A 72,089-nucleotide genomic window follows, 5' to 3' on the forward strand; every position below is an offset into this window, starting at 1 on the left:
AAAGAAAAACCAATACAGCTATGTCCTCATTTAACAACAATTCGTTTTCTTACAGCAGTTGTAAAAAACGATATGGCCTTCTTGATTTATAACCCTATTTCACATACACTGATAGCTTCTCATCTTGACCTTGCTGTTCTGCTGAGATTCAGTATTCTGAGTTTCTGCTGCAGCTTCCTACAATTTAACACATGTACTGGTGAGTCATGAATTACATTCACACTTCCATGGCATAATCCCATCAGAATTAGTTGTCCAAATGAACTTGCAGCACTGGTCCATTGGTATGCTGCATAATCCTACCCTTTACCAACAGGAAATTTGGTATTTTATGAGGAGGTTGTGGTGGTTTTTCTTGGGTGGGCAGCTGAGCTCCTCTCACTCCCCCTCCTCAAAGGGAATGGGGGAGAAAATGATGAAAAGGGCTCAAGGTTCAATATAAGGACAGGGAGGTCATTCAACAATTATCATGACAGGCAAAACAGACTCAGCATAGGGAGATCAATATAATTTATTGCCTATCACTAGTAGACTAGACCAGTTAGAACTAAAAATACCCTCCCTCCCATCTACCCTCTTCTACCTCCTCCCATCAAGCAGTGCAGGGGAACAGGGAATGGGGGCTGCAGTCTCCGCTGCTCCTTCAGAGTCCCTCCCTGCCCCTGCTCCCCGTGGGGTCCCTCCCATGGATGCCGTCCTTCCCCAACTGAGCCTGCGGGGGCTGCCCACAGGCAGCAGCTCTTCAAGCACTGCTCCCACACGGCTCCGTCCCACGGGGTCCATCCATCCCCAGGAGCAAACTGCTCCAGCACGGGTCCCCCACGGGTGGGGGCAGCTCCCCCCAGACCCCCTGCTCCTGCGGGGGCTCCTCTCCACGGGCTGCAGCTCCGGCCCGGGGCCTGCTCCTGCGGGGGCTCTCCATGGGCCGCAGCCTCCTCCAGGCCACATCCACCTGCTCCAGCGGGGGCTCCTCCACCCATGGGGGGGCTGCAGCATGGAGATCTGCTCCATGGGGGACCCATGGGCTGCAGGGGGACAGCCTGCTCCACCAGGGGCCTCTCCCTGCACAGCCCGCAGGGGAACTGCTGCTGCCTGCCTGGAGCACCTCCTGCCCTCCCGCTGCACTCACCTGGGGGCTGCAGGGATATAGCTCTCTCATTTCTCACTCCTCTCTCCCAGCTGCTGTTGCACAGCAGTTTCTCCCTTTCTTAAATCTGCTCTCACAGAGGTGCAAATACCACCACTTACTGGCTGGCTCTGCTCTGGCCAGCAGCGGGCCCCTTATCTGACACAGCGCATCTGCTGGACTGTGCTCACGGAAGCCACCCCTTCAGCCCCCCACTACGAAAACCTTGCCACGTACACCCATTACAGAGGTAAAAATAAACCAAACAGTAATCTTACTGTGAAATGTAGTTTAGGTGGATCACCCATTTCTCTCATCTCGTACAACAAAAGCTTCTGGAGAGACCCAAAAAGCACATCAAGTCATAATAATATAATATGTAGCTAGAAATAAAAATCAAATTACTTTTTTTTTGCAGCTTTAACCTAGAGCACCTCAATGGGGTTGAACTGTCCAAGACTGTTTGTTGGCAGAGTTCTCACAAACATGTAAACTGATTTGCTTCCTTTTATCGCACTCTTTCTTTTGTAACCTCTTTATCACCTCTCAGAACCAGCTTTAGAAGCAAACTTAGACAAAGAGCTAGCAGCCGAAAAGGCGCCCTTCATTTCTTTGCCTCTGATGTCTTCTCGAATATGTTAATTTCCTTCCTGCTTTCTCTATCAATCTGAATATTCCTTATTCATACCTACATGCAGAGTCCCATCAAAATGGGCTCATGAGCTGACTCTACACTCAGTAGTGTTGCACCACACCACTCCCCTCAACCTTCAATACTTTTTAACTCTTTCAGGAGTGTCCTTTCGTAACTACTGCTCTTCATCCAGATGCAGTCTCTACTCTTCAGCCTAACCTCTCTACAGAGAAAACCTCTACTGTCCAAGCGATTCAGCACCCACTGTTTTGTTTAATATGCAACTCAGAACGCAGACTGACCATTTCCTTATCCAACTCCTTCACTTCTGCTTCTGAATTCTTCTTCCATTTCACCTTTTCTCCAACAGAGAAGAGAGAATTTTAAAAGAGAGAGAGAGATTTGGGGTAAAGACATGGGTGCATGTATGGAAGGGGGATACAAGCTTAATTCAAAGATCTCACTAAAAATATACGACTGATTTTAAAAGATTTTTGCCAATTTTACAGAAACAGGCACGCAAGGGCTTTGAAGATGCTGCCCCATTTTTTCAACTTTGGCTGCTGTGCATTTTAAGAGTTAAATGCTTCACATTACAAGGGTAACTGTGAAACCTTCCCCTGGGACAGCAAACAGCTGCCTGCTGTAATATGTGTTTATTCTTGGTCTATCACATCTCAAATCCCTATCTCAAGCAACAGGAATCTCAAAGATGTTGCTCCTTGTCCTTTGTGTCATACAAAGTATTGCATTAATGTTCCAATCCTTATCAAAATAGAAAGGTACCTATTTTGCAAGCAAAAGAAACTTTTCATTCTAGGTCTCTAGACACAGCTGCAGAAGTATATACAATAGTATAACTATCCCCAAAGGCCTAAGAGATCTTCAGCAAACAAGCTGAAAAGCACTCTGTGCAAACAGTTCCTGGCAGTACTTGGTAAGAAGCAGGAAGAAGTGTGCCCGCGCAACTTGTTCAGGTCACACTTACCTTCAGCGCTATAAGTTTCATATATTCTTCCTTTTCAGCTGCAGCTACAGATACTGGTTCTCCTTGGCAAGTATTCCAGTATTCGTAGCACCGTATCATAGAACAGCTTGGGTTGGAAGGGACCTCGAAGCTCAGCTAGTTCCACCCCCCAACCCCCTGCCATGGGCAGGGATGCCTCCCACCAGGCCAGGTTGCCCAAAATCCCACTCAACCTGGCCTTGAACACTTCCAGGGATGGGGCATCCACAGCTTCTCTAAGCAATCTGTACCAGTGCCTCACCACCATGAGTGAAGAATTTCCTCCTAACCTCTAATCTAAATCTCCCCTCTTTTAGCTTAAAATCATTCCCCCTTGTCCTGTCACTGTCTGCCCAGGCAAAAAGTCACTCTCTCTTTTTGTAACCCCCCTTTAAGTATTGAAAAGCTGCAATAAGGTCACCCTTGAGCCACTTCTGGCTGAACATCCCCAGCTCCCTCAGCCCTTCTTCATAGGAGAGGTGCTCCAACCCTCTTATCAACTCTGTAACCCTCCCCCGGATCCTTTCCAACAGAAAAACATCCTTCTTGTGCTTGGGGCCCCAGAGAACAGGTACAATTTTTGCTAGCATATAAAAATCAGACAACGGGTCATGAGAAGTTGTATGAACACCATTCCACTTCTGGAAAATGGGAACAGAATTACTGGTAAGGCTTCAGTCATAGCAACTACAAACCCATCAGTCAGTCTGCATACAGAGCTACAGATGACCAGCTCTTTTACAAAGACAAAGCTGAACAATCTTTAATTCAAATGCATTTATGAGTAAGCATTTCAGAATCGTAACTGAAGAGAGCAGACTGAAACACCCACAGACATTCTTCATTTCCTCTCCATCTTCCTGAGAAGGAATGGTTATTTCTGATAGCAAACAATTTCATCAGTACAGAAGACTCCCACAAACTAAAAGCTTTTGTTTTATTTATGTATCAGCTATGTAGTAAAGTACATTCAGGAAATACTTGAATCTATCTGGCATTTTTCAAGCATCTGGCAGCTGCTCCTTTTACAGATAACAATTATCCCCTTTTTAACGGCAGAGTGTTACATCATTAAAATCAATCTCTTGAAATCCATAAATATACTGATATTTCTGCCTAGTTAAAACCTACTGGATGATTCAGGTCTTAATGTTAACTTCTGCAAAATGAAGCATTATGAAAGATTTATTTTCTGTTTAGCAGTATCACTTCTACCGATACAATTTTGGTTGCATCACCGATAAACAATATGCACCTATGAAGTCTTAAAAGAATAAAATCTGAATAACTACCATACACACTATCTGGAAAAATATCACAGATGTTTAAGGATAAAAAGAAAAAAGTTTTAATACATTTAATTATTTGATTCAGATAATTATTTACAGACTATGGCCAAGCAACGAGGAAACAAAATACAAATGCTTCAGTGTTTCTTGCACCTTTTTCCTCAGACACTTGACTTGTATTTTTAGCTTAAGTAGTTGTTAAACCCACTGCTACACAATCTAAGCAGAAAATCCTTCTTTGGTTATACCACTAAATCATTAATACCATTAGTGGTACAACAGTTCACTGCTGTACCACTAATGATACTAATATCTTCTTGGTTACTATAGAGATAAATTTGTAATCCAGCTAATTGGAGTACAACAGTAAAAAGTCAAAGATCCCCAAGTTGTGTTCACACAAAGAATGAACAAAGTAACTTTAGTAAAAAATGGTATTTGTTTTCACCACTAGTACTGCACTGATGGGCAAAATTGTCTCTGAAAGTCAACGTATGTTAAAAGAAGACATCACATTTTGTGATGACTAAATGAAGTAAATGATAAGTAGGTACAAGAAGTAAAATTCAAACTATATAATCAGAGCTTATTTTCATTATAAAGGAAGCTATGTCTGCAGATTCTTTCTGGACTGCAATAACTTGATTGTTTGCTTGACAATGCAAGTTCTAAACTCTTTTCTTCATCCAAAAAAAGTCCTTACTGGTCAGAAATAGCTTGATCATCACAATCTACTCAAGATCAGAATGCCAGTATCTTCAGATGCTTACAACTGTATTTTTCTTTTCTTTTGTAAAAGTTGGTCCAACAAAAGTATGAAAGTGAAATTTGATTTGATGGTAAATGAAGTCCCACTGCTACGGACAAAACTGAAGCTTGCATTTTGTTTGTTGGCAGAAAAAGAATATTCAATTCACAGGAGCGCATATAACAAAACCAAACATGCAATCTATTGCTTTTAAAACCTTTACAGCAACATAACATTAAAGTGAACAGTAATTAGTTATCTATCAATTTTCCCCAAAAGAAATGATGTAAACAGAAGAATAATTTTACCTGTCTGTATATAGCTTCTCAGATTATGGGGGGGGTGGAGGGATTTTTCAATTAATGATCAAGATGATTAACTGAAATAGGTTTTCATTTGAAGAAAACCCTTTTTAATCCAGCATTAAACAAAATTAACTTTTTTTTTTTTTTGCACCAATTGAGATAATCTGAAACAGGAAAATAACTACCCATATTTTGGCATTCATGTTTACATTTGCCCAGATTGTTTAGATTTCGCAAAGCTGCTATCCAGTGTTGCCATGAAATACAGATTGTAGAATCTAGGTAGTATAGTCTATTTCCAATACCAATATTAAGTAGAAAGGAGCACGAAGTAGGGCATTATACTACATTTCTGGAACTAGTACAGTAAGAATGAAACCCTAGGAAAAAAAATTAAACTACAGTTTATAGAAGGAACTAAATACCTGCAGAAGCTGATTTTTGGTTGTATATTATTTTACATGGTGTAATTTGCTGCATCTGCTAATTTAAAGCAGACTTACATACTTTTCTCTTTACTTTGTTTCCAACATTTTCTTCTCCTCCACCCTTATACCATACACCAAGCATTATGAATATAAGCCCAAATATCCCAGACAATCCAGTGAACAAAGTTAGTGTAATGCACTGGTGTGAGGTGTGAGATAAAAAAAAAAAAACAAACACGTCTCTCAGTCTTCATCAAAGTTCTGTTGTAGAAGAAAATTGGCAGCCAAGTTTTCATTCTTCTCACAAGCAAAGTATGCTTGTATCACAAGTCCTTCAGGAAATCCTAATGCCTTTAACTGAAGAAAAGAAACATGTTTAGAAAGCAAAGTTTGTATAATAAACTTCTTTGTATGTCTAGTTATCTTCAGATGCCACTTAAGCAATTTAATGCTTTTTTTGAAACAACACTGCTGTATAGCTCAATATAGCCTCTAGTGAGCAGAGTTAGAAGGTGTTGTCTCTGTCCTTACTAACCAGAACTAAGTTCTTATTTGAAAAATGTAATGTACATGAGTCCAAGGAAGCACCATAAATTATATCGCTTTTCTTTCACTAACACAGTAAGTCACTAAAATAGACTTGGGTCACAGTAATGTCAGGAAGTAACTGCACTTTGCATTGCTATTGAAAAAACATTGAAACAATGCTTATTTTAAGCTATTAATTATACAAAGCTCAGTAATTTTAACAAAACTTGCCTGGAGCAGTATCTCCCAGCCTCTGATTTGTGCATTACTGGCAGAGCACAACATACCATGTTATGCCACACTTCCACTTGTTTTAACTGGCTTTCATTGTTTTTAAAAATGACTAAACATTTCAGCTATACAAGCCAGCTGAGCGTAATCTGTTCTTCAGAAGTCAGTGGACTAATGTCTGGGACACAGTGACAAACAGGCATCAGAATACTAGAGGAGAGATTGTTATAGTGGAAACAGGTTTAGCTTGCACTTAAAGAAACTCAGCAAAACAATCTTTGTTTTAGCCATAGGCAAGTAAATACTGTCATTTAGGGATTTTCTTAAAATCCTCACAGCACCTGCAAGACATTTTTACATATGGGACAGATCAAATCTCTGCAAGAAACTACTTTCTTTTATCACTTATAAACCATTCTTAGATTTTTGTGCATACAAACAGCATCAAGATATCAGCTGTAGCACTATGATACTTAAGTTTTAAGGTGTGTTTTTGATGTAAAAAGGAAGAAGCACACATCCCACTTCGTAGGATTTTGCAACAGGTTGTAGAGGTAATAATCTACTGCATAAAATGGCTTTAAAAGGAAATGCAGCAGACTACAGATGATCTGTCAAGAAGTGGGCAGTTTTATTAGGCTAATTTTGTCTAATGACCATTTTCTTGATATTTAGAAGGTTGACACCTATATTAAAGGGTTTTTCTGATAATCCTTACAAAACCTTTCTGTTAAAAAAATCTCTTTGATAAACAACAGAAATGTTACTACACTATGACACAATTCTTCACAGTTTGTTCTTTAAAAAAAATCAAAACATCTCAGGGGCATTGCTATCTATGTAAATCCATATTTAGTGAGCGTTACACATAGTATTTATGAATGTGGTACACCCTCAAAAGCTTATTTTTATAGACATATTTACCTGTGTAAAAGCTGTAATTAACTAATTCTAAGGGACAGACAAATAACTGGGTTAAGAAGTGACTTTAACTAATCTACTTAACTATGAGAGCTTTAACTATCCCAATAGTTTGCTAAGAATGACCATACAGGCACTCCTTTGTACCTGGAAATGCATCATAGTTAGCACTACCTTAAACAGTACTGTCTGAGACTTTTGCAAGAGGATCCCTTTCCTCTGGGAAATTCATTCAGTCATCAATTATTAGAGATAGCCTCTGATCACTTACAAGGCTCTGCATCTTTCAAGTAAGGACTCAAGAGATCTTATACTCACTGGCTATAGAGCAAGAAGATGTGATTTGACAAACTAGGCTACACCAACTATGAGTTATCAAAAATCATTCAAAACTACTGAACACAGAATAATAAACATAGCATTAAAGTATATTCTAAGCATGCAAAAAAAAAAAAAAACATAGTGAACACCCTAAAAAAATAGCCAAATAACACTTAAAAGCAGAAAGGCTTACCCTTTCTATAGCTTCTTTTTCCTGAGGTGTTACTTGAATGTAGTTCATATGACCATTTCCAGCTTCTGCTACTCCTCCAGTGCTGGCACCATCATCACTGCCACTTAAGCCCTGGCGGGATTCTGTAACTGGCTCATTCAGCATATGAATAAAATGCTCCTGGTGTTGGCTTATTTGCTGTGATGCAAACGAGAATAAAAGGAAGAAATATACTGAAATAAAGCACGTTTAGTTCTGCCAACAAGCAAGTAAAAATACTTACTATTTTCAGTAAATTATGCAGTCAAAAGCAAGGGTAAAAATGTGTAGTAAAATATGATTAAATCAAACCAAAGGAAATTCAATTTCATGTTTAAGTTCTGTTGCAGTGACCCTCCCCTCTTGGGTTGGCAGCCCAGAAAGCCAGCCGTATCCTGGCTGCACTAAAAGCAGCGTGACCAGCAGGGCTGGGGAGGTGATTGCCCCCCTCTGCTCTGCTCTCATGAGACCCCACCTGGAGCGCTGTCAGCTCTGGGTCCCCCAGCACAAGATGGGCATGGACCTGTTAGAACGAGTCCAGAGGATGGCAATGAGAATGATCAAGGTACTGAAGCAGCTCTCCTATGAAGACAGGCTGAGGTAGTTGGGGTTGTTCTGCCTGGAGAAGAGAAGGCTCCGGGCAGACCTTACAGCGGCCTTCCAGTGCCTAAAGGGGGCCTATGGGAAAGCTGGGGAGGGACTCTGTCAGGGGGAGTACTGATAGGACAAGGGCCAATGGCTTGAGCCTAAAAGAGGGTAGATTTGATTAGATATAAGAAGTAAATTCTTCAGAGAGTGGCAAGGCACTAGCACAGGTTGCCCAGAGAAGCTGTTGATGTTCCATCCCTGGAGGTGTTCAAGGCCAGGCTGGATGGGGCTATGAGCAATCTGGTCTGGTGGGAGGTGTCCTTGCCCACGACAGGGGGATTGGAGGTAGGTGATCTTTAAGGTCCCTTCCAACCCCAACCTTTCTGTGATTCTATTTTCCATACTGCAACAATTGATGAAAAGCCAACAACAGCATGATGGAACTGCTACTAACATGTTATCTTAGGTAATGTCAACATCTCCCTTTTTTCTAAGTCTAAATCAAAATTAGTTGTAACATTTTGTTATTTAAAGATTCACCTGTAGTAGCTGAGGGTTTTCCCGTCCAATCTGTTGTAGCAATGCTGGTAGCAAAGAAGGATTTTGCTGAATGATTTGTCTCATCTGCTGGAATTGAGGCTGATTTCGCAAGAACTCAAGTGGATGTCCTGACACACAGCAAATTAAAATGCTTTTAAAAAGTTAGCAAGACTGTTATAAAATGCATACTGACATTATAATTGTAGACAGAAACAGAACACAGAAGTGGACAACGTACCCCTCATTAAAAAAATACAAGAATTTATTTCCTCACACTAACTCTATAGCTTTAACCGGGAATTCTTTCTACTAAGGTTAAACCAAGTCTTTTCTTCTCACCCAGCTCTCTCTGAAGATCCAACAGGCTTCTGTCCCTGATCTCCATCAGATTTCTCTTTAGTTCTTACCTCTGAGTAACCTCATTCTGAGACACGTAGTCAGCTAATGTCTGGTCTCTACATCTAAAAGTGAGTTCCACCTCTTGCAATCAGTCACTTCTTTCCTTCTCAAGCGAAGTCTTAGCATCCTACATACCTAGTGCTATTAGGTATTGTCTTCGATTTATAACAGTTAGAAGTGTTCTGAAACATCCCATTCCCCAACTCTCTCTTCACAGATGATGCCATGACTACCTGTCAGTCCTACCTGTGTGTTTAATACTCTGTCCTCTAACAAGGCTTACACCTTGGACACTGTCTCTGCCATAGACCAAGACAGACCTTTCCTAGTCACTGACTATATTCCTTTCATGTATTTATTTCCCCTTCAGACAGTGTTCTTTGCAGCAGGCTCTAAACCCTCTATCCACATGGCACACTGCAGCGCAAGGAGTCCCAGCTCATGGTAGGTCTCACAGGTGCTGCATTTGACTGCCTCCTGGTATGTGTCCTCCTTGATATTCCAACTTCCAGGCGGTAAATGTATTTGAACAGTCACACTCAACAGTGTACAGGGAAACACAACAGTAGGAAGCTATAGCTTAAGCACATATAAAAAGCCATCTGTTCTAAGGAAATACCATACTTATGAAATTTTCATGTTACGGTTTTTATGCAATTCACTTTGATCAGTCCATGGAACTTAAATTCACTGAAGCACAAAGTGCTTAAAAGCATACGTTTATCACATCCTCTCACATATAATCTTTCTTACCTCCTAATGAACTAGCAGTTGTAGGTATAGTTGCTACGGCCGCTGCCACAGCTGGAGACTGAGAGGAACCAGTGCTCGCTGCTTGAGGGGGTTCAGCCACAGCCTGATTATCTCCAGGTATACCCTAAAGCCACAGTTGACATTATTACCTACAGAACGCTAAAAAATATTTGGTTTACTGCGTGTATTATTTACTCTTTAGAACAAAGCGAAAATATTAATGTTTTTACTGCAAATACAACGCAAGATGCTGTGACAGGTGCATTTACAGGTGGAAGAGGATACTGTGACAAGAATGATTTATTTTTGACAATGAAAATACGTGGCTTGTATAACTAGCTAGTAAACCATGTAATGCATTGGTTTAAAAGCACATTTAAGTCTGTAAACAATACTTGCTTTGAATTGTGTTCCGAAATATTTGACCTGAGTAGAAAAGTTTATTTTCATAACACCATAGCATATTATAACACTGCATTTAGTTAAAGTTACATTACAGCAACAGAATCATAGTACACAATGCTAGCTGAGATTATAGCTATATAGTTGATCCATTTTTCTGGCAAGATATTAAGGAGACATCAGATCATAGCTCTCTGGACCTCTTTTTTCAACTGAACAGCTTGACGGTTGTCATTTACTCTATCTTATGTGTGGAAAGGACTTCAGGTTATCAAACTTTCAGCAGTAAAGAGAAATAGTTAATTTGTATTTAGTTTTTGTTTAGTTTGCTGCATGCAAATAGCGTTACCTATTTATGAATTGCTCAAGGTAATTAACCTAACAAATCTAGAAATTACAAATTATACCACATTAAAAGGCAGGTTATGCAGCCCAGACAGACCTTACCCTACTACCTTTGTCCTACAAGAAAACGCTTACCACCCTAACCATGCTCTTTGTCACTGAATTCCTGCACCAAATTTGCTCTTTCCACCCTCCTACCTGCAGCCTACGAACTACCTTTGTGCCCTTCTTCAGAGCAACCTTTTGCATCTTAGCATGGGATAGACACCGAGAAAGATTCCTGTATGACTACAGCCCTGTGGTACAGGTAAGGAGAATTGCCAGAGAGGAACCCAAAAGAGGCACACTCCAAAGAGCAGTAAAGCTCCTTACACACAGACAGAATCAACTGGTGAAGCTATGCTGAACCCAACCCCAAAGGGACAAGACTATACAAGATCCTCTACTTCAAAGCACTGAATTTCCAGGGCGCAAAAAATTGAGAACAGTCCAGGAAGGCAACAACACTGGTGTAACAGAATAAATTTCACCTAACTCAGAAGAAAAAAAGCACCCTTCCATTTGGAAACAACTACACATAAGGAACAGGGAGAGTGGACAAAAAAAAAAAAAAAAAAACAACACAGAATATCTGTACTGTTTTTGACTGGGATGGAGTTATTCACTGTAGGTGTATGAGTCTGTTTTGGATCCGTAAATAGTGTTGATAACACACTGATGTTTTTAGTTGATGCAGAGCCGTGTTTGCACAGAACCAAGGACTTTTCAGCTTCTCACAGCTGCTGGCAAGGAGGCTAGGGGTGCAGCAGGATCTGCGAGGGGACACAGCCAGGACATCTGACCTTGCCTGCCCAAAAGGATATTCCATACCACATGGTGCCATACTCAAAAGATTTGGGAAAAGAGTAAGAAAGAGAGGATGTTCAGAGTTACAGCGTATGTCTTCCCAAATAACCTTTATACATAATGAAGCTTTCCTGGCAACAGATAAACATCTGCCTGTCAATGGAAAGTGGTGAATGAATTCCTAGTTTTGTTTCACTTGTGCAAGCTGCTTTTGCTTCACCTATTAAACTGTCTTTATCTCATCCCACAAGTGTTCTCATTTTTACTATTCTGATTCTCTTTTCCATCCCACTGTAGGGAAGTGAGCAAGCAAACCCATGGTGCTTAGCTGTGTACCAGGGTTAAGCCACCACATCACCGTAACCAGACAAATAAGCAGTTAGGTAAACCTACCATAGAAGTCAAGTGGTACATAATGTAGATTGAAAATTCTGCTATAACGGGTTCTTCCCATGATATGTTCGTTGCTGTAGCTGAACAGAAGGGACAAATATGCAGATAATATAACAGCCACGTCTAAAAGGGTGGAACTGCACAGTGTTCCATGAAAAACCTTGCCTTACCTAAAGAAGTACATCAAGATATAAGCCAACTAACACACTGAGTCCATATTTAAGCCACTCAGTGTAATAAATGCATTTTTTCCAGTCACGCATTTTATTACCTTTATCTGTCTTGATCAGCTTGCTACACTTCCATCCTTCCACAGAGGGGGGAGAAAATTACATTCATGACACGATTTGTAACTCTCTCTTTCAGCACTGCTTTACAAAGCAGTACTTAAATGCCTTTTCACATCAAATCAGCTATCTCTGGGAATCCAAACATAATATATGAACTATTGTATGATGGAGTATGTTGTGATAGGACAAGGGGTAATGTTTTTAAACTAAAAGAGAGTAGATTTAGATTAGACATTAGGAAGAAATTCTTTGCTATGAGGGTGGAACAGATTGCCCTGGAAAGTGGTGGATGCTCCATCTCTGGAAGTACAAGTGTTGAAATCCAAACTGGATGGGGCTTTGGGCAACCTGGTCTAGTGGGCGATGTCCTAGCCCATGGCAGAGGGTGTGGAACCAGTCAATCTTTGAGGTGCCTTCCAACCAAAACCATTCTATGGCTCCATGATTTTATGAATTGGGGATCAATCTCCTGAAATCGCAGGTTGACTTCATGTATTCACAGGCTTATGTAGTCATTGCGATCTGTATCCATACCAAATCGCAGATGTTTGTTTAAACTTTAAGGCTGCTCCCAAATAGAAGCACTATGGAAACTAGTCTAACCAAATTTACTTAGGAGATAATTTATCATTTTGAACATTGTCTCAATCCTTTAATAGAATCTTGAAGTCTCACTATCCCAAAAAAAAAAAAAAAAAAAAAAAAAAAACAAGGGTCTATATGATGGTACTCAGATGAGACTAGTGAGATGTATACACCTAGTTTATTCAGCTATATGAAACATAATAAATCATGATATCAATTCACATAAAATTAATTGGTAATGTAAACAGTGCTTGGACTGTGAGAAGGGCATCTCTGCCTTATGGTGGATTAAATCTGTTTACAGTTTAACTAAGCACTGGAGCAGTTTTTAGCTGACATTTTTCACCACAGGGACACATAATAACCACATCAGGCCCAGCCCAGGGAATACATACATTTCCAAACAAAGAGTTTGCAACCAATGGTCTGATGGTTGGATGAAAGACAGAACTCCTTCCTAATTAATGATTAAGAAATCCTTGGGTCAAAAGCAGATTTGAATCTAAACGCCTCCCAAAGACGCGTCTGAAGCATAAGAAACAGTGTGTTTTGGAACAGGAACCTCCTACAAACACAGCTGAGGCATATAGGATTACAGAGAATCTAGATCCCCAGCCATGAAAACTGAACAGCTTGTCATCTGAATTACTGACAGCAAGTGGAATCTTCAGTGCTAATCTAGGGAACAGCTACAGTTTAAGCACTGATACTCTCTTGACCTTTTCTTTCCAACAGTTTACAGGCACATTTCTCGTACCGACTCTTTAAAGCAGGATAGTGGACTACACTTAAGAGCTCAAATTCCTAACACTACTCTGCAAAGTATCTAAAAGATAACTCTGATGATTGTTTGGAGTCTGATAAAATAGGAGATCAAAGAACTGTGTAATCACTGGATCAGTACCAACTAAAGAAAAGCTTTCTTGATGCAGGAGGATGGTAAGGAATATTTTTAGATCAGACTTAGAACAATCCAAAAGACTTTTTGCAGTAACTGCATTTTTCTAGGAGGAAAATAGAAGTATGTCCACTAATATGTTCCCTAAGTGCAAAACTCCTTCTCCCTACTCCTTTTTCCAACTGCTAGAAGAAGAATGACGAGAACATATTTTCAGTAAGGGATAACATGAAACAGGAAGGGATCAACTTGTGTTAACAGGAAGACTCATTCAAACGTAAGGACCGACTGAGAAAGAGATGAACTGCTGAATACAAACAGACCAGTTTGGTAGACATGTCGTGCATTGAACTTCATTGGAAGGATGCTCTGTTTCTGTTTCCTGCTTTCTGAGCGGGAATAAGCTAGAGCAGGGAAATACCATTCTGACTGCAAAGGCACTACAGCATGCACGACTGATGCATGCACAGCAAATGGCAACACTTCTAAGAGGCACTGGATTTACGCACAGACCAAATGCACAATGAACCTACAGTAAAACCAACACTTGTAAAGCATGAAGAACAAATATTTGAGACATTCAGACAAACAGCAGCTGGACTGGTATTTGCCCTTAGGGCAACACAATATTCATCACCTTTGTTTGGCCCAATACCACACGAGAACTTGACTGTCTACAATCATATACTCAAAACATTTGTTGCCCATTTAAAAACTGTGGGTTACAAAGTCTTGGCGTTGTTAATGTGAGTAGCAGCTATGCTGGTGTTGTCTAGTTGTAACTACTGAAGAAAAAAATTAATTTACAAAATAGAAGCTTCACAAGAGGTCAGGATACCAGCTTTCCTATCGGTCTATCTCACATTCTGTTCAAGGTATTTGAAAGGTTCATTTAACCCTTCAAACTATGTCTGTAAAACAAGAAATTGTTTCTTGTCCAGAACCCTGCTTAAATTAAAATACCAGTTAAAAATTGAGCACACTTTAAAAAAAAATCATGAATCTTTCTATTTGCAGAATATATTAATATAAACATTGTGCATGATTCGTAAGAATGATAAACAGGAATTTTTAAGATGCCATTGTGAAGTTACATATACTAATACAAAAATACAGCTAGTGTTGTCACTAATATGTCACAACAATCACTTCTTGAGCCAGTCATTAGCAGCTACAACTATCACTGAAACTGGGCATCCTTTACGGATACAACCACAACAATCAACACAGAATAAAAACAAGAAGTGATAAATGTAGCTAAAGACAACTTCATTATTTCCTATAATAGCACATTATGATCCTAAAAAACAATATTCAAAATAACAAGTACATCAAAGTTAAAATTCTCATTTAATGAGGACAAACTAAACAATGAAAGAGCAGAGTACACATGAAATAAACTACTCACCATTAAAAGGTACTCCACCGCTCTGTCAGGATTGTTGAAGCTGGCTCTCAATGCTGCAATTACTTGCTCTCGCTCATAGCCCATTGACATGATTTCAGTCACCATATTCTCATAGGACTGACCTGTCACTAGAAGTAACATGATTACCATTTTAAGGGAATAAGGCAAAAGAAAAGCACAAAAAAGTTTCAATGGAGAAATGTCACTTCTATCCAAATCTGAGTCATTCAATGAAGAGTACAGAAGAGCTCATATTAACCTTGCCATGGCTTTGCTGCTTTAACTCGAAATATATTGTGGTGGTTTCATTATGCATTTGATTGGAATAGTAGAGTTCCAAGGTAATGACCACACTGTGAAATTCTATTAAAAAAAAAGCAGAACTTGTTACACTTCTGTCTTCATAGCTGAGGTAATATTCCCTCTCTATGCTGTTCAATCCTTACAGCTACCACTCCATTCCTGCTGTAATTAAGAAACGTCTCCTGCAGCATAAGTTTGGAAATGAAGCTTTCTACGCAGAAACCTGCTTGTCAAACTCTAGCCATTGAGAGGTTCCCAGATAAAGTCTTCGCACTAAGCTATGCTTAGATAGATGACAAAGACTTATAACAAAGTTATAACAGCCTATTGTCTATGTGCTGGTGACAACAAGCAAAGTAATTTAATCAACTTAACATGAACCAAATCAAGTCAGGCAGAAGACTGGAAGTTATATCCAGAAGAATCTCTCAACCTTAGTGAGGTTTAAGGAGAAAAAACTATCTAAGCTAATGCATATTTGACTAGATGTCCATTACACCAAATTCTCCACCTTTTAGGGTATAAACAGACTAAAACTGGACCATACCTGCAGACATCAAGAAAAAAAGTATTACAGTATATTATAACACGTATTATATATGAATAACTAGAGGAGAGCTGATTACTGTACTAATGGTATCATAGGTAAGAGGATTTTTAAATAAAATACATTATTTTCTTTTGTTAAAAGCAGACAGCAGGCTTTAAAAAAAAAAACACCAATGAAAAAATTACCATATTCTGAATTGCAGCTGAGCAACCTTTTAAAGGCTACTTCCCACACAAAACCGAAAAAAAATGAAAAGAAGAAAAAAAGAAATCCAGGAACTAAAATACCAGTTCCTTCCCCAGCTAAAAATATTACTGATTTTAGTGGAACACTACTATTGATTTTTTAAACTTACTGAGTTACTTGGAGGAAAAGGGTGCAATCAACAGTAACCATAAAAAACAACAGATTATAAAAATGTAGAGGAAACAAATGGTACTCTACTAAGACCACTAAGTCACAATTAGAAGAACCAAAGAATATCTCATGTTTTATACCACTAGGGAGAAGTTTTTCAACTCAACCCAAGAGTAGCACAGGCACATTGCTCATTTTAATTTGTTTAAGAATACTTCTGAATAATCATCAGATGCATGACTGAGGGCAATATACTCAAGAACAAATAATAAAACAGCTCTAGCTTAAAGATACTTGTGCATTACCCATTAAGATAAATTGACATCCCTTGGGTAATCTGAGCTCTTACTGTTCAGACTTCAAAATAATAGTATCAATCTGAATTGCTTTCTGCTCATGTTTTCTAGCATACTACCAGTTCATCCTTACTGTTGATAATGAACTAACAAAGGTCGACAGCACACAGAAAACCTTTTGATCTAATTAGTCACTTCTTAAACATTTCTGTTTGCGTAGTGTTTTTTCAATACAGGCTATGTAGAGACCAGAACAGTATGATAGATTATGTACAGGAAAAAAAAAAAGAAGCAAAAAGGAAACAGAAGTACTGTGTATCTAGACACATGTACTCCATACACAGTCTACTTACACAAGTGCTGAAGTAACATCAAGAATAATTCAGGAATTGCACATCAGCCATATCATGATACAGTCACATCTCTTTCTACATAGTGTTAACTAAGAATGTCTGTGAGGTCAGTGCTGAACTGATCCTGCTCTTTGCTTCTGTTTTTCAAATAACATGCTAAAGTTGGATGAGCTTTGAAATCCAATTCATTATGCTCCCCAAAATAATTCTTGTTCAATGCCCTAAAGAAAACTCAAGCTGCTCCTGAAAAAGAGGTGTCTGCACAGAACTGCAAGACATGCAGATCTTTCTGTAATACACAAAGCCACACTGATTTCCAGTCAGACTTAATGTCTGAAAACAAAAGCAATTCAGTAGAAAACAATCCCTGTTTCTGAAGTGAAGTCAATTATGTTCAGACAATGTAACTTAGAAGTGACACTAAGAACATGTGTAGGATCCCACTTAGGATGAAAAAACATACTACAGGAATTTGTGCAAGCAAGTTCCTTTTAAAACAGTTTCTAAAGAAAAGGGAGCACAGAGCTCATGCCTATTAGCTTTGAAAATGTTTTGGCATCTAACCCTTCCAGTACACTCAGCCAGAAAACTACACGCAATGCCCAGTATTTCCAAAATGTTAAGGACATGGGTTTATTACACTAGAAACTAAGCAAAGAACTTGCATATAAATTAGGTAAGTGAGGTGTTCTCCTTTTGCTACACTAAAAAAAAAAAAAATATCGGTCAACTCTGAAGATAAATGAATCAAGACCATCAGTTTAATTTAACTTGTTGGTCATTATTGTTTATATGAACAATTATGATAACCACATCTCTGCCATTAAGGTATAATGAATGTTTAAGGAAGCCTGCATGACCTTTCATACCAGCAGTAACTCTTAGAATGTAAGAAAACTCAATTGGTTGTTTCCTATAGTAACTATCACCTATTTCAGCTTATACAGCTCTTCAGTCTGAAACAGCCATAACACAAGACTGTAAGCTGCAGTTAGACAGACTAAACCTGGTGGCTACCACCAGTACAGGTTAAACAATACTTGCTCCTAAATCAACTCTTTCTTACAACATATGCCTACACTGCACCCACACTGCTACACAAAAATGTAAGTGAAACTTTCTTTGATTAGTTTAACTTTTTGCACCAGGATGCCGCTTAATGTTCACAATGAAAGACAAAATGAAAAAAAAAAAACTACCTTCCTCTTTATTTCTGTGTCTTAACTTAATACACTCTAAAAAAAAAAAAAACTCTAAAAATTTGCCTAAGTAGTAAGGAGTGCGTGGGTTTGTCTAGAAATTTCCTATCTACCAAAGTAAGCATAACTGAGCTGCAGAAGTTTCTTTTTTTTTTTATGCTGCTTATTCCACTAAGAAATGAAGATACTTAAACTGTCAAAGAAAAGTAAACTAAGTATAAGTATACAGAGACATCCACTCCTCAACCTAGACAGAGGCAGGTAAATTTGTCTAATATAAATTTATCAAAGTATAGACTTTGAAAATGCTGTCAAAGCTAAAACAAGGAAATTATAAAGGCAGCCATTTTATCAGCTGTTTTAATCAGACCTGTTCAACGGGAAGCAAAGGTAAAAAGAAAAGCATATACATATTTATGTCCACTGTTTTACCCGTGCCACTTCAAACTGAATAGTTAGAAGAGAAATTAAGGAAAATGAAAAAAAAAAAAGGAATGGTAAGGATCTTCCTCTTATACAATAAAAATATATGAAGTGAAATATTCTTCAGTAAGGAATTCTTGATGCTGGTTCTAAGATATCAACTTTAATTCTTAAAGAAGCGTACTTCAATTATAACTTTAACAATGACAGATACAGAAGAGAATGTCAATATCTGCTAATCCGTCATTTGTTTCTGCTGCACCAAAATAATGTCTACATTAAAAAAACACTCCACTTACCAAGTGCACTTATAGCATCCTCAAAAAGATTTGATCGAGATGTATCACCTGTTGTACTGTAAGATGAAGACAAGTGCAATGGTAATTACAAAACTTTGGAAAACTTCCTATTTTTCAAAAATAGCAGCAGCAGCTGTAACTCTAAGTGGCCCCTTTTGTTTTTTCTTTTAAAAAAGCAACCAAAAAAAATAGGCTTTCCAAAGATCTCTCTCTTGGACTTATAGTGAGACAAGATTTTGCAAACTTACAATACTACCATTTTTAATACTTAAAGACCAACCTCCCCCCTCTATTCCCCAATATTTTGGCTCTTACCCATCTGTTCAGGGATTAGCCATCTGTTTGCTTGAATACTTCAAAGGGTGGGAGAACACTGTGGATTTTTCAAAAGCACACAGCAGTCTCATTAACTGCTTCTCCTTAGTCACTGGTGTAATTCAGTCTGACCTTAATGAGTATCCAAGGAGGTCAGTGGGAAGCATTTATTAAAAATCTCAGTATCCCACTCGTCCAGTAAAATAAACTGCCAATATTTGCAATCATTCTTTTTCAGGTTATCAAAGTTGTTATGTTACAGGATAAAAGACTCACCAAGGAGCACAGAGGCACAACAGAAGGCTGAGGAACCCCAATAGCCCAGTCAGAGCCAAGGGAGCCCGTCTTGGCTCCTGACAGGGCTACAAGCTGATGCTGATCAGCCCCATGGACTGAGGGTGACAGCCTCAATGGGTCAACAGGAGTGGAGAGGCTCTCCATGGCTCCTTACAGACCCAGGGCATTGCTACTTACAGGGTGATAGGACACATGGATTGCCAGGAAAAGGGGTTGGAAATTGTGCAAGACTTATTACGGATTATCTAGGAGAAGAGCAAAAGGCAGGGGAAGGGAAGTATCAAGGCACTCTGTGGATGAGAAGTATGAGGGGGGCAAAAAAGAGGGAAGAAAGGATTAAAAACGGTCAGTCACATGTAAACGGCACTTGACTGGCCATGCCCTGCACCTGATCACCAGTCTTTTCTACCTTCTAATTAAACTTGATTTTTAACATTTTTTCATGATTAGGAGTGTCTGTCCTTTGTGCATGTGTGTGTATGGAGGTCCAAATGCCAGCCACTGAAGAAGGAGCCACAGGGGCCCACATGCCTGGGATGCTGGCAGCTAAAGAGACTGAAGTGCATGTGTACTGTGTGGATGCCTACACATATCTGTGTGCATTCACCAGTGAACGTCAAGCCCAGTAAACTGGTGAGCAGGCTAAGAGGCTTGAGAGCTACGTATGGAAGGGCTGCGAGTCAGAGTCAGCTGCTGAAGGGCCTGTAATGTCTGGGGGTCAGCTACAGGTACAGTCACAGGCCTCAACCAGGCAGTGAAGAGATCTATTTGTTCACATCTTTATGCATGAGGCAACTGGGCAACCAGGGGACCTAGGGACCAGCCACATGGCATAATGCATGTCTACAGACAGTTCCTGCATGGACTCACCATGCACATGTGTGCATGTGTACAAAGACAGCATGAATATCAGCAGCTGGAGTTGGGTTGCAGAGCTCAGGTGGTTGCATGCACAAATGTTAATTGGAGAGATTGGGAGATCTAGGTCCAGCTACTGGAATAGACTAAGGCCAGCTACTGGATGGATTCATATTATACAAACGTATGCATGCGTGTATTTTCCACTAGTGAGCTTCACCCTTGAGCAGCCAGATGGGAACAGGACAAGACTGCTGGTGCTGTACACTTGCTCGAGTACTGTTTTGATCTGTGATGACCTGTGCAGCCAGCCATATATGTAGGTATATACATACTGTGTGTATGTATACCTCTACTGGGACTACATGCTTGATCTCAATACTTCAGGGACCTGGGTACATGAAGCTGCAGCAGCCTCATGTCTATCAGGCTACCAAAGCTGGCAGCTCATAGCAACAGCTAGTGAAAGATCAGATTAACCTGAGTAAGTGTGCAGAAGATGCCATTAAAAATCTGGCAAGGCACATAGATGCATTTTTCTGGTGAGAAAAAAAAGAACGTTCTAGCAAGAATACCTCACTAGTATCTATCGCCAGTAAGACTTAACAACAACTGAAAAAAAAAATCAAAGACAAAACAGGGCACCAGCTTGATCAGCCAAGGGTCAAAAAAAACTTCACCAGTGAAGGTAATTTAACTTCTAAAGCAAATCAAAACCAAGTAGTAGTCAAAAAAAATCAAGGGAGGTGATAACTACAGTGTATTTGTCAGATTACTCTGTTGCGTTATGTCTTTAAACTAAGACTCCCTTACCACATGCAGGTTTTAAAACACTGCAGTTTCTACATGAAAAATCTGGAAAGGTGTTCCAGTTCTGAAGTTTTAATTTAATATTTGAACCCACTGAACAAAGTGAGCAGCAAAAATCCTACTTGTTAACATTAAAACTTAAGTTATTCTATTGACAACTGAAGTTTCATTTGTACCCCACATTAAAAATATGTCCATTTCTCAGAATTACAAAATTAAACCAACAGTTAATATATTTAGTGCAAGATATCTGTGCTGAGATTTTCAGGATACTTGCCAATTGCAAATTTTGTTTCCTCATCACCAAATCAAATAAATATTTGATGGTATTTAAATACCACAATTTTAAAAATTAATGTCTTGTGCAATAGCACTCACATAAATAATATACAAATAATTGCAAGCCAGAGTATGAAAAATGAAGATCTGATGTTATGCAGTACTTTGAGGGCCATTAGGTTATAGTTAACATTTTTATCCCATGCAGTGCTTAAGCAATTTTAGGTGAGCAAAGCCAGAAGTATAGGACAGGAATGTACGTAATCTCTAACTCACACTAGATTTTCTTGAATGTTGAGAATTGAGGTTGAAAACTATTCCAACTCCCACAACTATCTGCAGATGGGCCAAGTATTGTTCAGAATGAATGAGTTTGTGGATTTAATATAATACATGATTAAGAGTAATACTATAGCCTACATTTTGGAAGAAAAAGCTCTTTCCAAAAATTAAGAGTCCTACAGCAACACAGAACTTAGTAGCATGGTTCAAAGCTAACCAGTATGATTGAAAACACAGCCAGAGGTCTATGAACAAGACAGGACACACCTCTTTCAAGAGCTTTGCTAACAGTAGCTCCCCACACTGGGGAGTATCAATCTGAAAGAAAATCTGGGCCACAGGAACTCTGAAATGCCTAAAGGGAGTATAAGCCCTGTGTCATTAAACTCCCCACTCCATAGATTTAGTCAAAAGTCCACATTCCCACACAAAAAGGTACAAGGGGAAAGGGGTACACACTACAGTCAGTAATGTTGTACTTTAGTCAGAGACTGGAGTTAAAAAGAAAAAATATGCAGAACAGAAAAAATGACTGGACTAACACTGCAATGGAAAATTCAACTTAAAGCCAAAACTAGAAGCAACAGAAATGGACAGAGAAGCCAAACTGAAAGCTCGTTCATACCTGTCATTTGATGATGGTCTGACAGCAGCTGGTGCCTCAGGTGGTTTTTCTGCTGGCTTCTCATCTTTAGGAGTACTCACAGGTGCAGATTCACAAGCAACTGCAGCTGGTGCTGGAGTGGTAGGGACAGGAGCTGGCACAGGAGCAGCTGCAGGGGTTGGTGCAGAGGCTGGTGTGGGAGCTGCACTTGTCAAGCTGACAGTGGCAGTAGAATTTGACTGCTGAGTTGCTGCAGCTGCTGCTTTGGGCTATTGGAGGACAACAAAATTCAGACACAGCACAAAACTCCTAAACCAATGCTTTCTAAAGTCAATATGTTGATTAAGTTCTGTTAAGACCACTTGTGCTTGACATTGCGGCCTAAACAAGTATAATGTTAAAATATTCCAAAATATCAACTACAGTGCCCCTTTCTGTGTTTAAACAGGCAACTGGTAGTGTCACCCATGCTTATTCAGACATCTAAGCATCCACACTGTTTGCATATGATGTGAAATGCAGAGATAAGATCTAAATATTTATAGACTGCAATACTCCAAATATGAAAACAATATCGTGTTTTACAAAAGTGCATTTTCAGATTGTCAAGAAACTCTGACAAGTGTAACAAGCGTAAGGTTTTCTCACCACTCACATTTGGAAAGAAGTGATAAAGGCAGAAATCACATTTCATTATAAATGCTATTTTCTGTAACATGAGATGGTAAGAATTAAGGCTAACAGATTTAAACTTAACCTGAAACAAGTTTTAATTATGTTGTCTTTGCATTTAAAGCATTACATAAAAAACATTTCACATGCTTGAGTTCAATAGTGACCACCAAAAATCCAGCAGAATCAAGGGTTACCAGATCTACAGCAAAAAAATTTAGATTTGCAAAAACTCACATGGCTGTGATTTAATCTTCATGCCTCACTACTGGAAACATGTATTAATCATATTAGATATAAATGATTGCAGCCCCTGGCTAAGTTAATGGAATTAAGTTTTTGAGAACTGTATCACTATAGTCCCTTACCTACAGATGGACTGACACAGCAGAGCCATGTTCCTGCCTGACCAAGAGGAACTACTGAATTTAGCATAACACAACTACTTATTCAAGACAAATCACTTGCAGATAATGTTTTCTTAAACTAGGAAAAAATATTTCCTCCTTATGTCTGAGAGTTTGAGAATGAATAGATTCCAACACGGCAGACATGGTAAACATGATTTTAACAAGTATTCATAGGAAAAAAAGCTCAAACGTAAATAGTACTGAGCATCCAAACAGGTTTGCAGTTGTGCTTATGCAACAGGTATCTTTTGCACAGAATTGACTCAAAAGTAGGAAAAATTAACTTAAGGACTTAAAAAATGGACCATAATACTGAAGAACTGCCCAACTCCAAAGTACAGGTCCTTTGACATGACAAGGTATTGGATTTAGCAATTTTTCCTGGGATCTTTGTTTCTTATGCTATAAATAAATGACAGATGAACTCTGAAATCCTATCAATACCAGTTTGCTTCCACTGATTCTCCAGGCAAACCACAGACTAGAACATTTGTTCGTTCAGGAACAGTGCAACAATAGACGCATTCAAATTGAGAATATAATGAACCAACACTGGACAGGAGCAATGTGTTTTTACTTCAGAGGAACACAGTTGGTTTTTTTGTCAGGAAGAAGACCTCTAACTCCAAAATTAACCTTGTATCTCAAGACTTAGATGAAGACAGCTTTATTCAAATTCCAAGTATCTGGAATGCCTAGAAAATCAGTGGCTTGAGTAGAAATACTTCAAATATGTGTCACAATCATTCACTTCCATTTGCCATTGCAGTCTTTCAAAAGATTTTTTGACATATGTTATCTGTTAAGCCACTAGGTTTAAGCTGCTGAAAAGCAACAGGGCAAGACTGAAAGAAGTTCTATTCAATCAATTTAGTTATGATCTAGCATCCAGTCTTCCTTTTAAGCAAATCCCAGGAAGGATATCCCAGAGACAATAAAGAAGGAATAGCAAAATCAAAGTCTGTCAGTGGCAAATATTTTCTCCAGTATAAACATCCAGAACAGAGCAGCAACAACAATCAACTTGGTTGCACAAGGTCTGAGAAGTAGTATTTCAAATCTATTCACATAATCATTTTACTGTTGACCAAAATCCTCAGATAACCACTATCCATTGGTTTCAAGGCATGTATAATCAATCACTCATAATAATAATAAAAAAAGTGAATGCAATTTTGTTTTCAAAAATAAATATTACTCACTTTTGTCACCATAACCACCACAAAGTTCTTCTCATCTATTTTGTATTCTTTAAGAGCAGTATCATCATTAAGAATTTTACCTGGCAAATAAATCAGATGCAAGTTTGTAAGAGGTCATTCAACAGATTGTTACACGAGCTTGCTTTTCCCTTACAAAAACAGACCTCCAAAAACACATAAAAACAAGTCTTATGCAGGCTTATGAACACTAATAACTGTACAAAGATTCTAGCCATTAAGTTTTGGCAGTATATTTCCTATTAATGTTCCTCCTATGATGTCCCCAGTACTAGTTAGCTAGGAGACAGTCTTTCTACTTTGGTAGAATGCCCAACACTTGCTCAAAGTGTTGAATATGCTTCAAGTCATTTAAAACAGAAGTGTAAAATCTAGATTTAACTTTTAACACAGAGATGCAAGTAATGCAAAGGAAAGACTTTAGCGTACAATAAGCTGAACTGAGTATCTTATGCCTGCTTATATACTCTAGACATAATGAGAAAATTCCTGTCTGTTCTCTTCTGTTAGCACTTAAATTTAGAGAACTGTTTATGGTTCCCTGCCACAGTTTAAGTTTATCTACTTGAGATAAGTTCTTGACTTTACAACTTTAAAAATCTATTCTTAAAAGAAGGCTAAAACATTTGAAAAAGCTATGACTGTTCCACATCCTGCTACCTTGATAGAAGGATGAAAGACAATGATCAGATAACAGTAGAAATCTTTTCGTCTTATACTACCACTTCTTACACTTTATAAACTGAGATGGCACTGTGGCTATTTATCTCACTTCTACAAGAACTTAAGAATATATTAAACCACATAGGCATTTTGTAGAATTAGTTACTTCAAAGGAAATCCCACAAATCATAAAATGAAGTCTGTACTGCAGTGAGTTTTAGAGCAGCTTATTCTACTACAGAGTTTTCAGAAAATATTTTATTGCTTTAATTGATTCATTTTCTGAGGAAGATTCCAAATTTTCCAAATTGATTCATTTTCCAAAGAAGTGCCAAAGATCACTTCCCATTTCAAGATTAAAATACACACTTTCAAAACCATCCTCAGTCATGGTGGAATATACCATTTAACTGTAACTAGTAGGAGACATCCTTATACTGATGATTGCAAGGAAAAAAAGAGAAGTGTACACAAATACTATGGCACTTACAACACAAATTAGGTGGTACTGTCCTAGTCCCCACTGGTTTTATCTTGGCCCTTCAGGCCAAATAATCAAGAACGTATTATGTATACTGTAGTAGTAATAATACACGTAGCAGGTGGTGTGGAATCTGACTCACAACCTACACAGGCTTATTTCCACTTTTCTGCTGTATAAGCACTTTTGGGAATGAGCTTGCACAACGCATATATGCATGCAACCAATCTTCTCTAGACATACTGCTCTCAGGGTTCATAGACTGATAGAGATGACAACACTAGAGATTACTAATCACTGCTGACTAGCAGTGATTTATTTTTTTTAAATAAGAAACCATTTTAGTTACAAATGGGGTATTTCTTATCAGGTTCAGCTGGGATATCACTCTACCAATGCATGAAACTTCTAAAGTTCATTTTAATCCACGTAAAAATGTCACCATTGCACCCTTGTCGTACCCCTTGTACAAGATAAAAAATAAAATTCATCTTTGAGGAGCAAAGACAGGGTTATGAAAATATGGAGTGAACCATTACTAAGAGTACACTTCAATTGTAAATCTTATTTTTTACATTTTCTACTTCTTGTGGTTTATACAATGCTGCAGAACAATTCTGGCTTTTTTTTAATCACCAAATATTAATGATTTCATACAATTACATACATATTACATGAGGCCTTCCACCTTGTTAATATGTCTTTATTATATATGGGACTGTCACGCTCACATTCTTGATGTGCATTATCTTCACTCAAGGCCAAGGAACAAAATTTGCTAAGAAACATAGTTGTGGGAATTCCTACAAACAAGTGAAGACTGGACTCATCTTGGGATTATCACCTTTCTACTATGACGAGTGCCTTTATCTTACTAAAAGTGGAAAGCCAGTACTGCTTACAAAGCAGAAAGCTGGAAAAGTAGAAGACCACCAAAATTTCTTTTAGCCATGACTTGAGAGGAAAAAGTAGTAGAAGTGTGGGTTGTGGGATGGAATGTTGATATGAAGTGAACACAAAATCTGTCTCTATGCATTAGTAGTAACAGAATAGAGCAGTCAGATTGAAGATGATAGAAAAACATTACCATAAAATTTCACCAAACTATGTTAGTACAAACCTAGTAATTTCATGCCTTTATCTGAATTTAGCCTGCTTTTTGCTATTACATAATACATGTTTTTAATGACAATTTAGAAGTATTACAAATTGCAGAAACAAAGGTACTTGTACTAAAAAGACAAGGGTTTGGCAGTGGGTGTCTGTTGTCAACCTAAAAGAAATAACCTATTAAATTGTCTGAGGTACAGGGAGGATGCTTCAGGTATATATACAAAATAAACCAAATAGAAGACAAGAGACCCATAACAGAAAATGCTATCTGCTTAAATACTTTTTTTTTTTTTTTACAGCACCCAAGACTAAAGCTGTTAGCGTATTATGCCATGAGAGCACAAACAACAGAAACACAGAATTAAAACCCTCAAAAATCTGATATAAGTTTGAGAGGTCCCATTGACAATGAGGTTTGTTGCTGGTTTTCTTTTTGATTAAACTTGTTTGCCTTTCAGAATTTAACGTCTTTAGAAGACTTAACATTCAAATCAAAGTCAAAGAAGAATAGAAAAAATATGTTAGGTTCAGATACAACATCCTGAAAATATCTATTACCTGCATAAATTAGTTTTTGTCCAGCTACTGGAAAAGCATCTTTCCCCCTTTCTGATTCAATCTTCTCTTTCAGCGCCTTCACCTAGAGTACAGAAAGAGTCTTGTTGAAAAAAATTGCTTTACAACAAAAACCTTAAGTACACTTTGTTCTTAAGCTTTTATTTCTAAATAGTAGTTTTCAGTCATATATTGATTATGCACTTAAAGTACATCGGTCTTTCAAAGATGTCAGCAAAAACTTTCCTAGTGCAATGTGTACCCTTCCACAAATACTCTAATTCAAATACAAAGATGAGAGACAACTCATTTATCCATAAAAATTCTTAAGCACAAGACTACCACAGTAAGAAGCTGAGAAATCTGGTCAAAAATGCTTCTATCTTCTAACCCACTTCTCTTCCCTGTTCTTTCTCTGAATGCAGGGGTACACATACTATGCACAGCTAAAATTATTCTTTATCATGACTCTTCATGGAATGTCTTTTTTTTTTTTTTGTAAGGTCACAGTGACATTTGATTTAACTTGCTGGAATCACGTGAAACCTTGATAAGCAACAACTTGTGCAAATTGTCCAGTTGTTCATTTTACAGACATAGTTCTCAATTATTTCCCCTTCCCGATAATATGCGGAGCTTTGCGTAACAAATGTAAGCCTACCCCAAAATCATTTTGCCCTATTTACTTGTTTACACAGGCCACTGATTTATAGCCTACACCTTCAGAGCACTGCAAACAACAGCTCAAATGACACAGTTTTAGCTGCCATGAACCAGGGGGCATGCGTTCTCCACAAAGACTGCGTAACAATATCATGAAGAGACAAAGGTTGTTCTTGTAGAACAGTGTCTGTAGCAACACATTTGAAATCGTATACCTATATCAAAACATTCATTCTTGCTTCCTGACAGACAGATGCCGCCAATCTGTTATGAACTTACTGATCCAAACTCCACCTTCTAGAGCTTTCTTTTTCCTGCATATTCATAAGTTTTTTCATTCAACGCTTTGCTGTTAATAAGCATGTATCTAGCAATTCAACCAGCTACGCATGAGAAAATGCATTTGCCCTGACAGCTGAGCTGGACTGGGAATTATTTGTACCACAGGTAGCTGCAGTAGTATCATTGCTCTTAATTTCATTTTTTTTAAAGCAGTAGCTCACTACTAGGGTTGCTTACATAGTAAATATACTGAAACATCATTTTCAGATGTTAAATGGTAAGTATTTACTGAGACTCAAAAAAGCCAGCTTTTCAACACAATTAAAACCTGTCATCCACTTGACACGCCAGCCATACTTCCTGGTTTCCTATTATTCCTTTGTAAGTGCTGTAAATAACCTGTTTTATTTCTTCTTTTCCTTCATTGGCCTCCTCTCCTCCCTCTTCCTCTCAGATTTTACTTCTGAGGTTTATTAATGGGTTAATTCTTTCACATTTTGGATGTTTGGTCCAGCAGGGATTGACAAAACTTGAACACTGACGAGAAGCTGCATCTTTTCAACAGAAACAAGTAAGAGCTTGCTTGTTTTACTATACTTCTTAACCCATCAAAGGAGACCTGCAGAATATAATCCATTCTGTAAGCCTGCACCTAAGTGATACAGGTGACTGAACCACTAGACACACAAGGATACAGAACACAAGCTGGACATTTGCTTTTCCACAGCAAAACAGCAGCTCACCACTATCCATTAGTATTCGAGAAGGTCAAAGCATTAACTACTGTAATACTACTGTTTTGCTGATAGCATCATCAGTCTGTGCACTTCCTTGTACAAAAGTCAGTTCTATTCCTGGACTTACATTTATTTAATAGCTTAAGAAGATCGTTTCCTTGAAAACTAAAAATTTAAGTTGTGAATTCATCCCCAATTATTATTTAAAGCTGACAGTCACTCATAAAACAACAACCTACTTAAGCCATGGATAAGCTATCAAGCATCTTTTCTAAAACTTTTAAAGTATTAGGTTCTACAGGCAATGCCAGTTAAATTTCCTGCTCCCATCAGGGAACATTAACTCCAAAACCATGTTGAAAATACGTGGTTTAAATGCCCACATTTTAACATACTCCTTAACTATTCATGTATTTAGGTACTTGTACTAATGACTCAACGATGACACCTCAAAGCACTTTACTCAGTCACTAGGTCTGCTACAGATACAGAATAAATATTGTACTGTGATCAGCAAGTACTACCTATTTTGACAGAGAAAACTAAGGCTTTTTTCAAGTCCTCTGCACTCTATCAAGCTACTGTTTTCAGATGTCTCCTGACTTTCTGAAAGTTTTTATTATTGTTGATGTCATGACTATGGCCAGGACAAGCTAAACACACTAACACACAATAATTGCACTGTGTTTAGGAGTTTGGTATTTATTGCCTTTGTGAAATAGTGACTGTAAATGCAGATAACATTACAGAGTTACACGCAAGCAGTTACCACTGCTTTACCTTTGCTGTGTGACAGGAGCAGAGCTGTCAGTGGTCAGCAGGAGCAGAGCACCGAGTACGGTGATGCCACCTGCGAGTACAGTGATGCCACCTGCATGAGCTTGGAGTGTGGTAACTCCAGCTGTGCAAGCTTAGCCCCCCCCATGCATCCCTAGAGGTCCTCCACAGGCAGCTCTCACAGAATCACAGCAGCACACTGGGTAGGACAAAACAACGTGTTTGCTCCCCACATACAGAGGCACTATGGCTGGAACCCGCCAATACAGTGGCTATGAGTCGCTTCCTACAGGAATTTAAAAAAAAAAAAAAAAAAAAAAAAGAAATCAGGAGAGAAGGCTGTTACTATTTCCAATATAGGTCTCCTGTATTTTCTGTACTTGCTAGATATGTCAATCATTCTGGGAACACATAATATACTAAATTCAAACACAAATTACTTCAGACCTCTAACATTTCTCCAGCTGACAAACAGTTTACACAGAGCTAAAACAAATTTAAGCTTAACATAGCTCAACTAATTTACAGTAATTTGCTAACTATATGCATAGACACTGCCGTTTGCAAAGGCAAAGAACATTAACTTAAGCTTCTCATTTAACAGGACATGCACTCTAGTCTACAGCAAAACTTTTGCCATGCAAAGGTACATCATGTGGTATGTTGATTCACAGTTAACTTGACACATCATGAGCTCCACACTATAAATTAAGAAATTCTGGAATGTGGTTCAGGTTGTTCCTATTAAATTGGAAATGTAACATAAATACAAGTAATTTCCAGATGATACATTTCCAAACATGTCCTTACATTTCCAAACATGGCAACTGTTTATAGAGAAGAGTAATTTATATATGCGAAACCCTATTGTATCTCAGATGAATTGACTTAAGCGATCATACCTTTTTAATGGAAAAAATAAATGAACTTAAGCCAGCTCCTAACTACCAGCTTGAATTGTAGAGTGATTTGTGTTGGATGGGACCTTTAAGGATCACTTAAGTCAAAACTCCTGCCACAGACAGGAATATCTTCCATTAGATCAGGAGGCCCAGAGGCCCATCCAACCTGACTCTGAACACTTCCAGTGACGGGGTGTCCACAACTTCTCCAGGCTACTCCCCACTGTCCTGTTCCAGAGTCTCACCACCCTCACAATGGAATGTTTCTTCTTTATGTCCAGTCTAAATCTACCCTGCCTTTCAGTTTAAAACTCTTATCCCTTGTCCTGTTGCTACAGGCCTGGGTAACAAGTCTTGTTCAGTTTTTGTTAGAAGCCTCCTTTAAGTATTGAAAGGCTGCAGTAAGGTCTCCCTGGAGCTTTCTCTTCTCCATGATGAAGAAACCCAACCCTTTATTCACAGAAGAGGTGCTCCAGTACTGTGAATGTTTTCATGGCCCTCCTCTGGGAACAAACATGAATTATTTTCAGTGATGCTCAATGTCAAGACAAGACACAAGGGGCACAAATCAAAACACTGGAGGTTCCCTCCAAACATCAGGAAGGAATTCTTTACTGTGTGCGTAGTGGAGTCTCCCTCCTTGGAGATCTTCAAAAGTTGCCTAGACATGGTCCAGGGCAACCTGCTCTGGGTGTCCCTGCTTGAGCAGGGTGGTTGGACCACATGACCTCCAGGCACATGTTCCAACCTTACGCATTCTTTGAATTGACGCTTATTCTTAAAGATGGTTTCACAGAGTATGAATTGTATTTACTTTGCAGCACTGTGACTGCTGTATAGTCCCAGGAGAGATGCTCTGGGGACCCCAGCACAAGAAGGACCACAAAGATGATCAAGGAGCTGGAGCACTTCTATGAAGACAAGCTGAGGGAGCCAGGGTTGTTCAGCCATGAGAAGAGAAGGTTCCAGGGAAACTGGAACTGGCTGGGTGAAGAATGGATTGCAAGCAGCTCTGAGGAGAAGAATCTGGGGGTGTTTGTTGATAAGCTCAACATGAAGCATTTAAGGCCACGCTGCACGGGGCTTTGAGAAACACGGCCTAGTGGAAGGTGTCCCTGACCACAGCAGAGGGTTGGAATTAGATAATCTCTAGGGTCCCTTCCAGTCCCAACCATTCTATGAGTCCATGATCCTATATTCCAGTCCCTTGATCATATTAGTAGCCCTGCACTGGACTCTCTATTGTGTCCAGGTCTCTCTTGTAGTGGGGGGCCCACAACTGGACACAGTACTACAGGTATGGCCTCACCACTGCTGAGGGAAAGATCTCCTCTCTTGTCCTAATGTCTGTACTTTGCCTAATGCAGCCAAGAATAATGATAGCTTTCTTAGTGGCAAGGGCACATCGCTGACTCATGCTCAACTCGGTGCCCAGCAGTTCTCCCAGGTCCGTTTATGCAGAGCTGCTTTCCAGCTGGGTGACCCCCATCATGTCCTGGTGCCTGGGGCTGTTCCTACCCAGGGGCAGGACTGCAATTCTCCATGTTGAACTGCATGAGATCCAGCCAGCCAGGCCATTTCTCCAGCCTGTTAAGGTCCCCCTGGGTGGTTGTGAGGCCCTCTAGTGAGTCAGCCACTTCCCCAAGTTTCATGTCTTTGTGTCATCCATGAACTTACTGACAGTGCACTCCACCCCATCATCTAGGTTGTTAAGGAAGATGCCAAACAAGACTGACCCAGTACTGACCCTTAGGGTACTCTACCTGTTACTGGCCTACGTCTACACTTTGCACCACTGACTACAACCTGCTGGCACTGGCCCTTCAGCCAGTTTTTGATCCACCTCAATCTGCCCACCCAGCCCATACCTCCAACAGCTTCTCTACAAGGGACAGGGTAAAAGGCCTTACTGAAGTCCAGGTAGGCAACATCCATTGCTTCCCCCCATATACCAAACTGGTGATTTCATTACAGAAGCTGGTTGGGTTAGTCCATGTTCTGGTTTAATCTCAGCAGGCAGCTCAGCAACACACAGCTGCTCAGCTGGATGAGGGAGAGAATCAGAAAGGTGAAAACGCAATAACTCATGGCTTGAGAAAAAGACAATTAACTAAGTAAAGCAAAAGCCATGTGTGCAAGCAAAGCAAAACAAATAATTCACTTGCTGCATCCCATTGGCAGGCAGGTGTTTGGCCACTTCAAGCAAAGCAGGGCTCACCAAGCATAGCAGTTTCTTGGGAAGACAAACACCATCACTGTAAACAACCCCCCTTCCTCCTTTACCCCAGCTTTTACTGCTGAGCACGGCACCACGTGCATGGGACATCCCTTTGCCAATTTGGGCCAGCTGTACTGGCTGTGTCACCTACCAATTTCTTCTTGTGCACCCCCACCCTCCTCACTGGCAGGAAATCATTAGAAGCAGAAAACTCCTTGGCTCTGTGTAAGCACTGCTCTGCAACAACTAAAACCAGCAGTGTGTTATCGCTACTGTTTTCATTCACAAACCAAAACACAGCATCATTGGAGCCTCTATTAAGAAAATTAACTGTCCCAAACAAAACCACAACAGTTAGCCATGAATTCCCCTTTTTGAATCCATGCTGACTGATCTTGATTTTCTGCTCCTTCATACGTCTGAAATTGTTTCCAGAATAAGCTGTTCCATCACCTTGCCAGGGATCGAGGTATGGCTGAACTGGTAGTTCCCTGGGTCCTCTCTCTCACACTTTCTGAAGACAGGGCAAGACATTTGCTTTTCTCCAGTCTTCAGGCACTTCTCCCAGCTACTGTGACCAAGCGTTTATAGAAAGCAGACTCACAATCACATCTGCCAGCTCCTTCAGCACTCACGGGTGCAACCCACTGGGGCCCATGGTCTCAGGAATGGTCAGTCTGCCCAAGTATTCCCTGGCCTTGAGTACCATGATAACATTGCCTGTCTGCACTGCAAGCAGCATGGAGTACCTTGGCCTTTGCACTGCCCCAGGTAACCAGGTCTCCTGTTTCCTTCAGGAGAGGGCCCATATGTTCCCTAGTATTCCTTTTGCCATTGAGGCACTTGCAGAAGCCTTTCTTGTTGCTCTTGATGTCTGATGCACTGGAAACAGTACCCTAAAGATCTGGAAACAGAACACTTTTACACAACGATAGCAAATTTACAAATTAACTGATTTTTTATGCCCCCTATGAATTTCAGATGTGTGACTATCCCTACTAATCAGAGAATACTGAACACAATGCCCGTAAGAATATCTGCCATGAAATCTGTTTAATTAAGAGTCACAGCTGAACTCCTAACTGCAAAACAGGTATTTCAAAGAAATACCAGTCCCAGAGTGCATCCCAGATGGGCATCCTAAAAACAGGTTATGTGAAATTGATAGTGCTAAGATGCTGTCCTGGTTTTACTTAGGACAGAGTTAATTTTCCTCCTAGTAGGTGGTAGGGTGCTATGTTTTGGATTAGTATGGGAAGAGTGCTGATAACATGCTGATGTTTTAATTGTTGCAGAGCAGTGCTTACATCAAGCCAAGGACATTTCAGCTTCTCACTCTGTCCTGCCAGCGGGCAGGCTGGGGGTGCAGCAGGAGCTGGGAGGGGACAGACCCAGGACAGCTGACCCAAACTGGCCAAAGGGGTATTCCATACCGTATGGAGTCATGCTGAACTATATATAAGGGTAGCTAGCCAGGGTGGGGGTGGCAGGCTGCTTGGGGTTAGGCTGGGCATCGGTCAGCGAGTGGTGAGCAATTGCACTGTGCATCACTTGTTTCATACATATTATTGTTAGTAGTACTATTATCATCATTATTATTATTATTTTCCTGTCTTAATAAACTGTCTTTATCTCAATTCACTTTCCCAGAGGGTGAGCGAACGGCTGTGTGTTTAGCTGCCGGCTGGGTTAAACCACAACAGATGCCCAGCTGTTCCCTACAGTTATTTTAGCCACCTAAGTGCTGGGTTCCTTCTAGGCAAGTATTTCACATAACTCAAGTATACTAAACAAACTCACTCCCTTCTCTCTCACACACTGATATCAACTTCTTACCTTATACACTATGCCAAAATAGACAAGGAAAAATCAGGTGAGATAAAATCACATTTCTTAATTTCCAGTAAAAAAAAGTCACCAGTATACTTGTCATTTTTAACTACAGAGGCAAAATAATAACTCTGAATTTCTTGAGATCAATAGAGAAACTAGATATTAGAACCAAAATGGACACCTTCCCGCATCAAGTCACACCACAATCTTCATCAGGAATCTGATTCACAGATTAGTGGATCTAAAACCAAGTTTTTTTTGCTACCTCTTCCACTACAGGGTTGCTACAAAGTTTCTTCAAAGCCTTTTTGCTCATTTTCAGCCCAAATTAATTCACTGAGTATTAATACTCTTCAGTTTCTATGCCAGTGTTACAATTTAAGCATGAATAACCCTTCCACCTCGCTTGGTGTGTACCACTGTGCTTAGCACTACCAAGCCCTCCTCCCAGCTCATAACCTAAGCTAGCCTGGGCCCTTTAGCTTACTTTCACTTAATAGTCTCAGTCTTCCACACCATCACAGCACCTCTTTGCTATACCAATGGAAATTCATTCCTCCTGGGAATGGGTGGCCAGCAAGCATGTGGAACAGTGGCACTACTACTCTTGATGGAAATTCCAGGATTTATAAGCTTGAGGGTTTCATCTTTTGGACAGACATTTCCAAACAACAGGCCCTCCAATCAGATTGCCAAGCACAAGCTTTGAGTCCTTTAATTCCACCATGTTTCTATTGCTTTTGTACTCAAGTGTGTTATTCTTATCAAATTAATAAAAATACTATAAATAGATGGATCCCAAGACTAACTCCTAGAGACTTGCACTATCCACCTGCCTACAATTCAACTGTTTCGAGAAGGAACTCAGAGGGGGGTCTTTAATCCCTTTGCAATTCCTCTACCAATCTTCACCTGTTCCGCAACAGACTAACAAATTTATCCCAGACTGGAGAAACAGTCATCTTTAGACACGGTCAAAAGCTTTCAGTCCAAAGGCCTTTGCTCTTCTCCCCAACTGCTGAGCTAAGACATGTGGAGGCTACTCTGAACGCTTCTGTTTAGAGCTTGGGCTAACATTCCCAAGTTTTTCCTCCCACTGCTGCTGAAAACACATATACCACATGCTGTATGGTACAGAGAGTATATACAGACACTGCTCAATCAGTTGAGGATAACGTTGTATCCAACAGTAATCCAGATAATGAAGCAACAAACTGATCTGTGTCACAAATTTTAAAATCCTTAATCAAACTCCATGATCACACATTAATGGCAGACATTTTGCCTGTTACTGAAATGTCCGGGGCATAAGATGCTTCATATCTAGTAACTAAAGGTTTTATAGTAGATTCATTGATAAGACCACATTTGGTCCTAACTTTTCCTATGAATAATAAAAGCAGATTTTGTTGTTGCAAACCTACACTTACAGAAATCTCTCATGCGTGTTTACTTAATGGGACATTCAATAGTCAGGAAACCACCCTGAGAGTTGCAAGAACAGGTTACTGCCCTGCATCGGGTTCCAGAGGTATAACAGATGCAGTAATTGAGAAGGACCATAAGAGAGGAAGAGTCCTGTGAATCTGTTCATCTTTTCAAAAGCAGTTGAAAAAAATAGTATGTACTCAAGAAAAAAGGCACTTAGAGAATTATGACAATATTTTAAAACAGCCTCACAGGCAATATAAAGCATTCAAAAACTACCATATTTGCCATTCGCATGTGTGATGTTAAAGTCTGCATACAAAGAAAGCACGGCCTAGTAGATGAACAGCCTGGAAATGGCAAAGTAAAAATCCAAAATTTAGCTTTGCCATTTACTTCCTAAGCAATTATCTCTGCCATTCTAATTTCCTCTCCAGAACTGAGTTCATTTACACCTAGGTGAAGTTTATCAGTAGAGTAGTTGCTGTTACGCACTGCCTGGAGATCAACAAAATGAATTTCTAATCTCACAGTTGGCCTCTAGGCACTTCCATCCTTCATTTCCAAATTGACTTGAACACTGTTTAAAAAAGGAGACATTAGGGTCAACATTCTGATGCTAAATGATGACTGAAATGGCTGTACACATGAAGTTTTGTAGTGATACATGAATAGATTTCAACATAAAGCTGAGCTTTAAGCAACAGAAAAAATGCTAAGCTGTCAATATATTGCAAAAACAGTAGAAAGATGTGGCTTTTGACAGCTCTCAGTGCTCCCTATGAACTCACAGGGGCTTGCCTTAAGGAGAAAACTTACATTCTCTAAGCGGTGACACTTCCATGGTCATGCTGATTAGCATGAACAAGTCTATTCCCTTCAGACTGGTTCTATTGCTTTTACTCTATTTGAACAGTTTCTAATATGAGGAAAACTGGTAAGACATTTTAAGTAATAAGATGATTTTTTAAAAAACAAAACTCTTAATTCTGCATACTGACAAACCAATTAGAAGAGTAAAACAAGCTTTATTTAGGTACGCTCTAATGGCCTTCATTTTGGACACCAAAAAAAATAGTTAGAAATATGAAGCCCAGGCACTCAAGCTGGGGGGATGGAAGAAAAGTATTTCAGCCTCACTTCCCTTCCAGTCCTGAGTCTACTCTACCCCTGGTACAGGGAATGACAAGAGACAGGGAGAGATGTTAGCATTTATACTACACTCTGACTCAGTACACCTATAGCAGCCACCAGCCCTTTCCTCTGCTTTCTGCGTTCACTTGATGCTTCCTGCAGAGCACCATGCAAAAAGGAGAGCCTGCAAGGCCTCTGTCTGGTTCTGACAGTGCCCGGATGAGACATGCTGCACCTCACTATGTCCTGTAAGATAAAAACAGATTTGTTCAATGAGTCTACTTAATCCAAGTATCCTGTCACCCTTGGCAGGAGAAAACACTGGCAGCCACATCCTTTAGTCCTGTGTTTAAATAGATATATACATTTCCCTTCAGGAAAGCATTTTGCTGTGCTTCAGAAACACAATGAAAATACTTCCAAAAGACCTGCTAGTATGTATGCACAAGGGCAGGAGTAAGATTATAGAATGCTTGTTTACTCATACTATTCTTTAATGAGCCCATACATGTCCACCCCTCCACTGACCATAGATTACGAAGGAAACACTTTCTAGCCTGTTGTTATCCATATCAAGTACAGACACCTTGGCTTACCAATCATATTTAAAGCCTGTTTTGCACTTAGATACAGAAATATCTATACAACCTATATATTTAACTTGTCAGTTCACTCACTGGCCATCTTGGAAATAGCGCTCGAAGAAAGTTGGGACTGCTGAGAGATATAGCACATAATATTAACAAAAGTGTAATTATGGTACCAAAGTCTTTTTTTGTTGCTGGCAGTTAAACTGGAGAAGAATATTCCAAAAATAAAACTAAACTTATGACCACAGAGTTAACACATACAAAAAATAGTTAACAGAGAAAAACACATTCTAATATGAGTAAACTTATTTGTATTCAGAATTTATACCACCATAACTTATTCTTCATTATATTTTAAAGAATGTATGACATCCTATCCAAAGTTATTTGTAAATTATACCAGGATTATAAGAAAATATATTCTTGAAGATGTGACAGCCTAGATCTTCTTCAGCCAACAACTAAAACTACAACTTTCTGCTTGAAAAGTCTAACTCTAGCCATGAAACATGGAATGAAAGAGATTAGCCACAGAGGACAAGCAATTGCAGGAAAAAAAGAAAAAAAAAAAGAACACAAACATGTATTATGAAAACATAACTTTGAAATGCTATCATCTGTAAAGAAAGTATCGAAATAATGAAAAAATTTGCAGATTATCCCTAACACTCACTCTGGTAATTTCTGAAGCTACAATTTTTGCAGAGTCATCTATCAAACCTCAAGCAGCAAGTACAAGCCCTTCAAATTCACACCTTCTGCAACTGCATATGAAATACAAGTAGACAAGAGCAACACAACAAGAAGAGAAGGATACCTGCTGTAAAATCAAAGAGGAATTAAAGAAAAAATATCAGGACTTGCGGAGGTATAAAGACATCTCTATTCTGGATGGATATTTCTGGATTTTGAAAAAGATCGTGAAAGCATTTTTCCTCTAACCAACCACTAAGATTATAAATTGTCAGGGAAATACAACAATCCTCTCATCAGAGATGTCTACAGGTTTAACCAACACTGAAACACATGTAGAAAGGGGTTGTCAGAATAAATTCACATTTCTTCAAGGTCTACAGGCCTCATACAGTCTGATTTTACCATTTCTTCCTGAAATACTCTTGCTATTGCAGAGCTCTTTCTAAAGCTAATAAATACAGGAAACTGCATATTCAACAAAACTAAATCTATTATTTCTGTATGACAGAAAAATAATTTTATGAGAAAAAGTAATACTACTTAAAATTAACTGACTCATACACTCATCACTGTTAACCTTTATTCTTCATTCAAGGCTGCTACATCAACAAGCGTATTTCTAACAGAAGCCCGCAGGCTACCAGGAGGGCTCCAAGAAACATAATCAATACCCAGAATTGGAGAATATCCCGAATTGGAAGAGACCCACCAGGATCATCAACTCCTGGTGCCACACAGGACCACCCAAAACTCAGCCTGTATGTCTGAGAGCACTGTCCAAACGCTGCTTGACCTCCAGCAGGCTCAGTGCTGTGCCCACTGCCCTGGGGATCCTGTCCCAGTGCTCGACCCCCCTCTGGGTGCAGAACCTTTCCCTAACCCCCAGCCTGACCCTCCCCTGTCCCAGCTCCATGCCGTTCCCTCGGTCCTGTCGCTGTCCCCAGAGAGCAGAGCTCAGCGCCTGCCCCTCCGCTCCCCTCCCCTCCCCTCGTGAGGGAGCTGCAGGCCGCCATGAGGCCTCCCCTCAGCCTGCTCTGCTCCGGGCTGGACAAACCAAGGGACTTCAGTCACTCTTTGTATGTCTTGCCCACACATTTTACAACAACACTGTCTTTGTTTCCAAGTATCTTTCCTTGTCCCAGAGAGAATAAAAATGAATGCAAAGTATGTTTCAAAATCACACAGGGTTTTGAGATATATATATATATATATACACATATATATATTTTTTTTTTTTTTATTTTTTTTTAAAGATGCCTTAGTATAGCTCTCAATATACTGAATAGATACAATCAGATGAAACTAATCAAACTTTTTTTTTTTTTTTACGGGTTCAGGAAGAGTATTCACTTTTGTATGAGTTCAGGAATAATGCTTTAACTATTCAGATGACAGTTTCTGCAGCAGTTCAGAAATTTGTTGTACTCTCTGAGGAGAATTAAAGTGGCTTGTCCTTTACCATACATGTCCTTCACAAATGTACTTAAAAGCACCTCCTTTTTATGTACTACCTTGTTGTTGTTACATAACCAGAATGTTTTCTGAGCTCCCCACAAGCGAGAAAAATCTTTGCTAAAAGATTTTGTTTTGAAAAATCTCCATAAAAGCTGTATCTGTTTTTCCACTGAAGATTGCCTATTTAATCCATAGAATGGAAACGTATGTCACACCTCACATTTTCACTACATGTTACTTGGATCCTGATTCATTTGTAATTCATTTTTGCTGGAGCACGCTCCCCAGACAGTTAACATGGCTTACAGTAGTACCTACCCTACATTTCTAAACTTAAATAACAGGACCTTCCAGCACGGGGGGGGGGGGGGGGGGGGGGGTATTATGTGTGCATCCAGAAGTCCACATGCATGTTTGACAATAAAGTATAAGCATATTAAGGATATGTCAGAACACACAGAAGGTCAAACTTCCATAACTAAGCGTACTGTTGACGCTGTGTTAAACAAGCAGGCATTTCGCTGTGGCAGAACAGTGCAATGTGAAAGACCGTATTACATGAAGTGGAGGATGTTAAAGGACTCCTGACATCCTGAATGTTCCTTCAACTCCTCTGCATTTGACAATGAGGATGTTAGTGTTAACAGCACAGGGAAACTGAAAAAGAAATAGGACAGTCTTACTTAAAATTGTTGTTTCACTTTATAACGTAAGTTAAAAATGTAGAGTTTTCTTTCGGCCTATTTCACACCTACGTAGTGATCCCTACAAACCAAGCACTAGGTTTAGAAGCCTACAGCGTCAGTGGCATGACCTCAGACAAGAGACGCAGCTATACAGGTCTTCATCACTATTTGCTTCTAACACGTAGCTTAATATGCTTACTCTCTCACAAACAATTAACAGACGTGAGAATGAGCTTGTGTAGATAAATGCACCCTTTCAGTTACCCTGGGTAAGTCTGAATGCTCGAGTACTGAACTGTTTGGTGCAGAACACTAGAACGATTACAGCTGGTAAATCCATCTTCTGTACAGAGCATGATGAGTACAACATTTATTTTTACACACAACAGAGTCTTTTGCCTAGCACTAGCACTTCCACCAGCAAGAATAATTCACTCTTTGAGTCTGTTTTTTTGTTCATTAAAAATAGCTGGTGGGCTAACACTTTCAAACACAAACAGAAAACAAAGTCACAATATTAAGAATATGTTTTGAACTCTAAAAAACAGTCTGATAAAGCAGAGAATAATCATCTGCTTCTGTAGAAGCTGTAACAATTCCAATTAGTAATTACAAAGTGTGTTTACTCATATTCCCTCCAGAAGGTATATTTAAATATTTTCTTTACTATTAATGAGAGCTTTCAGTTACTAGCATAAATTCTTGTTACAATACTACCTTGTACTGTAACATTATGTCTCTTTAGATTCATTTTTGACTGAGACTAAAGGGAGAAAGTGCGAGAAACAGAAGCCAATTTTAGAGCAACAAGTTTCCTGGGCCTATTACAACTAGATCATTTTTGGCCTTGTCACAGTATAGGGCAAAGCTCCAAGTAAACAAGGCTACCTCTACCAGTGAAACATGTACGTATAGTTTGAACACTAAAAGCAACGTCTCCCAAACTTCCCAAAACACACACATTTGCTTCACAATGATAGAAAACTAATCTAAGAAACCAGTGCAATTATCAAAAATTAGCTTTTTTTTAAAAAACCTGACTGAGAGCTTCGAAACGTTTAGTTAACGAAGTATATTTGAAAGTTTTCCTCACTTAATTGAGGATTCAAGATTGTTCTTCCCTTTAAGATCTAATATTTACAACGCTTTCTATAGTAATTTAATTTTCAAAAAAATTGTCCAAAAAAGTTTAAATACATTTTCAGCCCCACACCTCTACAGTTAATAGAGTCAAGGCTTCATACTACACACTTTTAACACAAAGTTCTCAAATCTTAACCACATTTCTTCTACTCCTAGCCAAGACCTAAACTATTAAGCTCAGGAGAGGCATTCTTGTGTCAGATACTGAACTACTGTAGCAACTACAGCTACAACCAGAGTGCACGGCAGTTTCCCACAATCCAACTTGCAGCTAATGCATTTTGCTGTCTCACAGGCTGGCAAGTGTGTTTGACTGGCAACGTTCTTTTGGTCCTCCCCCTGCTTTATTTTCCAGGACCTTACTCAAAACAGAGGATTAAAAGAGAACTTTTCTTGGTTTTAAGCAAAGAATGATGTTTTAAATCCTTGGAGGTTTCTAAACACATGCTCCAGTGAGACACTTTGCCGTCTCCCTCTGTCACGCTGTTCGATGAAACGAGCTCTTCCTCCAGTTTTAGCTGCCCTCCTTGATTGCTTTAAACAGAGGTAGAAGAGGCTAAGCGTCACACAACCAGGCACACTGTACCAGAGCTTTCCACAGCTTTGCTGCCACGTGCAAGGCTGCTGCAGACACCTCCAGAAGCTGAACTCACCACGCCACTGGAGAGAAGGCCACGAGGATGTCCGTACTTGGCTATGTGAGGCAGCGAGCCACCCAGACAAGTGACAAGGCGCTCTCAGGTCGTCCCCCCCCCTTCCTCTCAGGGCCCTGCATTTCCCTGGAGACTCCCCAGCAAAGCCTCAGCTGCGGCCACACCGCCTGCTCGCCCCCTCCCCCAGCCTGGCAGGCAGGGAGGAGCCGTGCAAGCCGTGCCACCTGCCAACTCGAGAGGCCAGCTTATAGCAACCCCCCCCCCAAATACACACACACACACACACAACCTTCATCCGCCCCCCCCCCCCCCCAGCGGCTTCACCCCCACCACCACAACCCCCCCGGCCGCCGTTGGGCGCTCGGGCCCGGTCCCCGCCGCTCCTCGGCGTGCCCGGTGCGGCCCCTCACCCCCACAACGCCTCGCCGTGAGGGGAGCGAGCCGCGACCCCTCACACACACTCACACACCGCCCCCCGCCGCCTCACCGTCTCCTCGGGGTCGATGTCGATGCGGAAGGTCTGCTGCTGCAGCGTCTTCAGCGTGATCTGCATGGCGGCGGCGGGCCGCCCGGCAGCCGAGCCGAGCCGAGCCGAGCCGAGCCTTCCCCCTCCTCCTCCTCCTCCCCTGGCGGAGGAGCGGCGTGAGGCGGCGCTAACGGCTGCGAGCGGCGGTTGAACGCCGTTGGGGCGGGGGGGGGATAGGGGGGGTAACGGTAACCGGGGGGCGGGGGGCGCCGCGGCCGAGGCGGGAGGGAGGGAGGGAGGGAGCGGGGCGGAGTGCGCCTGCGCAGTGTGTTGCTGGGAAGATCGGGGGGGAGGGAGCGGGGAGGGCGGCGCGCGTGCGCAGTTGGCCCGGCTGGGTGGCGCCGGGGTTTGCCCGCCGCGGGTGGCGCATGCGCGGTGGGTGGCGGCGGTTGGTGGCGGCGGTTGGCGTGAGGAGAACGGGCGGCGTCGTGTGCGTGAGGGGGCGGTGGAGGATGGCGCCTGCTCCATGGGCTGCGCTCTCCTCAGAAGAGCGGGCTGGGTCTTCTCGCCGCAGGTGTTACTGCCGCTGTTTGTGAGGTGTTAGTGAGGCTTTCCAGAAGTTTCCGTCGTCTTGTCAGCGTTAGCCCCCCACCTTAACTTCGTCCCCGCGCGCGCAGACCCCCAGCCCGGGTGAGCGGATCCCTCACAGTGGTGGCAAGAAAGGGACGGTGCAGTGCCTGAACTCTGCCAGCGCCGCTTTTAATGGTTACTGCTCCCATGCCACGGGCTGTTAATCTGTTTCCCTAATGTTCCTCAGGCAGTGAAGAGAACCCAGCCACAAGGAACGCTTAAAGTTGAGGCAGCTACACAGGTAAACAGAGGTAACGGCCCTGATCTCTCTGAGGCAATTGGCTCCAGGGCAAACACATTCTGGGCAGGGCGAGCAGGGAGGACCCCTCACCGCTCTTTTGCAGCAGTTTTTCAGCTTGTAACCTGCTCGCAAAGAGCCCAGCCATGGCCTCCGCACCTCTCATGGCCTCTCCAGCCACAGCTAGCGACGTGGCGACCCAGACGGAGGTCTCAGGGAAACACGCGGCCGTCCCGCTCTTGGGCTGCAGGCTGTGCCTGAGTCTTCTGTCAGTGTCTGACAGCAGCAGCGCTGGGTGTGCCTGTGGGAGGTGTGCCCAGGCTGAAGAATTGCTCAGCCTGGTGGCTGAGCTTTGCGAGGAGTTGAGTAGGCTCAGGAGCATCAGGGAATCAGAGAGGCAAATTGACTGGTAGAAGCATACTTTACCTTCTCTAAGACAAACCCTCAAACTTGCCACAGTACAAATGTCTCCTGCTACGCAGAGACAAAAGTTTCCTCATCCCACCAGGCAGTAGAAGGGAACCTAGGCCAAGAGGGGGAACGGAAGCAGGGTTCTGCTCGGCATGGTAGGTGAGCCCTCTCCCTGCCCACCTCACCTGCCCATCTACCCTTATATAACAGGTATGAGGCTCTAGAACTTGACAGTCAAAACAACATTGTAGATGAAAGCCTGTCCCAGTTGGAGAGGGTGCCTAAGGCAAGGCAACCTACCCCCTGCATTTCTACATCTGTCAATAAAGAAAGAAGGGTTATCATCATGAGAGACTCCCTTCTGAAAGGGTCAGAGGGCCCAATATGCCCACCAGACCCAACCCACGCGGAAGTCTTGCCTCCCTGGGGCTCGGGTGAGAGACACTGCTAAGAAAGTCACTCGCCTGGTACAGCCCACTGACTACTAGCCGTTACTGGTTTTTCAGGCTGGTAATGATGGGGTAGCAAGGAGAAGTCCAAGAGTGATCAAAACAGACTTCAGGGCTTTAGGGCAACTACTTAAAGGTTCAGGGGTACAGTTTGTGTTTGCCTCTGGCCTTCCGATAGGGGGGATCAGTGTTGACAGGCACACTTGGTGCATCAAAATGTGACTTTGAGACTGGTGCCATCAGTGAAACTTTGGGTTTGTTGATCATGGGAGGGTCTATGTGATACCAGGCCCGCTGGCACCAGATGGGATTCACCTCTCTCAGAGGGGGAAAAGGATTTTTGCCCAGCAGTTAGTGGGGCTGATAGATAGGGCTTTAAACTAGAGTCAAAAGGGGAAAGGGATGAAACCAGGCCTGCCGGTGTTGAGCTAAGGGATACGTACTAGAATCAGCGGGACTGTGGGCTAGGGAGGTCCTTTGGTCTGATCCATCTGGTGCTATGTCCAATGAAGCACATTTGAAGTGCTCCTATGCAAACGCATGCAGGATGAGGAATAAAGTGGTTGAGCAAGAAGTCTTGGCCCAGTCCCACAGCTACGACATCACTGGCATACGCGGAACATGGTGGGATGAGTCCTGTGACTGGTGTGTTGCAAGGGATGGTTACAGGCTCCTCAGGAGGGACAGGCAGGGCAGGCGAGGCGGTGGGGCAGCGTTGTATGTAAAGGAGGGGCTGGACTGTGTGCAGCTTGCTGTTGGTGATGGCAAAGTTGAGAGCCTCCTGGTAAGGCTTAAGGGACAAACAAATAAAGGGGATGTCATCGTGGCAGTCTGTTACAGACCACCTGGCCAGCATGACAACACTGATGAATTAGTCTTCGAGGAACTAAGAAATGCCTCGAGATCAACTGCCCTTGTCCTTATGGGGGACTTCAAGTTGCCAGACATCAACTGGAATTACCACATGGTCAGCCCAAGCGTGTCCAGGAGGTTCCTAAAGCACCTCTCTGATACCTTCTCGGTGCAGGTGCTAAGGGAGGCAAGTAGGAAAGGTGCCCTCCTAGAGCTGTTGCTGGAGAACAGAGAGGGTCTTGTGGGAGACGTGGCAATTGGTGGCTGTCTTGGTTATAGTGACCATGGAGTGGTTGAGCTTAAAATTTTTGGTGACAGAAGGAAAACTGCCACCCAAACTTCAGCCCTGCATATGGGGAGAGCAGACCACAGGCTGCTCAGGGAACTAGTTAGCAAGGTGCATCAGGACTGATCAGTCTTTAGGCCCTGCCTCATAAAAGTACAGGATCAGGCAATTCCAAAATATCACGAGTCAAGCAAGCGATACAGAAAGCTGTCTTGGCTGACCAGGGATCTTCTACTGGAGCTTAGGCATAAAAAGAAAGTGTATGGCTGCTGGAAGCAGGGTCAGGCAACGTGGAAGGAATACAGGGACACTGTTCGCACTTGCAAGAAGAAAATTTGTGTGGCCAAAGCCCAACTAGAGTTGAAGCTGGTCATGTCTGTGGGAGACAATAAAAAGTTTTTTTTTCAGATATGTGAACCGAAAAAGGAGGACCAAAAAAAACATAGGTCCGCTACTTGTTGGGGATGGTTACCTCACAGACAAGGACACAGGCAAAGCAGAGACATTTAATGCCTTCTTTGCCTCTGTCTTTAACACCGATGATGGGCTTCGGGACCCCCGGTGCCCTGAGATGGAGGACCGTGATGATGGGAATGACAAACTCCCAACTCACCCTGAACATGTGCAGGATTTGCAGCTCCACCTGGATCCATACAGGTCCATGGGTGCAGATGGAATTCATCCCAGAGTGCTTAGAGAGCTGGCTGACATCATCACTCAATTATTTTTTAGTGGTCTTGGGAATCTGGAGAGGTCCCAGTTGAGTGGAAGCTGGCAAATGTTGTACCAATTTTCAAGAAGGGCAGGAAAGAGGACCCTGGCAACTAATGGCCTGTCAGTCTCACGTCAGTGCCTAGTAAAATTATGGAGAAGATTATCCTGGGAGTTACTGAAGTGCACCTGGGGGACAACGCAGTCATCAGTCCCAGGCAACATGGGTTTGTGAGGGGTAGGTCCTGTTTGACAGATTTGATTTCCTTTTATGATAAGATCATCCATCTAATCGATCAAGGGAAACCAGGTGATGTGATCTTTTTAGACTTCAGCAAGGCTTTTGACATGGTTTCCCGTAGGATCCTACTGGCCAAACTGTCCAACATATATCTGGACAAAAACATCATATGATGGGTGAGCAATTGGCTGACAGGCAGGGCTCAAAAGGTAAATGGGCCCACATCTGGCTGGCGGATGGTCACTAGTGGGGTCCCTTAAGGCTCCATTTTAGGGTCAGTCCTCTTCAATATTTTAGAAGAGGAAGGTATTTTGAGCAAATGCCGACGATACCAAACTTGGAGGAGTTGTGGACTCAGATGAGGGTGGAAAGGCCTTGCAGAGAGACCTGGACAGATTGGAGAGCTGGGCAATCACCAACCACATTAAGTTTAACAAGAGCAAGTGCCAGGTCCTGCACCTGGGACGGGGCAACCCTGGCTATATGTACAGACTGTGTGACGAGATGCTGGAGAGCAGCCCTGCAGAGAGGGATCTGGAGGTTGTGGCTGACAGCAGGATGAATGTGAGCCAGCAGTGTGCCCTGGCAGCCAGGAGGGCCAACCATATCCTGGGGAGCATCAAGCACAGCACTGTTAGTCAGTCAAGAGAAGTGATTGTCCCACTCTGTGCTGGTGTGGCCTCACCTCGAGTACTGTGTGCAGTTCTGGGCACCACAGCACAAGAAGGACATGAAACTGTTGGAGAGTGTCCAGAGGAGGGCAACGAAGATGGTGAAGGACCTAGAGGGGGAGACGTATGAGGAGTGGCTGAGGGCACTGGGCCTGTTCAGCCTGGAGAAGAGGAGGTTGACAGGACCTCATCACGGTCTACAACTTCCTCGTGAGGGGGGGTGGAGAGGCAGGTGCTGACCAATTCTCCTTAATCACCAGTGATAGGACTGACAGGAATGGTGTGACAGGAGGTTTAGGCTAGACATCAGGAAGAGGTTCTTCACCAAGAGGGTGGTCACACACTGAAACAGGCTCCCCAGGGAAGTAGTCACTGTGCCAAGCCTGCTGGAGTTTAAGAAGCATTTGGACTTAGTCACATGGTCTAAACTTTTGGGTAGAGCTGTGTGGTGCCAGGAGTTGGATTCAGTGATCCTTATGGGTCCCTTCCAACTCAGGATATTCTATGATTCTATAATTTCTTAGAGCTGTTTCCATCAGTATGTATGGGGCATTACAAAGCATTTCCGTGGTAACCATGGCTGTCTTTTCTGGCGAAAGAGGATGCAAATACTTGGTGAACATGGTAGTGTAATGTAATTGAACCCCAAATTTCTGGTTGTTATACAATGCTTTGAGAAGTTCTACTTGGCTGCTTTGTTAGTGTAATTTTTTTTCAACAAAAATCGTAGTTTAATTCGTTACCACAGTAAACTTGGCTCCACAGTAATTTCTTATTGGAAGCACAGCAGAGCAGAGGCCAGCCAGGCTGCATTGCAGTGCAAAGGAAAAGGGGGAGACACCTCTCCTTCCTGTGGAGTATGAATGTGTACATGTGTTACATGCACAGGTGGTGGTGCTGCTGCTGTCATCATCCACCTCAGGCTCCGACACGCAGCTGCTAGCCAGCCAAAGCCTCTTAGGGCTTTCGCAATCAAAAAGAAACTGCTGACTGTTGCTAGTAGGAATCCAGTATTCTTGGCAGCACTGAGTAACTTGCTTGCATTGCAAGGAGAGCCATTCAAAAGTAGAGGCGTGAGATGAAATACCACTTGCTATTTTTTGCATGGCTGTTTACAACCAAAAAGACACTGAGTGCACACTTTCACTATTGCCTTGACACCAGATCTAGTTACATAATAATCTAATAATTATATAATAACGTAAAAGGGATTTTTAGTTTCAACTTCTCATTCAGCAGCCCAATCTATGTTGTGTAGAGCTTTGTGAGAAAATTTACTTTGTGCTGCAGAGTTGTATTGGTTTCACTACTCTTTCCTACTCAGAATATATCAAAAGTAAACTACTCATATTTTCATTTTTGTGGTTACTGGTTGTAGTGTGAAACAGTTCTGCGCAGTTTGTGGTGGGGCAAGGGTTCATTTACATGTAGGCTGTTCAGTTCTGCTCTGACAGCTTGTGAGAGCCTTAACATTACTGGGAAGCAGCTCCAAAGGCTGTGAACTGCTAAGGATGAAGTTTTTCATGACTGTTTATTTGAGCTTTGAGCAAAGAGAATGAAGGAAAAAAGCTGTGATTTTTGTCCCCCGGCTGAATCATACAGAAACTTAGGACAACTCATTCTGTGGTGGGTAATTGTCCCGTGTTCAAACTGGCATATCACACTTATCAAACTTTTTGTGCTGACTTGGTTGGCATGCAAGCCTCTTCTTTGCAAATAACAAAGCTCATATTGATTAGAAAGAGATGTAAAATGGAGCCTAAAAGTTAGAAAGAGATTTTGGTGGCAAATGGAAACAGTGATTATTTCTTTGTTTTTCAAAACTGGATTTTCTTTTTCAAGTAACTTGATCTCCACCATATGGTTTTGTCCTTCTCAATTCTCTTCTGTTGCCGGTGATTCCCTAGTAATTACTGTGATGTTACTCTTTCATGTCTCCCAGATGGAGGTATATCGTTTTCATGTCTACCAAGTTACTAAGTGAAACCAAAATATGTTAGGGGAGATAATTGGAAAGTATTTGTGTCTCCAGTATACCTTTACCTACAGTCAAATTTGTTTACATAAGCCCATCGCATCTGGAAGCTGAAAAGATATGTACATGTAAGCCCCTGCAGAGACAGGGATGTTAGTCACTGCTGTCCCTTTCTGACTGGAACAGCTATACAAAGCTTAGGGTCTTGCTGGTATTTGTCTGACTGCATATACACGATGCAGAGCCTGAACTAGCTAGCAGCTGGCATCTGTGATTTCCCAGGTCTTTCTCCATCATGTTACATTTAGTGGAAAAAGAATTTGGCAGCTGAGACAGTAAACAGGACTGATACAAACCTACATACTTTAAGAGTGTGTGCAAGGTCCTGATTCTCTGAGCTACTGGCGGCCCAATAAAAAAGTATCACCATTGCTGTTGACAGACCACAGCTAGCTCCTGCTAGCTTTGTCAGGCCTAAGGAGTAGGGCCTGTTAAGCAACTTGTTATCAGAACCTGCTTTGGGAAAAGAAGCTTTGTAGTGAGTGTCTCATGTTACAGTGTGGAGTTTAAGGCAGTAGCAGAGGCCTTGAAAACATGGATGTAGTCTGAAAGAGGACGTCCAAGGATCTAAAAAAAATCACTTAAATGCAGTTACCAGTCAGGATATACGGCCCTGAGCTAAGAAAAACTGCTGTAAGTATCATAAAGAGGAAAAAAAAAATAAAAAAGAAGGAAGAAGCTAAGCAGAAGAAAGGCTGAGCAACAGGATAACATACCTGACAACCTGGGGAAGTAACACCTTCAAACAGTGCACAGCATGAGTTCCAGCAGGCAGAGGCCTAAGGCTAAGAACTTGCTTAGAGAGTCAAAAATCTTAGGGTAAGATCTCACCACAGGGTGTGCTACACACACCAGTCCTAAGCTGTCAGCATACTTCTGGCTTCAAGGACCCTGACTGTTACAGATCTTTAGGCACAACAGCATTATCCAGCACTGTGCAAATTGAGATCAGTGTGAGTACCTCCATGTGTTTTCACCTCAAATTCTGTGTATTTCACCTTTTTAACTGCTAAAAAGTCCCTATTGCACATTACTGCAGTCTAGCTGGTTACTCTTGGTAAAAGGCACCGTGTTTCCTCTTGGACACATATGAACAGATACTTTTATCAGTCCCTGATGCACAGCCTGGTAAAACAGTGCATTCAGTCTCTGCAATGATTTGCATTAAGTACCTAGACCCTGTTGCCTGGGTCATCACGCTGTCATAGATAACTGCATTTTATTGAGGCTATCAATCATTATTTACATTACCATAATTTTTACAAGTCCTGGAGTAGGTGAACCATTACTTAGATTCCAGTTTGCAGGAATTGGTACAGCATAAATTAATTTACCCTTAATCTAATTTTACATGTGTTCTGGAGGTTTATTTATCTCCTGTTGGCAGCGTACTTCTTTTGCAGCAGCAATGATTTTGATGTTTCCTTGAGAGGCTTCTACTTTAGTACCCATGAAGCTGCTTCTAACCTTCCACTGTCACTCAGTTCCACTCATTTATTCTAAAGACAGCACTGAACCTGCTTCAGTGTTTGTCACAGTAGTGAAGCGCAGCTGTTCAGGTTAACTCAAGTTGTTAGACCATGAGGTAATAGGCAGTGGCCGAGGAAGCATTGGTAACTCTCAGCAACCTCTTAAGTTGCTACCAGCCACAGCCAGAAGAGGATCTGAATGTGACTTGTTTGGCCTTGTCAGTGCCCTCTCACACATGGGTGCCTCAAGGTCTGAAAAAGCTATCAAAAGGGACCATAGCCTTCAGACTGAGAAATCCCACTCCAAAGCAGTGGTACTGCTTGAATGAAAGATATGATTCGTGCGTGTTTTCAGCACCACACCCACAACCATGGAAATTCCCATTAGACTTTCCATCAGCGCTGGGATACCACAGATGTTAGCACTGGAGCGTGCACAGAAGCAGCTGTAGTTCATACATGCTAACATGTGGGTAGTACGAGATCAAAAGGAAGCCTAGCCTTTAGTATTACATGGGGATTTAAATTTCATGTAAGCAGTGATTCATACTTGAGGGTCTTTTAATTTGAAAGCAATTTGTTTTTTGTTGTTAACCTTTTAGATTGATGGGTGCTCAAATAGCTGACAAGAATATTGGGAATTCACTGTAGCACAACAGCATGGCAAGTGCATTAGTCTATCTCCATGACAGGCTTATATATTTATTACACTAATTATGTGGGTGTAATAATTGCATTAGGAATGTCTCAATGATATTTTCCATGTATAAAATCACTACCTAGCACGTGGAAGCTGACAAAAGACTTCTCAGCTGATTGAAATCCACAAGTTTGCCGTAAACATAACATAATTTTTCTCACTCGGTACGAAAACCTGTGATTTTTTTTTCTTTATTGAGTTTCAGCTGCAGTAAATACAGTGAGTGTATTAAGTTCCAAATTTGAAATCATTGTTAATTCATCTTACCCCATTTATTCAGGATGCAAGGGGTGAGGGGAGAAGTCACTTCAGGGAGTGCCTGCAAGGCATGCTGCCTCTGAAAGCTATTCCTAGGGCATTGCTTCCAACAGTCCAGCTTCACGCCAGCACTGTGCCTGCAGTTAGAATGTAATCTCTTCATATATAGTATTTGTTTTTGTTTACAGGCTCTCCTGTGGTCATATCAGTGTCACTTTGCTGCTCCTGGATATGAGGTTTGCCAAGAAAGGCTGTGTGGGATCTAGCAGTTGAATTCCAGGCTGCATACCACTTGATGCCCAAAGCATTTTAAAGCAAGTATCGTCTTTCTGGCTTGTAACAACCACAGCTAGTGGCTGTGGAAGTTTATCCCACCAGTATCAGTGCGCAGAAGAGACTATTGACTGGACATCAAAATTAAACTCTGTGCATCTTTGTATGCAGAAAGACTACTTGTCGATAAAGAGAGGGAGGCTTTGAATTCTACATTCTTCAAGAAAGTTTATGTGGAAGTAAATGAAACCTTTTAACCATTAATAGTTTATTTAATCAGTATTTTCTTTTGGAGCACTAGGCAATTGAAAGGGAAGGAAATAAGAATGATTTGGACATGACAAATGCCAGTGTGTGTCTCTGAGGACAGTTAGCTGATGGCTGAGGCTGTTAGGAGGAAGGGTTATTCTCGCTGTAGGGAGGTTTTACAGCGCTTCAGAGTACAGACTCTTTGCCAGCTATTTTAGTATTTAGGCTTACTTTCAACTTCTGTCCTGTCTTTGTCCCTGTCTGTGCTGTATTAACAAGCACAAATGGAAGCCAGAAGCTGCGTGTTGGCCTTCCGTAGTTCAGCAGAGCTGCTGTGAAAAGGCTAGACATCTGAATGCTTCCAAAACAAGACCAATTATTGCATGAGACATTAGAATGCCAAATAATGTGTATACACAAATAATGTGTACACAAATAATGCAGCCCATTGCTATTTCTGCAGTCAGACAATATCACAGTAAGGGTCTTCCCCGCTTCAGGGCTGGACTAAGCAGTTGTGGAATGGCTTGCACTACAAAAAGCTCCTAGGGAAATGACATCAGAAATTGGCACCAATTAATCTAGAGTGTTGATTCCAAGAATAATATTTATCTGAAAAATACTGAATCAAATCATGCAGGTCTAACTGGGCCTACTATGAATAAATTAGACAGTTTATTTTTGTATGAGTCATTAATCATATTACAGTCATCACTGTGGTTATCTGAAAGTATTTTAATTTAATCAAAATACAGTTAAAACTCATTTAAACAAATTTGGCTTTAATTGTCCTGCCTCACACACAGATTAATCTTTTCTAGCATGGTGTGAAGAATTAGACACCAACATAGATATTTTTTCGTACATATCTGACTATGGATTTATGCATTTGTTGGTTTTGAGCATGCACTTTACAGCAGTTTGCTTCTATCCTTACTTTAGGATAAAAGAGAACAGTATGCCATGCTCTGTGGCTTCCGTGACAGTGTGCATAGCTCGTACAGGCCACCTGCTGTGGTGTAATGTAACTGCTGCAGTGCATTGCTTTCCTGGCATATGCATAACCTAACAGCTGGAGGGTGTGAGCCCTCTGGATTCATCAGGAAATGGCTTTTATGTGCACCTACTCAGTACATTTCAAGCCATTTGTAAAATAATGCTAACTCCTAGGTCACAGAGACCACACCATCACTGCTGTTTGCAGGGGCATGTGTGGTTTCACTTCTGAACTTCTGATCAGAGTGCGGTCAAGAACAAATTCAGACCCTAATGCACTGAGCTTTGTTCAGCCAGGATTTGAAAACCTCCAAGGACAGAGACCCCACAGCCTCTCTGACTCCTGCTACTGTGCTTAATTATTCCCACAGTCATTTTTTCTTCTTTCTGTCTATGCTGAACCACTCTAGTTGCAGGCAATGTCACTGTCTCTTGCCCTCCTAACAGGCACTGCTGGGAAGAGCCCATCCCCATCTCCTTGATCCTCGATCATCCGTAGGCAAGGGGATGTTGTCTGGTGCCCCAAAGCCTTCTCTGCTGCAGAAGAGCTGGACCTCATAGGGTTTGCAGAGCCCGGTTAAGGCATCATGGGTGCTGAGCAAAAGAGGGATCATTCCTGCCGCCCCCAGGGAGAGATACAGGGGAAAATCCTTGAGAGCAAGCCTAGGGCTGCTTTTGAACTGGCATGGGAAAAAACATGGGAGCCCAGAGGGCTGGCCAGCAGTGCTAGAGTGTGTGGAGAGCTTGTGGGACTGTCACACTGCCTCAAAGGCAGGCGTGAGGTTTTATTGAACTCTTGCTGAATGGATTTGGAGATGTGTCGTGGTTGGGGTGAACTGATGGTGCTCTGGGAAAATACAGCCAAGGTTGCAGTGACTGCTGGGAAACCAATGCTGAACACAAGATTAATGCTGCAGTAGCTCTCAGTGCCCTTCCCAGAGCCATCGGAGCTTCTTCGGCGGCCCTGCGTCGTTCGGGCCGTCGGGAGACCCAGGACGAGCGCTCAGAGCAGCAGAGGTGAGCGCGCTGGGGACATCTTGTCCCGGGCCCTGGGCCCTGGGCAGCTGGAAGGGTTTCCTCCTTGAGGGAGCTGCACAACTCTTGCAGCCGGCCCCGGCTCGGCCCATGCCCATGGCCTCTTGTCTGCCTTTTGCAGCGTGAGTCCTGCTGCTGCAGCGCCGGTGAGAGGGAGCGGCTCGTCATCGCCACTTCTCCCCAGCTCACCTCAGCAGGTGGAGAGCATGGCCACGGAGCTGGACGCCCGCTGTCCCATCTGTCTGGACAGCCGGGTGAACACCAGCTACGTGCTGCCATGCCTCCACCGCTTCTGCTTCGCCTGCATCCAGCGGTGGGCTGAGAGCAAGCCCGAGTGCCCCCTCTGCAAGCGCAGGGTGAGCTCCATCGTGCACTTGGTGCGGGCGGACAACAGCTTCAAGGAGCTCGTCATCCCACCACCTGCGGAGGCACCGCTCAGCGCCCACCTTAGACAGAGTGTTTTCATCCACTGTCAAGCTACAGCACTACAAGCAGAGGCTGCAAGCCTGCTGCCCAGGGCTCTTGTGGGTGGTCTCCAGTCCCACATCTTTGCATCCGTCTTCAGGGAGCACCCATCTTTATTTTAGCCCCTGCTATCCTGGCCGCACCAGGAGCTGGGGCAGATGTTTGGGGATAATCACCAGGAAGCATCTGGGGTTGAGAGCCTTGTGTTTAACTTGAGCTTCTTTGGTCTGTCTGAGGAGCACCACATGCAGCTGCTGCAGCCTTGTTTGCAAAGGCACACAGCAGGTTTTGTTCGCTGGCTTATTACCATTGCCGTGGAGCAGTGCAATGAGAAGGCGCACCATGTGCTGCACAGCCATGCTGCTAGGAGACAGGAGGGCAGCTCTGCTGCTTCCCTGGAAGGGAATCCTGCCCCTGGAGTGGAGCCGTCCAGCAGCTTTGTTGTGTCCAGCACACGGGAGCTCCTCACCAGCTTCTCAAATGCCTTCCTGAGGATCCCAGCCATGTCCCCTCCACTTCCAGCCAGTGCAGTGAACCTACCCCTGTGAGGCCCTGTCGCAGGCAGAAGGACCAGCAGCAGAGCCTCATTACCACCCAGCAAGAGGCCACATCATCTACACTAGAAAGGTCCTCCAGAAGCTGGTGAAACAAGCTGGTCCACGGGGACCAGGAGGCTTTCCTTAGTAACCTAGAAGTAATGGGCACATAATAAAACAAAGGCATTAAAATTACCGTATCAGTATATGGCTGCCAAGGACAAAAGTGAAGATGAGTGCCATACAGCTCCACAGATCATCCCCTAGCCTTTAAAAATGGGTGCAACACTTGGCCATCTCTGGTCTTCGGTTCCTCCCCCACGCTTCACAACCTTCCAAAGATGAATGGCCTCACAGTGATACCAGGCAGCCCACTCGGCACCATCAGACACGTTCCATCGGTGCCAAGGGATTTGTATGGCTTAAGTTTTGCTGTTGGAGCAAATAACGCCCTACCTTGGGTTCCCAGTTTAGCCATACCAGCCCTCTGATACATTCGTTTGTTCATTTGTTTTCCTGAGCATCAGGATGCCCTGTTCTTGTTGGAGAAGATCCAAGTCATGATAGTCCTTTTGATCTTTATCCTTCAGAGCTGGCTCCCCTAGAGCTGTTCCACAGCTACCTCTTACCTGAAAAAGCCAAAGCTGTCCTTCCTGAGGCACAGGGAGTGTTTTGCTACTCTTGCAACTCACCTTCCTCACCCTCTACAGGATCTTGAATTCCTCTGTACTAGGGTTACTACAGTCAAAGCTGCTGTTGACAATCACAAGTCTGACCAGTTCCTCCATGCTCATGAGTTACAGATCCAAGATGGCATCACCCCAGGTTGGTGGATCCAGCGTCTGTCACCCCTACTCTCTCCAAAAATCACCCTGATAGATTTTCTGTTGCTGCAGATGCCAGGCAGGTTGAAGATTGCCAGGAGAACTAATGTCAGTGACTGGAGAGCAAGTCATGCCAGCAATATTGTACTTCTGTGTCCAGCACAGGTGTTCTAGCTCAAACTTAGCAACGGGGAATATAAGAAGGCAGTACCTGGAGAACCTTTCTCAGGGGTCAACAGGGGTCAAACATACTCCCTTAAAACATCAGAAAACAAAGTAAGGTGGGGTGTTCTGAAGTTTGGTTCATTGGTTGGATTTTGGTTTGTACAGTTTGTCATTATTGTTCAAGCAATAAAATACGTTCAGTCAGAAACTCTCTTCCTGTCTTACACATGAAGGTATTCTGATCAATTTAAACCCACTGGCTGTTGGGCTAGCGTGGCCTTCCAGCATTTCGGCATTCATACAGTATTCATGAACAGTGAGTACATGTAAATACACTAAGTACTTAGAGATGTAAGCATACCACTTCTCTTGCCTTTCATTTTGTGATTCCAAATATGCTGAACTTTTGTAGTTTTGCCTTCATTCCTCTGATTAGTTGTCCTTTCCCACACCTGCTCAAAATTGATTTAATCTTCCTTGGACTTGAACTGTACCTCACACAAAACCTCATTCACAATTCATGCCTTTTGTGGTGGTTTCCGCTGGGCAGCTGAGCTCCACCACAACTGCTCTCTCACTCCCCCTTCTCAGAGGGAACAGGGGAGAAAATATGATGAAAAGGACTCAGGGGTTGAGATAACTCGGAGATCTCAGAGCTCTGACACACAGAGATCACTCAGCAGTTATTGTCATGGGCAAAACAGACTCAGCACAGGGAGACTGAAGAAATTCATTATGTATTACTAACAATCGAGAGAAGTGAGAAACAAACTAAAAACACCTGCCTAACACCCACCCTCTTCTTCCTCCTCCCCCCTAAGCAGTGCGGGTGAATGGGGGCTGTGGTCAGTCCCTGACTCTTTGCCTCCTCTGCGCCTTCATGGTCCCTCCCTGCCCCTGCTCCCCGTGGGGTCCCTCCTTCCCCAACAGAGACTGTGGGGGCTGCCCACAGGCAGCAACTCTCCAAGCACTGCTCCCACACGGCTCCGTCCCACGGGGTCCATGCATCCATCCCCCAGGAGCAAACTGCTCCAGCACGGGTCCCCCACGGGTGGGGGCAGCTCCCCCCAGACCCCCTGCTCCTGCGGGGGCTCCTCTCCACGGGCTGCAGCTCCGGCCCGGGGCCTGCTCCTGCGGGGGCTCTCCATGGGCCGCAGCCTCCTCCAGGCCACATCCACCTGCTCCAGCGGGGGCTCCTCCACCCATGGGGGGGCTGCAGCGTGGAGATCTGCTCCATGGGGGACCCATGGGCTGCAGGGGGACAGCCTGCTCCACCAGGGGCCTCTCCCTGCACAGCCCGCAGGGGAACTGCTGCTGCCTGCCTGCAGCACCTCCTGCCCTCCTGCGGCCCTTCTCTTGGGAGCTGCAGGGCTGCTTCTCTCACGCTTTCACAATCCTCTCTCTCCCGGCTGCTGTTGCACAGCAGTATTTTCCCCCCTTCCTTAAATCTGCTCCCCCGAAGCCCACCCAGCAGCACTCCCTGCCTCGGCTCTGGCCAGCAGCAGCTCCTTTTTGGAGCCATCTGGAGCTGGCTCTGCTCTGATGCTGACAAGATGGGGCTGCATTCATTTCCAAACTGGCTGTCCTAAAGGCCTTCACCTTTGCATTACATTGAGGCAGCGGTGATCTCAGCCTTGTTGTAGTTCTCTGCGTAATGTAGCTCCCAAAAGAGATCCCAAGGTCCAGAACAGACATGGAAATAACTGGGGGGTTGTAAGGAAAACAATTGTATTCCATCCTACAGCAACACCAGAGCTGTCTGGAGAGTTTAGGAGTCATCTGAATTTTGTTATTTGTGTTTGATCTGAACTAAGGAAGAAAGGACCAGTTACTAGAAAAGAATGCATGCCTGACAATGATACAACCAGATGGGAGGCTGTTTGATCTGGGTCTGTGGGTTTTGGATCTGTATGCTGTTGAGGAGCTTGTTGGAATTCTGATTACAGAATAAAGAACCTCCAGAAAGTGCAGGACGCCAGTGCTGGATGGAGAGCACGGCTCACACTTTGACGCTTCCTGGGACTGCCTAGCACATTAACAGGTCTCGGCCCCAAATGGCTGTGCTTCAAAAAGGTTTCCCTCTCTCAAGCATTTGCTGCTCTGCACTTCCTTTTCTTTCACTGGAGAGTCAGATCAATTGGTTGCTTTGCACTTGGACATGTTCCTTGGAAAGCTGCTTAAACTCTCTTCAAACCCTGGACTACCTGGGAATTGATTGCTTCCTCTAACTGGCACTGATGCTGTAGCTGGATCCCTCGAAATCCCATTTGACTGCTTCTGCTTCCTGAGCAGGTGACAGAAACTTTCACAACCAGAGAGCAGAGAAGAAGGAGTTGGACTTCTGCATAGGGGAAATATTTGGAAGTTTTGAAGATGTTTCCCCTGCTCAGCTGCCAACCCTACGTTAACCAATCACCTGATCTTTTGCATTCCAGTGTGAGGAAGGTTTTAGCAATTCGTGTCAATAGAGAGCTTGAAGGGAAATGCGTTCCGTTCATACATTGTAAACTTTGATTCCTGCCCTATTGGGAAGACTGAGCCATTTCTAACACCAGCAAAAGTCTCAAATCAGTTAGGAAGGAAAGTTAGTTCTGAAAACACTCAGTCACCTCTGTGCATGCCAAACCCTTAATGGCACTGTGCAAAACGCAGATTGCAGTGATGAATCGCGTTGTGGAATGAATGGCAACATACATATTTGGCTCCAGATCCAAAATGTCACTTATTTGGCCATTTTATTTAGGGTAGCACTCCCATCCCCTCCCATTCCCTCCCTGGCCCATTCTTTACTTCCCACCAATACCCACCCCCTCCCTCCCCTCCCCTCCCCTCCCCTCCCCTCCCCTCCCCTCCCCTCCCCTCCCCTCCCCTAAACTCCCCTAAACTCCCCTAAACTCCCCTCCCCTAAACTCCCCTCCCCTAAACTCCCCTAAACTCCCCTAAACTCCCCTAAACTCCCCTCCCCTCCCCTAAACTCCCGTCCCCTAAACTCCCGTCCCCTAAACTCCCCTCACCTAAACTCCCCTCCCCTCCCCTAAACTCCCCTAAACTCCCCTCCCCTCCCCTAAACTCTCCTCCCCTCCCCTCCCCTAAACTCCCCTCCCCTCCCCTAAACTCCCCTAAACTCCCCTCCCCTAAACTCCCCTCCCCTCCCTTAAACTCCCCTAAACTCCCCTCCCCTAAACTCCCCTCCTCTCCCCTAAACTCCCCTCCCCTCCCCTAAACTCCCCTACACTCCCCTTCCCTAGACTCCCCTCCCCTAAACTCCCCTCCCCTCCATTCCCCTAAACTCCCCTCCCCTCCACTCCTCTAAACTCCCCTACACTCCACTCCACACCACTCCACTCCACTCCCCTATGCTCCTCTACACTTCCCTCCTCTACACTCCCCTCCCTACACTATCCTCCGCTACACTCCCCTCCCCTACACTCCCCTACACTCCCCTTCCCTAGACTCCCCTCCCCTACACTCCCCTAAACTCCCCTCCCCTACATTCCCCTACACTACACTCCCCCAACCCCCCCTACACTACACTCCCCTGCACTCCCCTCCTCTATGCTCATCTCCCCTGCACTCCCCTCCCCTGCACTCCCCTCCCTACACTATCCTCCCCTGCACTCCCCTCCCCTACACTCCCCTCACTATCCTACACTATCCCAACACTATCCTACACTAGCCTACTCTCCCCTACAATGCCCTACATGCCCCTGCCCTGCCCTGCCCTCCCCTCCCATTCCCTCCCCTTCCCTCCCCTTCCCTCCCCTTCCCTCCCCTTCCCTCCCTTCTTGTCCTTTTCTTTCCCCCTCTCTTCTCTTCTCCCCTCTTCTTCTCCCCTCTTCTGCTTCCTTTCACGGATCTGAACGCAGAAGGGGGAGAAGCGTAACTCCACATCGCTTCAGTCGCTCTGGCAGCTTGTGTCACTGGCTGATCCATGGGAATCCATCAGCAGCAATCGGAAGCGTTCCAGCTGCTGTGGGACCAGTCAGGGAACAGTCTCAAACTGGGAAGCGCTGACTTCCTTCCTTCAGCGGCTCAGACAGGTGACTTTCAATTTCGCCCTGGCTGGGTTGTGTCCCCTTGCTCTGTCCCCACCTACGCTGCAGTTTGGTTTAGAAGCAGCAGCACGGTTTGGAAGTAGTTCCACTACTTCCATTTTCGGTGATTTGGCTTGGCTCGCCAAGTGGTTTCTGTCAACAGAACACAAGAAGGAGATTTTGCTTAGAAACAACTACATGAGGAGCTCCTTTCCACATGGGCAATGAATATTTATCCTTTCCTCATGGAGACTACAGTGTAAGAGATAAGGACAGATCATTCCGAGAGATTTTTCAGAGAATTGTCCCTTGGGGGTGCTTAGTCCAGAGGACCAGAGTTCATCTGTCCAAAGTACACCATGGAAGCACTCTGAATTACTTCCTAACAGAAGCATGGCCTTACCATGTCTGATACGGCTTCGGCTGGTTTCAGTGTTCTTCTTCACTTCATAAATACCTACATTAAGTACTGTCCTATCAAGCAAATGCCTTATTCTCTTGATATCTCTGAGTTGATGGAAGACCCAAGACACTTGGCTCTTCACATCATTGGAAGAACCAAGTGTACTTCCAATATTCACAGCTTCGGAGGAAATGGAGATGAGGTTGAGAGTGGATGAAAAACACCAAGCGTTCTTCCCATCTTCACAGCTTCTAAGCAAGTGGAGATGAGGCTGTGCAAGAACCAAACAAACTGCTGATCCAGAAGCAGCCTAAAGACTGTCTTTAACCAGGGCCTTGCATTCTTCATCTTTATACCATTACTCGCCTTCAAGGGCATGATCGTTATCTTATTGACTTCCTACCACTACAGCAACGCACCTGCTTCTCTCACAAAACTTACGGGTGGGAACTGGAAAGATTCACCAGCATTCTGTATTTCACTCCTCATCTCAATTCTCTTTTGGCCTGCGAAGCTTTTCAGATCAGAGATGAAGATCAGATGTAATCTGGAGTTTGGGATACTGCAAAGGAAAAGAAGAATCATACTGAGAACTCTTTTCAACCTCACTTGAAGCGCCAAAGTCAAGAATACCAAAAGGAAAAAGGATGCCACTTGATCATGGTAAGCATAAATTGGAGCACAGGTCTCCTCTAACTGAAGCGAGGTTAAACAGGTTCCAAACAAGGTTAAGGAGCACACCCACAATCATTTCCATAAAACTGTGTTTTCAAACAAATGGTTGAAAGATTTAGATTTTCTTACAAGCGACGAATGAAAAATAAAGAAAGAAAAGAAAATTACCAGGACATGCAGTCCAGCTTACTCTAGCTTACTTTGCCTAGTTCAGAATCTGCGTCTTGGGTCACAGTCAGGAAGCAGCATTGTGCAGAAATGCCAAAGCCTCCCCAAACTTGTTCTATCTTCATCAACAAGGGCTTTGATACTGCTGCCTCCTCAGCAACATCGGCAATTGACTAGGAAAGTTGGTGTCCACCAGGTCAAATCAGGACGAGGAAATCCCTCTTGCCACAACTGCACACTTGCACCAGAGTTGGCAGGTCAGAGCGATGGACAGAGAAGCATCTAGAAGAGTGTTAGAAAACAGACTTTAGAAGAGATTTCCATCAGCCCAGGAACAATTACTTGCTCATCCCTTCAGACTGAACTCTAAGTAGAAGCAGGTGATCCCAAGCTGCATTCCTGACATCTATGCTGCAAAGTCATCCAATGTGACATGTTATTCTACCAGTCTGTAATGAACATAAACAAGAGTTTGAGTTGAGGATGTTGGTTTAGAATCAAGCTCAAAGTGTTAGTCCTTGGATCTGTTTTTGTCTGCAAGTGTTTTCACTGTTTCCCAGACAATGTCTCCAGCAAGCTAGCTGTTTGTTTCATTTGTTCTGTTCTGTTTTGTTTTCTCAGTAAGGTTTCTTAGAGAGATAAGATTGAAGTGATCGTATTGCATGCCCATCCATCGCTCCCCTTTGCTTGTCCAGAGCTTTTACCTTGTCTACCACGATGCATGAACTTGGTCATAGGCACAGTTGTTTCAAAGACATTCTGCTGCTCGACCTGTTGTGAAAACAGAGAGCTAAGTATTTGGACGAGAACATGCTTCCACCTGCACTATGACCTCCACAACTAGATATGGAGCCATATCAGCCAGAAGGAAGTTTCCTTCACAGCTGCTGCTTCTTACACTATCTGGACTCTTACTTTTACTCTTACTTGCCTTTCCTGCATTAGCACAATAAAAAAATAAAAAAAATTGTGGAGATTACCTTTGCCATCTGATGTCTTCGTTTCCAGAAACTACCCTGAATCACCTTTATGAGAACTGTCCCACACTGCGAGCATGGGTGTTGCAGTCAGGCCAGATATGTCCCTTCTACGTCAATACCAAATCTGTCAAGTTAAGAACATGGAATTAATGAAAAGGATCTGAGGTCACTTTTTTTTTTTTTTCTAGACCAAGAAGAACCAGCAAAAGTCGGGTGAAAAATGAAATGAAAAATGTTAAGGCCAGGCAGCTTGCTCACTGCAAGTGCTAATCTGAAAGCAGATGGAGTGCATCTTCATACACTCCATCCTGAGACACTCCACTCAACAGGCCAGAGCAGCTGATGAAGTGCATTGCTGTCCTGAAGTTTCATGTGATGGGCTACTTTTAAGTCTCTTGTTTATGCTGTAGTACTTGAGGTCTATGGCAGGACCACAGCACACTCTTATTTGTCTACCCTTCTTTCTTGATCGTGTGTGGGAAAGAGAGAACGTGCAGAGGCCCTCAGCCACATGTTGCACCTGTCACTCTGTGCAGCTACATCACTGAGCCCAAGTACCAAACTTCATGCTTGTGAAAGGACTTTACACAAACTACAGAAGACTAAAATGAAGCATCCAAACACTTACGGAAGGGTGGGCCCTCTCGATGCACCTCAACGTGGGATCCACAAGTCCTCACGTGGTTTCATCCAGCACACTTCTCTGTCCCTCCTCGCTCAACTTGCTCAGAGGCAGCTGTTACCAAGGTGTCACAGTGACATCATTCAATTCTGTTGCTGAAGTCATCACCGTAGGCCCCTGGCAGCGGCAACACAACACTCTCTGTTGCTAATGCGAATGTCTCAGAAACAAGTAGAGAAGGACCACTCTCCCCAAGCTGACTTGAATTGGAGTAGTTCCAAAATTATTCTCTGCCCCCCTACATCTGGGGAAGGTGTGTGAGAAATCTTTTCCTTAAGAAAGGATTACAAGCCAAAAAAAGCTTGCTTCTGATACGTTCCCCTTCCTTTTAGAGCTGTTCACCTTTGATTTCCAAGTAAGAAAAAAGAAGGTGAAATCAACAATTCTCCTCCTCCGAGTTGGGAATATGAAATAAGCCCAATTATTTAGGAAACCTGAAAAAGGAAACTATACATTTCCTTGTTAAGCACCTTGTTGCTTCTGAAAACTTATCCAGTCCTTTGCAGCTGCAGTGCTTTTCGGTGGGTGGGCAGCCGAGCTCCATCACGGCCACTCTCTCCCTCCCCCTCCTCAAAGAGAAAGGGAGAGAAAATACGATGCAAAGGGCTCAAGGGTTGAGACAAGGACAGGGAGATCGCTCAACAAGGATCGTGATGGGCAAAGCAGACTCAGCATAGGGAGACAGCAAGATTTCCTGCCTAACTACCACTACTCCCAGGCTAGACAAGTGAGAACCAAAGGAAAGAAACCAAAACCACCTTCCTTCCCCCCATCTGAGCTCTTCCAGCTCCTCCCCCCGTGCAGCGCAGGGGAACAGGGGGACTGGACTGGGGGTTGTGGTCAGTCTGTAGCACTTCATCTCCACCACTCCTTCTCGGTCCCTCTCTGCCCCTGCTCCACGTGGGCTCCTCTCCACGGGCTGCAGCTCCGGCCCGGGGCCTGCTCCTGCGGGGGCTCTCCATGGGCCGCAGCCTCCTCCAGGCCACATCCACCTGCTCCAGCGGGGGCTCCTCCACCCATGGGGGGGCTGCAGCGTGGAGATCTGCTCCATGGGGGACCCATGGGCTGCAGGGGGACAGCCTGCTCCACCAGGGGCCTCTCCCTGCACAGCCCGCAGGGGAACTGCTGCTGCCTGCCTGCAGCACCTCCTGCCCTCCTGCGGCACTCACCTGGGGGCTGCAGGGCTGCTTCTCTCACGCTTTCTCACTCCTCTCTCTCTCGGCTGCTGTTGCACAGCAGTTTCTCCCTTTCTTAAATCTGCTCTCACAGAGGCTCAACTAACCTCGCTTATTGACCCATCTCTGGCCAGCAGCAGGTCCCTTTTGGAGTAGCTGGAGCTGGCTCTTGTCTGACATGGGGCAGCTGCTGGGCTCTGCTCACAGAGACCACCCCTGCAGCCCCCTGCTACTAAGCTCTTCCCACAAAAATCCAGTACAATTTCTTATTTATTTACTTTATTCCAGTTCTTGAATTCAGTTTTTTTTTGTTTTGTTTTGTTTTGTTTTTTTGTTTGTTTTTTTTTTCCATGTGGACACTGCCTGTAAACTTTGAGCTAGCCACAAAGTTTCTGCGTGGTGTTTCCAGTTTTTGCAACACAGTCCTTAAAGGAAATTTTCATTAAAATAGGTCTGAACAACAGACCCTGAAATATTTCTCTCATAACTTACTTCTGAGCTAATTGATGCTCTGTCATTACAGAGCTCTCTGCAGCTCTTCTCCCCATTTTCTCCAGACTCACTAGTTATTTCTAAGATGACACCAAGTCACATGAATACTGTTTCTGCAGTGCTAAGAGGGTCAGCATAACATCCATTAACTTGTGGTGGCTCCTGGTACTCAGGACTGTTTTTATGCGAATATAATGGAAGGTGGTATATCCTAGGCTGTGATTGGAAGCACAGATTTTAGATCCCTTCATATGACTTGGGCTGAATGATACTGTTGTGTCCAGGCACCCCCCTCACCTAGATGGGTGCACACACACACGTCCCTGCTCTGCACTTCTACTGTCCCTAGTAAATTGTCATTTTTAGTAAGACAGTCACAGAGATCCACATGTAAACTGTCACAGCAAGTGTCTAAATGCTAATGGGGCAGCAGGCTCACTGGGAGTGTGCCTTGCTTCATTAGGTGACTGAGAAGCATGCTCAGCTCTGATTTTTTAGAAGAGATCTGTATGGCTTCTTAGCTGGCTGTAGTACACATTCCAGTTGAGCACTACTTACCAGCCAAATTTCAAGGTTCAGCAAGCAATTCTGCTGGGGCAGAAGGAGTAATTACAGAATTGTGAAAGGCTGAAATGTGAAACAGATGGACAGATTGTTCCTTCCCCCTGACAACCTTGGAGAGGAAAAAAAAAAAGAAAGGAAAGAAAAGAAAAAAGAAAAATCAGCCTCTAGTTAAAAGCAAGCTCTCTTAGCTCAAAAGGACCTTTCCTCCCTCCTGAAGCCATGAACAGCAGTCTGGCTGAGAAGACAGCATTGAACACTTTAGTGTAAAACCTTTAGTTAGTGTACTGTGTTTCTGATATTCAGCTTATCATCAGGATTCCTGCCCTCACTGGGGCCAGTGCCAACACCAGGTATCGGTTCCTGCCCTAGGGTGCTGCTACAAACCTGAGTTCAGCAAAGCGCCCAGTGGATTGCCTGCTCAGCTGATGCACAGGGTTGTGTCACTGCTGAACTCCTCGTGTAAAGCCTTTTCTAGTGCTAACCGAAGTGGGGATATGTAACATTTAATTCATATGCCCCTTCCCATTACAGCTTTTTAGCTCTGTCTGTACTGCAGAGAGTGATTACAGAACATGCAAGGATGCCAGGTTTGGCTCTATTTCACATGACTACTGCTACAATGAAATATGGAAAAAAAGGAGGGAAAAAAAAGTTTCTGGGGATTTCACAGCATGTTTTTCCTTGTTTACTCTCAGACAATCAGTTTCTCTTCCACCACTGTGTCCCCAAACTTTCCACTGCAAAAAGAGGTGGCTTAGACCAGTGGGTAGGGCATCTGAGTGGAAATCAGGGAGCTTGCCTGTTCATCCTGCCCAACATAACTGCTCGTGTACCAATTCTGATTTGAGCTCTGTGTGGTTCTGTTCTCTATGTGGGGAGAACTCAATAGATTTTCAAAGTACAGACTTCAAAATTAACTTTAAAACAAAATAATAATTAAATTGAAGAAGCAAATTAAATCACCAGCATTGAGAACAAGAAATAACAATCATCCACTAATTGTTTGTCGGAAGACAAGTTCAATGAAGGGGAAAATCAGATAGGTATTGCTGGGTTTGTCTCTACTTTCTTGGCTAAATGGTGTTTTCTAAGATCAAGGAGAAGACAGAACAACCAGGGCAATTCCATTCCAGGACTTAGGGCAGTATTCACTTCTTGCATGTCTGGTTACAAATATTGGTGGTTACAGTAATGCTTTCTGCTACAATAGTCACAGACAAATAAGATAATTGGGGGAGCAAAATGACTGAAAGGGATAATTGGTTTGGTCTGAGTGAAAGAGAAGATGACGAGAAGGACTTCAGAGCTACAAAGCTGACCAGAAACTCTTAGAAGTTAGGCATAAGAGGCAAACTTGAAAACAGGCAAAGCAAGCAGAGCTGAACCCAGCTTCAGTGAGAAGCAGCAGAGAGGTCATGTTGTCCAAGTGAGCCTGCACTGGGGACAGAAGTTGAAACTTTTGAAGGTAGCAGCAGTTACAAATTATTCTTTCTTCTGCTCACTGCTGCTGCATGGCTGCTGTGAGAGGAGAGAGGAAGAGGATTCGCAGATATTCACACATATACAAAGGAGCAATGGTGGGTGGATAAGGGTAAATGGAGCGAAGCTGGTAGTGTAGCAATACCAGTGCATGATCGTTAGCACTTTACATGGAGAAGCAAAAGAACAAAACCGGCAATAACCTTCGTCAGTGTGCTTCTTACAAGAGACAGGGCTTACATGTTTCCACCTGAGGCATCACGGACGGTACATGTGAATTGCACTCTTCTGCATGTGCACAGGCCATCTGATGCACTCCACATACAGCAAACTACCTAGACCTGCTGAGGAGACAGGACAGACTATGTGCCCTCTGCGTGGACACAACAATTTTTAGGGGTAGCTGTTCAGCACAGCAGCCACAGAGAATACCTGCAGTTGGTTGCCATGGCTCAAGCAATGCTGTGGTCTCATCAGAGACTTCCAGCAGGGCAGATGCCACTCTTCATTTCCAGCTAGGGAAAAAAAAAAAAAAAAGAGCAAAGGACAATCCAAAAGAGCCACTGATCTCCACAACCAGGACTGCAATAAAGATGAATTTGATCAGCTGGAAGAATGATGTCTGCATTCCCTGCAGAAAACAAGGGTAAAAGTCAATGATGGCCACCTCTACAGTAAGAATGTAATTTTAATATGATAAGTGATGATTTTGTCCGTTCTAATATGCAAATATTTATTGGGTTTGAAAAAATAGCTAGGTCATGCCATAACATACATTCCTCAAGTATCTGATTGTTGCTTTAGGAGGAAAATTCCCAAATTTTACTGCTCATTTATTGCACTGTTTCATTTTTCTTCCCCAAATGATGCTGCATTTACTTCTTTTAAGAGGGAGAATCATGAAAGGGTTATTGCTTTTGCATACATTGAAGTATTTAAAGCTCATCAGTGCAAAAGTCCAAATTTGCAGAGAGTGGAAAACTGTAGTCCAGTTAAATAAACTAAAAAAATATGCACTTTCTTTTTTGTCTTCAAAGGACATAAACTCCTTCAGAAATCTTTTATCTCTGAAGATTGATTTGTCAATCATCCCATACTTTAAAACACAAATCTTAGATCATCTGTCCTTGTAGTTTTCCTCTAGGTTCTTCTTTATGTCTCTCACCTTCAAGGAGTAAGCTGTCTTGCACAAAGCAAAGCTTAAGTGCTAGGTTTAGGGCCCAAAATTCACTGTCTTGAAAGGAGTCTTGCTAAATAAATTCTTTTTCAAAAGAATTGAATTTGGTGCCCATTTTCTTCTTTCCTGAAATGGATGTTCTCTCTCTGAATGGAAGCAAGATGTCGCTTTGCAGTTTTACGTCTTCTTGTATTCATTTTTCTTCCATTCCCTAGTAAGCTGCCCAGTCCCAAGAAGGATTTTTTTTTTTTTTTTCTCCTAATTCTGATGTTATCTTGTTAGGAACCAGCAGTTCTGGGGACAGTCCATCTTCAGATTTCCATGTGACAGAATTATCACTTAGAAGTGTCAGGCTCATTGCATTCTTTTTACCCATCCAGCAGATGGCATCTAAGCTTTAGAAAAGGTCATCTTTCTTCATACTCTCAGATCCTGCACAGATTCTTTTTTTGTTTGATATATTCAATTAAAAAGATGCTAAAGGAATTATTTTAGAAAACTTTAGTCTGCTGTTAATTTAGAAACTTATGATGGTAGTGTATTTGTATGATTTTATAAGTTGGGGATCTTTTCCTGAAATCTATCAAAATGGGAATTTTAAATTTCTTCTTCGTTCTATTTATAATAAATTTAAGAAGAATTTGTTTTATATACTTTCATATGCAGTTATGTTTTATTCCTCAATTTGAGTCTCATTTCTCAAGTTCATTGTTAAATGAATGTCCATACTCCAAATATATTCAGTATTCTAGCTATTATGAATACTGACAAGGTGACATAGCAGCTGTTAATCACTTTTTGAAACTTCTAACTCATATTGCTTCCTGATATTAGATTTCCCAGTGGTGGCCCAGTTTATATATAGAATACAATAACTTACAAATACCCAGTTCAAAACTACTGCTTATATTCATCAATAATAATATAAAAGGTGATACGAAAGCCTATTTTGACCATGTAGGCTCTAAAAAAAAATGAATTTACACCATTATATGTTTGTTTGAGCTGATTCTAATTCCTATACTTTGTTATGGGAAAGGAATTGTAATTTTCACTTGAATTGTAATGCTCTTTCATTTCCAGGATGTTAAAAGACAGCTGGCTGTCTGTGTCAAATATTGCAGATACTAATCTTCACAGAAAGACTCTTATGGCAGTTTCTTGACAAGTAAACATTTCTAATAGGTGTCAAGATAACAAGGAGTACTAAATTAGTATTCCTCCTTCTCCTTCTCCTTCTCCTTCTCCTTCTCCTTCTCCTTCTCCTTCTCCTTCTCCTTCTCCTTCTCCTTCTCCTTCTCCTTCTCCTTCTCCTTCTCCTTCTCCTTCTCCTTCTCCTTCTCCTTCTCCTTCTCCTTCTCCTTCTCCTTCTCCTCCTCCTTCTCCTTCTTTCTTCTTCTTTCTCCTTTTTAATAGAATTACTTTAATACATCTAACCAAAGGAATATTAAGTTACATGTAAGATGGGGGTCAAATTTTATTCAGTTCCATGGAACTTATTTTCAACAGAGGATTTTACTTCTGAACACAGTAATATGCATGTATAACAGTCCTATAGTAGAAAGATATTGAAGTATGTTTCCTCATGTACCAATTAAATCATCAATGGGCTCATTCTTTGGTTTCAAATCTGAACACTGAAAGGTGTTATCTTCAGTTTATTTATCTTCAGTTTTGGTTTGAGTCAAACTTAATTTTCAGTCAGCTGTGCTATTTAAACAAGTCTGTTCGTGGTACTCAGATATCTTTTTGTGTCATCTCGGCATTAACAGGGGACACTATAAAGAAGATAGCAGAGGTGAAAATCCACTGTCCCCATAAATCAGGCAGCAAGCTTTATTTTCTGGCAGTGGGAGTCTGCCTGACTTTCTTACCCAATTTCTTAAACTGGACCTAGACTGACTAGGAATGACTATCTAGTGGATAAGTCATTTTTACTTGTTCTCTGTTTATATGGATTGCAAATAGTTTCCAGGTGACTAAGATATTAGTCAGATTGCTATAGTAAATTTTCTTCAGCAATTGGGGAATTGGTGATTCGGGCACACAAACAGACTGGCAGAATATTTTAGACTTTGTTCATAAAACCACCAGAACTTTCTTGTTAGAGTCCTGCTCACGAGGCAAGGGAGATGAAGTAGCAAACTCCACTAATGATTTCACCCACTTGGACAGTGAGAATCAAAATAAATCCCAAGGATGGTGGGGTAGCTGTTCCTAGAGATGCATCTGCTACAAGTTCAGGACAGGCTTTGTCTTCTGCAAAGTGAAGGCAGGAAAGCAGCTGTCACCTGGGAAAGGAGAATGAAATTACGCTTCAGAAATAATCATTCAAAATATAAAAAGGTTCTTTTGCTTCTGAGGAAACATCTCACCTTAAGGATTAACTTTGACTAAAAAAGTGTGGAGTCATTTCAGAAGTGATTTAAGTGACTCAATGGTTACCCACCGAAACTATAGAGTAAGTGCTTAGCTAACTTAATACCACCTGGGAGAACGACTTATCCCTCTATGTGAATTCAACAGTCTTTATGTTTAATTATGTAAGATGCATGCGTTATTATGAAATATGCAGAGAGATGTAATGATTCCCACAATTACAGAAGGCTGTACTGTACTTTTTTTCCACTTATAGTTCAGGACACTGCCCTTTTATTTTCTCACCGGATCAGATCAATTGCTAATTAATTCTCTTTTTTCAAACGTTGCTGTTAAGTAGGCAACTGGCTTTGCAGATGAGCAGAGACATGCTAGTTTCAACTTAATTTGTTGTTCCAGCAAGACCTTTTTATGTCTGCCGGTTATCAAGTGATCCGCCACAGACCTTTACTAGTGAAGAACTTCACTAAGAAAAATGGAATAGGACACATTAGGCAATGTGTCCTACAGGATGCTGATCAAGCAGTTCCATTTGCATCACAAATTCAAATGTTCTTCTTTCAAAGACTTTTTGTGACGCTTCTCTGAGGGATAAAAGTTCCCAAAGACGTTGATCAAACAACCTTGGACAGAATGATTCTGTAAGACTTCACCTCAAAGGATGACAGTCTGAGTGGTACCGTGCTATAGTACTTCTTTTTTTTTAAGGTTATCTTTTCTACTCTTCTCACACTCTAACTCTTTCAGAGCTTTTCTAATTAGGGAAGTCTCTAGGGAATTTGTCTGTAAATGACAACCCTGAAAACAATTTGTCCCTAGATGGAAACATGTTTTGGATGAATATACTGACTGTAAAGTTCAGTATCTTTTTTTTTTTTTTTGCTTGTGTCAACACAATTTTGTTTCAAAGTATGGAATATTTTTTTTACCTATGCCCATAAAATGGCATAGGTTTTTCAGAAATGCAGAATGCATAACTTATCACATACTTAGTAAACAAATAAAAATATGTCAGTTGCTAATAATATTCCTTTAATGCATATCTTCATTGTTGCATACTTGTGTAACGTTCCAAGAAGACAGATGATACGTATTCTTGAAGGACACTTCTAAAAGATTTTAAATTTCTTAATTACTTATTTCACCAATATATTTATTTTATTGATAGTCCACCACCAAGGTAAATAAAA

General features: G+C 42.4%; 1 protein-coding gene and 1 long non-coding RNA gene across 3 annotated transcripts; one reads left to right on the forward strand and one right to left on the reverse strand.

The window, feature by feature from the left end:
- Positions 1-3,679: 3,679 nt before the first annotated feature.
- RAD23B (RAD23 homolog B, nucleotide excision repair protein) lies at positions 3,680-43,447 on the reverse strand. The gene is made up of 10 exons (XM_072030867.1): positions 43,219-43,447; positions 27,538-27,619; positions 24,705-24,784; positions 22,442-22,689; positions 18,976-19,031; positions 15,196-15,323; positions 10,029-10,152; positions 8,877-9,004; positions 7,731-7,907; positions 3,680-5,893 (listed from the first exon to the last, which is right to left on the reverse strand). The coding sequence occupies exons 1-10, from the start codon at positions 43,282-43,284 to the stop codon at positions 5,780-5,782; spliced, it is 1,203 nt and encodes a 400-aa protein (XP_071886968.1). The 5' UTR covers positions 43,285-43,447; the 3' UTR covers positions 3,680-5,779.
- Positions 43,448-43,639: 192 nt separating this feature from the next.
- On the forward strand, positions 43,640-52,685 carry LOC119715457 (uncharacterized). Of its 2 annotated transcripts, XR_005262507.2 has the most exons (3): positions 43,640-43,887; positions 44,015-44,068; positions 52,337-52,685. It is a non-coding gene; the product is annotated as an uncharacterized lncRNA (long non-coding RNA). The 2 variants fall into 2 exon arrangements; XR_011805703.1 differs by having other exon boundaries at positions 43,640-44,068.
- Positions 52,686-72,089: the final 19,404 nt, after the last annotated feature.

Source organism: Anas platyrhynchos, chromosome Z, assembly GCF_047663525.1.
Source record: "Anas platyrhynchos isolate ZD024472 breed Pekin duck chromosome Z, IASCAAS_PekinDuck_T2T, whole genome shotgun sequence".
Taxonomy (NCBI): Eukaryota; Metazoa; Chordata; class Aves; order Anseriformes; family Anatidae; genus Anas; species Anas platyrhynchos.

Bases quoted from the DNA above. Each gene is read 5' to 3' on its own strand.
- RAD23B (XM_072030867.1), bottom strand. From the start codon at position 43,284: ATGCAGATCACGCTGAAGACGCTGCAGCAGCAGACCTTCCGCATCGAC. The intron at 10,153-15,195 runs GTGAGTAGTTTA...CTGTGGCTTTAG, and splicing joins CGGTGGAGTACCTTTTAATG to GGTATACCTGGAGATAATCA. The intron at 5,894-7,730 runs GTAAGCCTTTCT...TCTTTTCTTCAG, and splicing joins AAAAAGAAGCTATAGAAAGG to TTAAAGGCATTAGGATTTCC.